The sequence below is a fragment of the Mesocricetus auratus genome, unplaced genomic scaffold, assembly GCF_017639785.1.
Source record: "Mesocricetus auratus isolate SY011 unplaced genomic scaffold, BCM_Maur_2.0 Super-Scaffold_15014, whole genome shotgun sequence".
In the NCBI taxonomy this organism is placed as follows: domain Eukaryota; kingdom Metazoa; phylum Chordata; class Mammalia; order Rodentia; family Cricetidae; genus Mesocricetus; species Mesocricetus auratus.
Genome location: NW_024429186.1, coordinates 43,797,166 through 43,869,254, shown reverse-complemented (window position 1 = coordinate 43,869,254; position 72,089 = coordinate 43,797,166). Strand labels below are relative to the sequence as shown.

General features: G+C 42.3%; 1 protein-coding gene across 2 annotated transcripts; it reads left to right on the top strand.

Moving 5' to 3' along the window:
* The first annotated feature begins 14,039 nt into the window (after positions 1-14,039).
* Ppm1a (protein phosphatase, Mg2+/Mn2+ dependent 1A) lies at positions 14,040-55,637 on the top strand. Of its 2 annotated transcripts, none has more exons than XM_040742943.1 (6): positions 14,040-14,255; positions 39,134-39,987; positions 41,886-42,003; positions 46,307-46,415; positions 48,046-48,103; positions 49,002-55,637. In XM_040742943.1, exons 1-6 carry the CDS (start codon positions 14,060-14,062, stop codon positions 49,029-49,031), a joined length of 1,365 nt encoding a protein of 454 aa, XP_040598877.1. In that variant the 5' UTR covers positions 14,040-14,059; the 3' UTR covers positions 49,032-55,637. The 2 variants fall into 2 exon arrangements, with proteins under 2 accessions (XP_040598877.1, XP_040598878.1); XM_040742944.1 differs by lacking the exon at positions 14,040-14,255 and adding an exon at positions 17,086-17,417.
* The last annotated feature ends 16,452 nt before the right edge of the window (positions 55,638-72,089 follow it).

The window sequence follows — 72,089 nt, the reverse complement described above, 5'->3', positions numbered from 1 at the left end:
TCCTGAGCCAAATGGCCCAGGAAATGCATCCTGGTTGCCCAGAATAGTACACTCCATTGCAGAAGCAGTTACCTGAACTTTCACAGTCATAGAACAAAAGAAAGTCATTAATCAAGGAGACTGGAGAAATGGCTTGTTCAGCAAAGTTCTTGCTGTACGTGTTAAGTTTTTGCCACCTGGACGACCCGCCTCTACCCCGAAAACAATTACGTCATCGCCTGTCACCAGGTGCCTTTCCAGGGTCAGCTGTGTGGTAAGCGTACCCTTTAAAAGTGCCCGCCAGGAACAGCCCTCCCTCTGCCTCTTCACCTCTCTTGCCTTTACTCTTTGATCCTTTCCTTCCTTACTTCTCTTCTTCCTCTTACCTGCCTGTCTGTCTCAAGTCCCCACTCCCACAAGGCCTTTCACTCTTCCGCTATCCCATCCCCCTCCCCCAATAAACCTCTAGCACTAACTCTATTGCATGTGCCGGTGTTTGCTTAGTGGCATACTTTGGCGGGGCCCACCAGAAGCGTGGGTATCCTGCCCATTGTCAGGGGGCCGGATCAGCATAATGCCTGAATCTTTACAGTACCCACTGCCCCTCCTCTTTCTTTTTCTTTTCTTTTCTCATACACATAAAATAAGATATAATTTATTATATATATTAAAGAAAGGTGGGTAATAGGAAAATAGAGAAATTCTGCTATTAGGTTTCAGAAATTTGCTGGTAATATTTGCGTTAGTGGAAGCGACTATGCTGCAAAGGTAATAGAGTCCAAATGTTCTACTTCATAGTTGAAATTGCGTGAGGTCAGATACAGAGTAGGCAACGAATGGCTATTAAGGGCAAACACAGCCCCGGAGAATTTGGCTCTAGATATATTGCATTCCAATTCTCTACATCCAGAAGCTCTCGCCATTAATCAGCCAGGTAGAATCTTCAACATAGGTATGGCTATAGGAACCCGACTTTACAACATCAAGTCTGAAGTCCTGGGGACTTTCAAAACCTTTGACAACCGAATCTCGGTGCTTGTCCTTTCTGATGCAAAACTGACTCATCACCCTTTGCTTGCAAACAAGTAAAGGGGTGATTCCTAGTACGGATTCCAGACATAGCTCCTATACTACAAATTCTCTTCTTCATACAGATTACCCATCCTCCAAGAGTGCACCTGCTGTCTCCTACGACAACACAATTGGGCTGGCAAAACCAGGGCTTTCTTGCCTCAAGTATCTGAATACACAGCCTCCTCTCCTCTCACTGCCAGCAATGCTGGGACACTAGGATGCTTTCTTTGGGAATCCCTGAAAAATTGTGGTGGCTTACTCTGTCTGGTCCACTTGGGTTAGGAGCCTAGCCCTACATCAGATTTTGGACACACAGCAAGGAATTTACTGAGAAAAGAAAGGTAGATTCTCCTGAAGGCTGTGTGCAATACTATGACCAGCACACTAAGGAAATAGATGTTCATGAATGTGGGGGTGTTTTTCCTTGTTAGAGCTGAATGGTCAAACCTCATCAAACATTTTTTTTCAAGACAGGGTTTCTCTGTATTGTTTTGGAGGCTGTCCTGGAACTCACTCTGTAGACCAGGCTGGCCTCGAACTCACAGACATCTGCCTGCCTCTGCCTCCTGAGCGCTGGGATTAAAGGTGTGAGCCACCAATACCCAGTCTGACCAAACATTTTTAATTCACATTTGTGGAAACTTTAAATTCAAAAGGATGAAATGAATTTTTACCTCATACACAGTGGCCAAAAATCTAAGATGGAAGACCAAGACCACAATCTAAGGTCAAAAATAAAACTCTGTTGTACTCATTAATGGTCTAACACAGTGGTTCTCAACCTGTGGGGCATGACCCCTTTCAGCAAACCTTTGCCTGATGGGGAAGTCCTGTGTATCTGTCAATAAAGCACTATTGGCCAATAGGGAAGCAAGATAGATGGGACTAGAAGTTGAGGAGGATTCTGGGAGTCATCATGTAGCCACCATAGGAATAAGAGGTCCAGATCCTTTTCTCCAGTAAGAGAAATACTTAGATTAACAATTATGGGTTAAATACTTAAGTCAGAGCTAGCCAGTAAGAAACAAGCAAATGGCCAACAGCTTCATAATTAATATAGCCTCCTGTGTGTTCATTTGGGACTGATGCGGCTCTGGAACCAGGCTGGCAGGAAGGCTGCACTCTACATATGATGTCAGTATGTGGGATTGAATTTCCACGTAGAATGACAAGAACTTAAAAGGATTTTAGAAACAAATGAACGGAGAGAAGCACAGCTTCTTGGTAGCAGCATTTTTCTCAGGTGGGCTCTGTTTTGCTAGAGACAAGCAGAGACTCACGTGGCTCGATTAAGGGAGTCTTCCTGACTCAGCATAAACATAAGCAAAAAAGAAAAAACAATAAAACAAAACAGCAAGGTTCTTTTAAGAGGATCTGCTAACAATTGAAAGGTGTGTACGCACAGCTGGAAGTGGCAGTGGCCACATCTCCAAGCCGGCAGCTTTTGCTGGATGTCAGCATAGACTGAGACAGTGAGCTAGAGTCTGGATACTGTATACTATTGTGTTTTTCAGTTTTTTGATTGCTAAAGGAACAACTGCTAAAGTACACTTCATTATAAATGCTGCTAAATTAATTCAACTTACATCTTTTAAAAATGCCTTGACTTCAAATTTTAAGTATAAGGATATGTTACTTTGGAAAATATATTTTATTTGTGTTTCCACAGAAAATGGAAAGCTGTGGATTCCTTCCAGGCTTCTGTGGTTTGATGAACCAAGACCTCCGGAAGCAGTGGGCCAGGTGTTTCAACAATTAAGACAGCTAAGATGATGCAGCCTTACAGACCCCCAAAATAAGGACTTATACAGGTTTCTGTGATTTGTCATGATCCCCATGGTATGAACAGTGCCCCCTTCCAGCAGGAAGCAGTTTGGAATGAACGACGTCCAAATTCCCATATTGTTTATAAATCTTTGTTTTCATTTGAATGGGGTTGCTTATAATTGGTTAATGATCATAACCAATCTCTTTTTAATGGTGAAATGGGAATTATGGTATGGAAATGAATACTTGGTATTGGTATGGTTTTCATTTATTGATACAAATTCATGGTCAGTTTTGTGATGTGTATATTTCTCCTATTGTATTAACAATTATGAGTTAAATACTTAAGACAGAGCTAGCCAGTAAGAAACAAGGAAACGGCCAACAGCTTCATAATTAATATAGCTTCCTGTGTGTTCATTTGGGACTGATGCGGCTCTGGAACCAGGCTGGTGGGAAGGCTACACTCTACATTTGCCTCCAAAAATATTTACACTATAATTCATAATAGTAGAAAATTACAGGTATAGCCGGGCGTTGGTGGCACACACCTTTAATCCCAGCACTCGGGAGGCAGAGGCAGGCGGATCTCTGTGAGTTCGAGACCAGCCTGGACTACCAAGCGAGTGCCAGGACAGCCTCCAAAGCCACAGAGAAACCCTGTCTCGAAAAACCAAAAAAAAAAAAAAAGAAAGAAAGAAAGAAAAAGAAAATTACAGTTATGAAGTAGCAACGAAAATAATTTTACCACAACAAAAGGACCTGTATTAAAGGTCACAGGGTTAGGAAGGTTCAGAATCATTGGTCTGGCATCTTTTTTTTTTTTTTCCGAGACAGGGTTTCTCTGTGTACCTCTGGCTGTCCTGGAACTCACTCTGTAGACCAGGCTGCTCTTGAACTCACAGAGATCCACCTGCCTCTGCCTCCCTGAGTGATGGGGTTAAAGGTAAGCACCACCATCACCTGGCTTGTTATCTTTTTTAAAAGTCAAGGTTAACTTTTTTTTTTTCCGAGACAGGGTTTCTCTGCATTGTTTTGGAGGCTGTCCTGGAACTAGCTCTGTAGACCAGGCTGGCCTTGAATTCACAGAGATCCGCCTGCCTTGGCCTCCCAAGTTCTGGGATTAAAGGCGTGCGCCACCAATGCCCGGCCCAAAGTTAACTTTAAATCTCTCTCTATTCACTTAAATGTTTACTCACTTGCTTTACAGAGTGAACAAGTGGCTTCTGTTTCTCATCTATAAAGCACAGGTAACAGCGCCTGCTTGGAATGGATGTAGACACAATTAAGTAAATGGTGCATAAATAAAGATTCTAAGTTCTAGAAAACAGGAAGTGGTCACTATATGGTAGGTATTGTTTACATCTCTTGCCATTTTACTGGGGCTTGACACTATATTTTCATTGTGTACATGGTGTTTAACCTAATTCTTTCCAGATGTGAGGGGCCGTGGCTTACATCCTCTAGAACATTCCATTGAGGGCCCATTTCATAGTCTTCAAAACCACATTAAATACACAAAAGGATCTAACATTGCAAGGAACATATCATGGATTTTATTTTTATTTGCTACTTTTATGTCTGAGCAATGGGGGGAGAACATTTTTGGAGATCAAAGGAAAACTATGGGTGTTGGTAGGTGTTGGTTTCTTCTTCCATCATGTGGATTCCTGGCATCAAACTCAGCTCTCCAGATTCGTCAGCAAGCTCCTTTGCCCTTTGCCCATCAAGCCATCGCTCCAGCCTCTTATGGCTTTTAAGCATCTTTTAAATAACATTGTCTTTGATACTCTTAAGTGTAAGGTAGCAGACATATTACAGGTTGCCTGCTTGTCAGTGTGTTGCTTGGATTTCAGTTTTTGCTGTTCAGTTCAGGAGGCCCTGACATGTAATGATGATTTTAGTGACAACACTCTCAACAGTCTGGCCGCCCTCATCCAGTCTTCGTGGGTACATAATCCAGATATGACACGCATGACTCATCAGACTGTATAAATCACTGGTGTTCTATATCAAGCCAAGCCTTTTCTTTCGGCATGGCGTGTTTCAAGTGCTCACATTGTTCCCTCCAGCCTTTCCAAGCTTTGTTGTGATTGACAACACAAAAGAGTTTTGTGTGTCTTGCCTACTTGGACAAAGGTCAGTTCGTTTGCTGCCCTCCCAGGCAATATACAAGCAGTTTCTTTAAAGTTCAGATGCATATATTTTATTAAATATTCAGGAATTTGGAATTGTCATAAGATAGATTTGAACGGAAAAAGTATCAGCAATAGCACTGAAGAGACATGAGTCTGAATAGCAGGAACACTGCAATGTATTGTTTACATCTCCTTTCCTAGTTAATGGTGTTTGGCACATAGTAGGTGTTTTATTGGGGCTTTTTCTAGTGGCAAGTTCTTGTTAGTGACTCTGACGTGATGGCTGACCTTAAATTAGGATTCTATGTAACAGTGATACTGCACTGGTTCTGTTTGCTAAACACTTCTTGGCTGATTTTTGTGAATAACGATATAAACATAAAACTAACCATAGGCCTTTTCCAAAGACCTAGTCTAGGCTTACTTTTTTAAATGGAGGTCGGGGAGGGTCTTTTGTTTTGCTATTGGCCAGTCAGCTCTTTTACTAAACCAATCAGAAGGTGCCTTGGCAAAGACACATCTTCACAGTGTACAAAAAGATTATCCCACAACAGCTTTAGGCTGGCTCGGAAGATTTGCAACATTGATCATTAAATCAGACACAGAAACCCTAACAACTGGAAGAAAACAGGGCACATGAGGCAAAGCTGTTTCTTGCATCGGCTCCTGAGAAGGAGCTGTCCCAAATGGTAGAAGAAATGCCACCTGTCACTGGTGTCACTGAGGTCTTCACTTCAGGTTTTGGCTTTATCCCATTTCACCAACACACACCAAGGCAACTTGCTTCCCATGGGCTAAGGCTTTTATATGTCCTAATATAATCACCTGCCCTGTGTGAGGACATTTTAATTATTGTCCTCACTGGAGAGCACAAGATAGAAATTAACCAGCAAACTATTTTTCTTCAACCTTCAGATTTATATTGCGAGACAATGGGATTGTTGGGGACTATGAAATGAACCCCTCGAGTGTGCCTCTGCCTTCCCTAGATTAAACCTAGCCTTTCCTAGGAGGTACTCATCCTTGCTAAATTTCCTAAGAAAGGTTACTTGATGAGTCATTGGCAGAAGTATCCAAATATAGTTTCCAGAAAATAGAATCATGAGCTCCAGTAAAACAGAGCTTTCAAAAGGCTTACAGGCTTTCTACCAAAGTGGGATAACTTCCATTGGAAACTAATTTCACTTTCTCTTTAATGACAAATAGAAGTGACATGAAAGGATTCTTTCTCTGTTTTCTTAAAAATCTATTTCCTATGGTACAGGAAAGCAAAACAGAAATCAGATCATGCCATCCCTCAAAACAAAAACAAAAAACCCAAAACCCAAAAACCAACCAAACAAACAAAAAACCCCTTCAAGTGGTTTCCTATGGGAAAGTTGAATTCCTGCCTCTATGCCCTATCTATACACCACATGCTCCCCCATCAGTGTGCCCCAGACATCCCAGAGGGGCATCTATTCCTGGACATGCCAAATTCATTCTCACTCTCGGGCCTTTGACCTTGTTGGATCGTCCACCCAGACATCACTTGACAGCTTTCTTCTATCATTCAGGCCAGCTCAGCTGCCAGCCTCCTCTTCTGACTGTGTCATTCTGACGACCCATGCCAAGTCACCTGTCCTTTGCTCCCTTGCTGGCCCCACCCACTCCGGCCGACTCTGCCTGTATCGTTTATGATATCATCGCCTTTTGCATTGGTCTTGGCCCAAGTAAACGTGAAAACCACCTCCCTTACTGAATGGCCTGCAACATCTAGAACTATGTGTGCTATAACCAAGGACGTCCTAGTAGTGGAGTAGATTGCATGGTGACTCAAGTTCTTTGACATGAAATTAAGAATATGGCCACATTGAAAGCAGAAATGGGGACCTGGACCTTCTTGTGGATCATTCTACAAAATACAGTCTGGAGTTGAGATTCAAAACTCAGTGGTGACCTTTGATGCAGATGTCACAAAGGAAAAGTGCACACAAAAGGGGACAGTAACAGATGGGGATGTAGAAGTCTACAGAGCTCTCCATGGGCCTTCGTGAAACTATAAAGTATCGGATATTTAAGAAGTCTTGGAAAGAATGATTTTAGTCCTATACCTGGCAACTCCAGTATAACTACAAATAGAAGGTCTTCATGTCTTTACAATGCTATTGCTGATATTAAAAACATCACATTGCTGGGCAGTGGTGGTGCATGCCTTTAACCCCAGCATTTGGAAGGTAGTGACAGGGAGATCACTGTGAGTTGGATGCCAGCTTGGTCTACAAATTGAGTTCCAGGACAGCCAGGACTGTTACACCAAGAAATCCTGTCTCAAAAAAAAATCACATTGACATACAAGCTTAAAACAAATCTATTTCAAAAAAAATCTATTTCCTTGCTCTTATGTCAGGCAGATATGGTAGGTACATTGCATGCAGAATCTGATCTGTGTCCAGGGGTTAATCTTTTTTTTTTTTTTTTTTTTTTTTTTTTTTTGGTTTTTCGAGACAGGGTTTCTCTGTGGCTTTGGAGGCTGTCCTGGAACTCACTTGGTAGTAGTCCAGGCTGGCCTCAAACTCACAGAGATCCGCCTGCCTCTGCCTCCCAAGTGCTGTGATTAAAGGCGTGCTCCACCAACGCCCGGCTAATCTTTGTTCCAGATGAGAACATCAAGCTTGAGAAAGATTAAGCAACTTGTCCACACCCTAGACAGAGCAGAGGTGGCCTCTGAACTTGAATCCATTGGGATAGACCAGAGATTGCCTTTTTGGCTCCAATATGTTTAAAAAGTCTTGGAATGAGAGTTTTAAAAAATCACCCATCATTCCCTGTCTTCATACACCCAGTCTGATGTAACTAACATTTTTGTTTCCAGGCTAGCCCCTATCTGGGTGCTTGGGTTTTCCATTTGGTTTGATTGGTTTACACTGCCAGAAACTGAACCTTACGCACGCTAATCAAGTCTCATCCCAAGCCCCAGAGTCTTCACTCTCTGATCCTAACCTGAATGCCCCACTGCCTCATGCTCTCTGCAGAGGCACCTGCTGTGGTTGCTCCAGAGATAAGAGGCCTGAAGACTCAGAATGAACATGGAGGAAACATGAATGTTACACTGGTTTTTGTCTTATTATGTAAGATTTATAGTAAGTGTGTAGAAAAGAAAGGGGGCGGGGCTTATTAGTGCAAACAGGGGAGAAGTCTTTCTGGGCGGATAGAGAAGAATGGAGAAGAGACAGCAGAAGGTAAAATTCCAGGAAAAGTGACAATTTTACAGGGAACATGAGAGATTTTTGTGTATTCCTCTTTCTCTTCCCCAAAGAACAATGGTGAGGATACCATTGTCAGGATCCCATTTTTGTGATTGTATTTGAGGGGTTGTTTTTTTTGGGGGGGGGCAGCCTCCTTGGTTTTGTTGTGGTTTGCAAAATAATGATCTGAAAAGGGTCAAAGCATCCCAAGAAAGCCCAACCAACTTTGCAACAGCAAATACTGGAACTAGAAAATCATGTTGCTACATGTTTGCAAAGGAGCTCTTCCTCTTAACTTCCTCTTCTGTAGTATACATCAATATATATATATATACATATACATATATATACATATGCACCATGTATTGCATGTATATAATACATACACAGATAATTTTTTCTTGGTAAAGTTAGGAGAATTGAAATCGGTCACTCCCATAAAGGGCCTAGTAAGAAGTATGTTGTATTCTAGGCCAAGTTCTTTCCCTTTCTTATAAAGAAATCTCTTTATAATCCTAATGAGTTAGTTCTGGATCTACTCTGCAAAATGCAGTGATTCTGAGACCTTATACATTGAAAAGCAGCCTTTGTACAGGTCTTTCAAGAGAAAGTGCATGCTAATATCTCTGCCATTTAGTTGTCCTAAATTGTAAATGCCTCTGCAATTACCATTTCACCAACCAATTAAAAAACAAAACCCAACCACTTTTAGGAGAGAAACGAGATAAAGATTAAAAACGAACTTAAAGTGAACAAAAATTCTTCAGGTATTTAGGAGACAACATCAGTGGCTACCTGACTATGTCAATTTTTTTCAAAGGCAAAGGACCGGTGTGCAGACTATCACAATGAGCTCTTGCCACATGTCACAGGTGCTCCTGTTATGTTCTCGGGTGCTCATATTTATTTACAAATAACAAAATACAAAAAAAAATAAAAGTGGTTTGTATTAAGTGTATTAAGGTACACTTAATTGTGGGGACACCAGACCTTGAGCAGAGACCCACTTCCCCATCAGCCTGGGAGTAGGCAGCTGTAAGACAATGTTTACTGCCGGGCGTTGGTGGCGCACGTCTTTAATCCCAGCACTCGGGAGGCAGAGGCAGGCGGATCTCTGTGAGTTCGAGGCCAGCTTGGTCTACAAGAGCTAGTTCCAGGACAGCCTCCAAAGCCACAGAGAAACCCTGTCTCGAAAAACCAAAAAAAAAAAAAAAAAAAAAAAAAGACAATGTTTACTAAAAACATGGTTACTAAACACAATACAATGCCCGGGGCAATATGTTTCTGGAAAGGGCTTGCCCACGGGAACTGCCCTGACCTCGACCTTGTCCAAAGACTAACCGCCTCTTCTGACACACCCAAATCAGTTTGTGGTGTCAGAGCAGAACCAGCCAGGGGTAGAGAGAGAGCAGAAGCTTTTCTGGAGGGAGGCCTTTCTTGGGAAGTTTTCTTGAGCCTTTTTGGGGCCTGCTTAAAGTTTTCTTTACACCGTTGAACGAGTCTCTGTGTTGTCAATCCCCGACACCCTCCGCACGTTCTCGGACACAGGCTGCACAGCAGACGCGGCACATGCCTACACCCCAAGTTAACCTCCCAACCCTTTCATGACATGATACAACTAGATGGTGTTTAGGCAGCTGGCAATGAACTTGGGAACTTCTCAGGACTTCAACATTTTAGTCTCACTTTAAAGTTCCGTGAGCTTAAGGGATCAGTATCTGGTCACACATTTGGTCCATTTGAGACAAATTAGTGCATTGCTAGTATATAGACCGCTACATAGATTTGTTGCATAATAATACTTCAGTGACAGACCACAGGTCTGGTGTAGTCTGTAAATCCCATGAGATTGTAAGGGGGCTAAAATTTCATACCATCTAGCAACAATATAACTATGACAACATCCTTGCATTGCACGTGACTCCTGTTTTAGGTGATGCCAGCATGAAGCACTGTTCTGTCAGCAATATAAAAAAGCATAGCAATACAACCATGCCCAGTATGTAGTACTTGAAAATGATGATAAGCAATTATGCTACTGGTTCATATACTTTTTTATTTATTTATTGGTTTTCTCTTTTTTGAGACAGAGCTTCTCTGTAGGTTTGGAGACTGTCCTGGAACGCTCTTAGAAGTCTAGGCTGGACCCCAACTCACAGAGATCCACCTGCCTCTGCCTCCCGAGTGCTGGGATTAAAAGTGGGCACCACCACCGCCCGGCCTCTTATTTTTATTTATTAACTTTTGAGGGTAAATTTTCGAGAAAGGCTTTCTCTATGTAGCCCAAGATGTCCTAGAACTTGCCCTGTAGGTCAGGTTGGCCTCAAACTCAGAGATCCACCTGCCTCTGCTTCCCAAGTGCTTATTAATTTTGTTTTTAGTGTTCACCTACATAAATGTTTCCTATGAAACACTGGTGGGATATTCTGGTGGTAACCTCAAATGTGTCCTGTTTCCCATGTCTCTGGATTGCATCAAGGTGTGGAGTAACTGAACTTCAGTAGTCAGGTTTGCAAAAGTACTCACACAGTGATGACTTCCCGACAATTCTCAAAGCATCTCCCATCATTGGTGGTGCATGCCTTTAATCCCAGAACTCAGGAGGCAGAAGCAGGTGGATCTCTGAGAGTTCAAACCCAGCCTACTCAACGGAGCAAGTGCCAGAAGAGTCTCCAAAGGTACACAGAGAAACCCTGTCTCAAAAAATCAAAAAAAGAAAAAAAAGGTGCATAACTGTACTCTGGTTTAAGATAAAAGGGAGGAGAAAGCACAATCCACATACAAACTCTGGTGAGAGAAGGAACTGCCAACAGGGAGGACTTTGTTTGTAGTGGGTGCAGCCAACATCAATCATAGTTTTCAGAGGACCTGATCTCCTTTAACCCTTTTAGACTGAGAGGAAGAATTTTGTGGAGGACGACACTGACATTAAATTTAAATGACTTACTTAAGTTTGAAGAACCAGGTTGGAGGGATGGCTCAGAGGTTAAGAGCGCTGGCTGCTGTTCCAGAGGACCTGAGTTCAATTCCCAGCACCCACATCATGGCTCACAACCATCTGTAATAGAACTTGATTCCCTCTTCTGGCATATATGTAGACAGAGCACACATTGGGACCCAAGTGATACAGTGGCTGCAGATTCAGTGACATGCTGGCCCATGCTTAACAACTGGCTCTCTAAACATGGTTCTGACATGCCTGTTGGCTAATTTGTAGCTGGTATGAGGGACTTTGTGGTTGAACTGGATGTTCTGTAAAAAACATCATGTAAAAGTTATAGGTATGACAAGCCTAGTTTAATCTGTAGGAAACATTTTCTTGGTCCCTAAATTCAGACTAGAAGGCACTGCCAAGCCTTTTCTCCCCCGCCCCCACCCCCCAGACAGCGTTTCTCTGTGTGAAAGTCTTGGCTGTTATGGAAGACATTTTGTACACTAGGCTGCCCTCTGCCTCCCAAGTGCTGAGATTAAAGGCATGTGCCACCACCACCTGGCTGTCGCCAAACCTTTATCTATTGTTTTTGCTACTTTCCTAGGTGTTAGTTCTCTCTTTTGGTTCAATTGTGCATCACCAAAATTAAGTCTCTGAATTTTCACCACTCAGGCACAATATGCAGAAATTACCTCAGAAACATAGGTCACACTAAAAATAAAGCAAAGAGGAGTTGACTCATTTTAATCATGTGTAATTTTTCTTTAAATGGACTTAGCTGTATATTAATAGTTAATTTTTATTTTATTTATTTATAAATGGTTTCCTTAAAAAATAATTTACTTAACTTTTTTATGTACATTGGTGTGAACGTGTCAGATGCCCTGGAACTGGAGTTACAGCCAGTTGTGAGCTGCCATGTGGATGCTGGAATTGAACTCAGGACCTCTGAAAGAGCAGCCAGGGCTCTTAATCATTGAACCATTTCTTCAGCCCATTTATTTATTTATTTAGGTTTCTCAAAACAGGGTTTCTCTCCAGGCGTTGGTGGCGCACGCCTTTAATCCCAGCACTCGGGAGGAAGAGGCAGGCGGATCTCTGTAAGTTCGAGACCAGCCTGGACTACCAAGCGAGTTCCAGGACAGCCTCCAAAGCCACAGAGAAACCCTGTCTCGAAAAACCAAAACAACAACAACAACAACAACAAAAAAAAAAAAACAGGGTTTCTGAGAAACAGTCCTGGCTGTCCTGGAACTCAATTTGTAGACCAGGCTGGCCTCAAACTCACAGAGATATACCTGCCTCTGCCTCTGCCTCTGCTGGGATTAAAAAGCATGTGCTAACGTGCCTGGCATTAGTTAATTTTTAATAGTGGCTCTATTTAGCAACAGCTCGAAAAACTTCTCTAAGTTAACTGAGGATCCAGGTTAGCTGTCCACACACAGCACAGCCTGATGGTAAGACCAGTGTGCTCTCATTCTCCCTCTGCGATGCCTGTATTACTGTCATACAAAGGCTAGTGATGGCTGGTACCCAGAAAAAGTCCAGGGTACCAGCCATCACTTTCTGTGACCCTGAGTAATTGCTGCCTCTCTGGTTTTCTCTTCTGTAAAGGAGTCTCCCACAGTCCTTGGCCTGCCCTCCCACAGGGCTTGTTGGCAGGATTAAGTCACAGGTATCTATGATAGTACTGATAAAGGCTTTTTGATGATGGCCATTTATCTCATTATTAGTTTCCAGCCAAGCTGGCATTGTTAAATTGCAAAACTGTTGCCACTTTAAAGGATGTGGTTTAGTTCAAGATCTCCTACAATGCTAGGAATAGATAAGAAACACCAAGGTGAACTGCTTTCCAGGCATCCCCTTAAAATTTGCTAGTATTTACTAATTAAAAAAAAATCATTCCCCTGGGGCTGGGGAAATGGCTCGGTCTGTAAAATGCTTACTATGAAAAGTGTGAGGAGCTGATTTCAGATCCCAGACATGCAAGTGAAAAGTCAGGTGTGGCCAGGCGGTGGTGGCGCACACCTTTAATCCCAAAACTTGGGAGGCAGAGGTAGGCAGATCTCTGTGAGTTGAAGGCCATCGTGGACAGCCAGAGTAGTAACACAGAGAAACCCATCTTGAAAGACATAAACAAACACACACACAAAAACAACAAAAAGGCAGGGTGTGGTGGTGTGCATCTATAATCCTAGTATAGGAGAGAGGGAGACAGGAGCCTTGATGGCTATTCAGTCTAACTGAAATGGCAAACTCCAGTTTCCATGAGAGACCTTGTCTCAAAATAAACAAGTAAATAAAGTGGAGAGAGGAAGACACTGGATGCCCACCTACGTAAACGTAGATACACATACACCATACGCATTAAGTTACTTCTGCCTAAAAAGCGTCCCCCCCCCATTCTTTATTGAGCTAACTTTAGTCCAAACATCTGGATTCAAGTCACCTCCTTCACTGTCCCATTTATCCCCTTCATAGCACCTAATTTCACTTATTCACTTCACTATGAACGCCCCTCTTTATAAGGCCAGCTCTGTGGGGGTGGTGTCCAGTGCCTGGCACACAATGACTATCTGTTAAATGGAGGCACTTATCTGCTAAGAGCCAGTGTTAGGCCTAGCCGCATGCTGGGGCTTGAGGAAAGAAGCTCCTGGCTAGGACTTAGCTAATAAAGTTTACAGATGTCCACATTTTTCTCAGGGACCAGGAGGAGATGCCAAGACAACGAAAGATGCTGGCTCCCTTCCTTCTGCTACCCTGCCCCCCCTGCCCCACCTCAGTGGTGATGTCACACAGGGAAGGATTCTCTAACCCTTCTCATTCTTTTACAGTCCTGTAAACAGCTGTTTTTCATTAACATGATATGGTGAGGGAGGAGAGGGAGGGAGGGGATGGGGTGGGGTACCCCACCCCTGAATGAAATTAACTTAAGGCTAGCTATGTTCAAGTTCAGGAGAAAATGGATAACAGACACTACCTTTTGGATTAAGCTATTCAAATCAAGGGAGAGAGAAATGAGGGCAAGGGAGGAAAAAGAGTTAAAAGGAGTACTGAAGAAAGGGAGAAGAGAGACAAGAAGAGAACTCACAAGAGGACACGCGAGGTGGCTATGGGAGAGAGAAAAGCACAAACCAGGTAGTGAAACAGGCAGAGGAAGGGAGAGCTGGCCTCTGGCACAGGGGTATTGCTTGTTGTTGGCTGTCTGGGGCAGCGGGCTCCTCAGGCATCCCGTGGAGGGTCACTGAGAAGCACTTTGAGAGGCCCGGGTGAGGCCATCTCGGGGCCGAGTGTCTGGGTGCATCCACAATAGATATGGAATGAGGAATGTAAACCACCCCCACCCCTGTACTTTTTCTTTTACAATTAGGGCTGCAGAGGAAAAGGGAAGAGCACTTAGTGCCAGCCTCTTCGACCCAGTGAGTTCCAAGACAGTCAAGGCTATATAGAGAGACCCTGTTTCAAACAACAAAGAAATGTAAACAATATTAATATGTTTTATTCCAAGTTTTTAAATGTTACCTTTATATTCCACAAGTTCCTCATTCATTTGAAAATTCCCTACAAACTGTGTCTGAAAGTGAGACTTGGTAGGCACAGCTGACTGACTGTGACACACTGGGAAGACTCCTGAAAAATCTCCTAATGATTTTTATTTTTCTTTTTTTCTACTTCTTCTCTTACCCAGGCTTTCATACAAAGATAGAACACAGAGGCTTCAGGAATGTGAACCTAAAATAAGGCTGACAAAAGCCTCCCCATTCTTTATAGCGCATACAGATGACTCAGCTTCTCTTTCAACAAGAAAATGTATTGCTTAAGAGCACTCTAGACAGGTGTGGTTGATGCACCCACGAGTAGGGAGGATGGATTTAAAGTCATCCTGTTTCATAGAGTTCAAGGTCAGTCTGAGATATCTAAGACTGTCCTGAAACACACACACACACACACACACACACACACACACAGATTAAATGGTGGCTGTCACATGACTTTTGTGTCTCAGAATGTTAAGGAATCCGCTAGCATGCTCACCATGCTGTAACTTGAAGTACTAAAAGTACTAAGAATTTAGTCAAGGTGTGGTGGAACATGTTTGTAATATCAGCAATCCACAGAAGAATCAGAGGCTTGCTTTATCTACATAGAGAATTCTCTCTCTCTCTCTCTCTCTCTCTCTCTCTCTCTCTCTCTCTCTCTCTCTCTCTCACACACACACACACACATACACACACACACACACACACAACCACCACCAAAAGCCCTAACCAGAGCTGAGGACAGAGTTAAGTGGTTGAGTACATGACTAATGAGCAAAGGACCCTGGTTCCAACCCCCAGCATCACCACTTAACAAGAAAACCTAAATGAATACATTGATTAATATGTATTATGACAATATATAATCAACCCGACAAGGCAACATCTCATTAAAAGATTCTTCATCTAATTTCGTTTACTTTCAGCACTTACGTAGAAAGTCCAGAAATGCATAGCAGATTTCATTTTTACTTTAAGTATCTGGAAATGTTACATTTTCATCTTACTCCTAAGATATTGAGATTTGGAGGTTCAGTGAAGATGTGGTCTGCCACAACTGGCAGTCATTGCTGTTAGGGGTCAGGTGCAAAAGTGAAGGAAACAGAATCTTCTCCCAAAAGTCATGCTGAAAATATCGGAAATGGTTGTTCACAACTTCCAAAGTAGAGAAATAGTTTGCTGAATGACAGCAAAAAGCAGTTTATATTCGATGTAACAGTTGAGACAATGGAGTAATTTCAGGAGACACAAAGTAACAAGGTTCAAATTGCTGCAGTAAGCACCCGGGAGAAAAAGGGCAGGCCTTACTTAACACAATTCATCTTCCTACTGGCCAGAACTCAATCTGGCTAATAGTTTCAGTATTCTTTTTAAAGTACTAGTTTATTTCAGCGAAATATTTGGTTTTTCTTTGTATTATACCAGAATCGCTCTTCAAGTTGTGTTCCTGTGAATTTGGTGTGTAAGGGTTAAACCAGTGACTGAGAAGCTGGGAAGGCATCCCAGCCAATGGGAACTCATACTGGTGATGTACTGCTTCCCAGCTCTGATTCATTGGCTGCCCGGGGTTTGTCATTCTATCCCCCGGCGTCTGTAAGCAGCGTGGGTAGGGTTTTCTGTGGTCTAGCTAGCCAAACTGGATTTTGGCCGTCTGCACGTGCAGTTTCAACTACCTTTAGCTCATCTCTAGCTCCTCATGGAAGCAGCCGCCACGTTGTGATCGTCCTCTAGATTTTGAAAAACCCCTCAGTTCCATTAACCTCATTGGAGGTCTTTGGAAGTGCCCGTTGAGGCCGAATCACGTGACCGTGGAACGTGCACATAAATACAATTCGGAATGCCTGCAGCGACCCAGGGACAGCCTGCCAGAAGCTCTAGGCACGTGTCCCAAGGCGTGAACTGGTTACACACACACACACACACACACACACACGTATGTAGTATGACCGTGGCACCCGTGTGGGGCTCCTGGGGTGGCAGGGGAAGGCTGACTCGCCCACGCCCGGCCCTAACCACGACTGCCCAGGACATATGCATCTGCAGGCAGGTGTAAGAGGCGGCGTGGACGACGACGGTCGGGTTTAGAGGGGGCCTCAGCGCCCTAACGCGAAGGCCGGGCGCCTGGCTCCCACCCAAGACTCCAAGGCTCCCTAGACATCAGCCTCAGGCGCCGGCCGCCCTACAGCAGCCCGCTGAGCAGCAGCGCGGGGCAGTGATGTCACCACGGCCCCTCCCCCCGCCCTCGCCGCAGTTCCGGCCCTCCCACATCCGGGTCTTTGCCTGCGCTGGGCCGCGCCGCAGCTGCAGGGCGGGGGGAGCGGGCGGCGCGGGGCGGGGCCGGGCCGGGGGAGGGGTGGCGCCGTCGAGAGCGCGCGTGCGCGGGGCCGCGCTAGAGGCGGCGGTGGCGCGAGGGGCGGGAGCGCGCGCAGGAGCCAGAACGCCGTGGTCTCCGCGCCGGCCGGGTCCGCAGCTCGGGATCGGGTGGCTGGGGCGGGGGGAGGGGGGCCCAGGCAGGTGGGGCGGCAAGCGATGAGTCCTCGGCGCCTCCTCCGCCTCCCGCGGGCCCCGCTCTCTGCCTCCCGCTCCAACGCCCGGATGATCTGAGCCGCGAGGGCTCCGAGAGCCGGGGGCCCGGACCCAGCCCGGCTCCTCCCCCCTCCTTCGCCCGGGCCCGGCCGCCGCTGTGGGACCCCGTGCCCGGCCGCCGTCGCCGCCGCCTCCCCGGCCGACCAAGGGACCCGCCCGCCCGCGGCTGCTCCGGGTAAGCGCGTCGCTCGGGCGAGGGCGGGCGGGCGGGCGGGCCTGCGCGGCGGCGGCGGCCAGGCCTGGGGCCTGTAAACAAGCCGGGCGTTTGCCCGGGCGCTCCCGGGAGGAGACGCGACAACTCCACCCCCTGGGCGGCCTCCTCCCGGAGCCCGCGGCGGGCGGCGAGGGGTTAACGCGCGGCGGGGGCGGGGGGGCGGGCTGTGCGCGGCGGCGGGGAGGGGGCGCGACCCTCGGCCGGGCGGGGCGGCCCCCTGGGGCCCCAGAACTTTCGGGGAGCCCGAAGCGGGGCCGCCCCTTGGAGCAGACCAGTCCGCGAGTCCCCACGATTTGGAGACTCTGCCGCTGGGCCGAAAGTGAGGCCCCTAACTCGGTCGTGATGGCTCCAGTTCATTCATTATTCCGGCTTCGAGCAAACCCATTGAAGACAACTACAGGTTTTGCATCATTTTGGCTGTGTATACTGGAGTAAAGTTCTTTATGTTAGAGTTTAGTTGAGGCGCGGCTCCCTTCTGCTTGTAGGTTGTAAATACACTCGGGATCCTTTTCTTGAAAGACAACTGACTGTGGAGAGCCTTCTGCCAACTGGAGTTTTAGATGTTTTGCAAATTTCACCATCCGAAGTTATTTTTCTCTTTTCTCAAGCTCCACATGGTACTTAGAAATCCACAAAGGTCAGAGTCTAAGTAACCTACAGTGCCACCCCCACCCCAAGTTTCCTGATAGTTGGAATAATGCGCCTGACGTATTTTTAAACGTGGTTAGAGTATAGGAGAATGGCATTGTTTGAGAAGAATACATGATTTTGACGTTATGGAAATTAGTAACTTTCAACATTTATGAGAAGAGAAACAATATTTTCAGACACGGGCTTTCAGATTTCAAACACGACCACTTTCTCGGTGGAGAAGAAGCCCTCTGAAGAGTCATAGACTTTAAACGGTTCTCTTCTGGGCCTTAGGGTTCCTGAGCAGTCGTCAATAGTCAAGTAGTGCTTGGTCCCCACTTCCCTTTAACCAGACAGAATACTTCATTCTCACACTTTTTTCTTTTCTATATTCTGGGCCTTTTCCAAAGATTATCTCTGTAGTTAAGAGATAATGAAGAAACTTGAGAACGAGATGGTGAGCAGGTTCACCACCTATTTTTAAATCTTAGATGCTGCCTTATTGGTTTAATGTCTGCTTTACCATTTAATAGTTTGAAGCACAAAAATCACATCATTTTCCCGTGTTACAGTTCTTTTCTGGGGTTTTCTGCTTGTTTTGTTTTGCATTGTTGGGCATAGATCTAGCCCAAGGCCTCTCAAATGGTGCAAGAGTTACACCCTTCTCATTTGTCCACCTTGTATATATATATATCTCATTAACCTTCAACTGTGTTGGGATGACTGCCTTTGACCCGGAAACTTACAGCAGGAATGCATTGCAATTATAACAAACTACATGTTCAAGTTGCTTCACACATTTTTATTTAATACTAAACACATCTGGGAAATAATTATGATGGTAGTATAAAATATTAATATGGGTAACGTTCCACATTAGTTACCTTAGAATATGTTTGAGAAATAGTATAATTGGCTACTGGAAGCATCAAGTTGCTTCTTGAAGGGCTTGTAGCTCTATATTTTCACATGGATTGGATAACTGTATTTCAGTACGAAGGACTGAAGTGATGAACCATAATTATAGCATAACCTGTTGAAAGGAACGCTGCCCTGCCAGAATCATGTAGGAATGGCTGTGCTCCAAAGTATCTGTGTCCATGGACAGGTCCTCTAACCTTTGGAGTCTCAGGCTCTGAATCAATGAAGCTAAGGGGGTAAATTATATCATCACATGTCCATTTATTGAATTTTTTCTTGACATTCTGTATCTGTTACACATACATTTAATAAATACATGCCTGATGTGTGCCAGCCACTTAGATATTTCAGCATTCTGAAGTTTATTTTTCTTTCTGGACTCTGTTCTACTAAACAGAACATGAAGTTTGCAGTTTGTGCTTTCGGGAAGCTTCCTGTGGTGACCCTCACTGGTCTTTGTCTCTCCATTGGGAAGCCTGGAAGAACTAACTCCTAGGAGAGCTAGGAGGATGGACATCCTTTGTCCTATGGAGACAGCATGTTTGAAGAAGCTGGGACCCTCAGTAGCTAGATATGATGGGGTTTATAAGGATATATTATATATGTGTGTATTTGGAGGGGTTGGTTAAAGCTGAGTGTTGTTGATTTTTGCCTTGTTAAATTTTTGTTTGGAAATTTACCTGATACCAACCCACCACACACACACACACACACACACACACACACACACACACACACACACACAAACACGTATAGCAATCTTGTTTGTCAACTGGTAAATATTGCTAAGTGGTTACTAAATGCCTGCATCTTTTTAATTTTTTCAGACCACACCTTAACTGTTTACTGTGTCACCAGTAGAATGTATTGTTGATTGTGGGTTAACCAAAGTTACTTATTTACTTTATATACAATTTTAAACTAAAGACTGAATTGTCCTAAACTTAGTCTATACTGATACAAAAACAATTCTGATATTATATATATACATATATATATATATATATTTTTTTTTTTTTTGGTTTTTCGAGACAGGGTTTCTCTGTGGCTTTGGAGGCTGTCCTGGATCTAGCTCTTGTAGACCAGGCTGGCCTCGAACTCACAGAGATCCACCTGCCTCTGCCTCCCGAGTGCTGGGATTAAAGGCGTGCGCCACCAACGCCCGGCCTGATATTATATTTGATACTCCTTTTAAATGATCTGTTTGAGTAATAACCTTGACTATTTTAAATCCTTAATCAAATCCGAAATCTTAAACAAAAGTCAGTTCAAGCAGAATTTTGTTAAGAGTTAACACAAAAAGATAAAGTAAGACTTGACCTTGTGACATACATATAGAGATGGACTTTGGGAAAGGGGAAACAGGCAATATGAGATAATTAGGAAAAAATTTCTTTGTATGTGTTGTCATACATTGTCCTGTGTTTAGAGAACAAAAATTATTTAAAAATTCAGTTGCTTCATGTATCATGTTGCCATTCTTAGCAGAATGTATTTATTTTCTGGCCTGTTATTTAGCCATTCTGCTATAAGAAGCTTGAATTAATGTATAGCAAAAGAAAAGGTGATTGTAGTCTTCCTTCAAGTTTCCTCATGTTTAATGTACTCCATATTATATAAGGTACATTTTTAAAAAATGTATTTTTTTTTTTTTGAGATGGAGGTCTTACTTCATAGCGTTGGCTGGCCTGGAACTCACTATGTAGACCAGTTTGGTCTGCCCAGGCGTGGCTCCATCTTCCCAGTGCTGGGAATAAAGGCATGTGACACCATACCTGGCTACAAGTAACTATATATTGTTTTTTTACTTTTTCGAGACAGAGTTCCTCTGTGGCTTTGGAGCCTGTCCTTGAACTAGCACTTGTAGACAAGGCTAGTCTTGAACTCACAGAGATCCGCCTGCCTCTGCCTCCTGAGTGCTGGGATTAAAGGTGTACACCACCACCACCTGAACAATATATATTTTTTAATAATTTTTATTTTATGTGCATTGGTGTCATAGTGTCAGATTGCCTGGAACTGAGTTTCAGACAGGTGTGAGCCTTCATGTGGGTGCTGGGAATTGATCAGGGGTCCTCTGGAAGAGCAGCCAGTACTCTTAACCACCGAGCCATCTCTCCAGTCCTACAAGTAACATAACAAGTTATGAGTTTGTAGAATATATACATTTTAATGACTATAACGTTTATATTACCTGTCTATATACTGCCTACACTCTGGGCTTTTCCCCCAAACCAGGTAGGAAGAGCTAGATAAAGTATTGAGTGCAGCTTGGTGGTGGCGGCGCACGCCTTTAATCCCAACACTAGGGAGGCAGAGGCAAGCGGATCTCTGTGAGTTTGAGACCAGCTTGGTCTACAAGAGCTAGTTTCAGGGCAGCCTCCAAAGCCACAGAGAAACCCTATCTCAATCCCCCCCCCCCAAACAACAACAACAAAAACCAAAGTATTGAGTGCAATGATCTACATACCTTTACTAAAATGTAATAGGACTTGACAGTTTTTATAAGAAACTGAGAAGTGCAGATTTATGTGCATTGATGAATTGAACTATGGGGCTAGAGAGATGCCTCTAGTTAAGAACATTTACTGTTCTTGCAGCAAAGAACTGAGATTTGGTTCCCAGTACCAATATGACAGCTCATAACCATCAGTTACTCCATTTCCAGGGAATCTGAAACTTGGCCTCCACCAACTGTGGTATGCAGATATACATGTAGGCAAAGCATTTATACATATAAAATAAAATGAATAGATTGGAGTGTAGAAACTGTCTATCCCCTGGTCCTGTCCCCATCCCATGCCCCCTCTACCTCCTCCAAAGGTTTCTCTGGGTAGTCTTGGCTGTCCTGGAACTCGTTCTATAGATCAGGCAGGCCTTGAACTCACAGAGACCAATACTGTGGGTTTTTTTTTTTTTTTTTTTTTTTTTTGGTTTTTCGAGACAGGGTTTCTCTGTGGCTTTGGAGGCTGTCCTGGAACTAGCTCTTGTAGACCAGGCTGGCCTCGAACTCACAGAGATCCGCCTGCCTCTGCCTCCCGAGTGCTGGGATTAAAGGCGTGCGCCACCAACGCCCGGATTCAATACTGTGTTTTTAATAGAGATGTTTTGAGCATTCTTTAAGTGAGTGATGAAGAGGGAACTTGAGTTTTCATAATTTTTGGCTTTTTGTTTTTGTTTTTCAAGATATGGTTTCTTTGTGTAACAGCCCTGACTGTTCTGGAACTCATTTTGTAGACTAGGCTGGTCTTGAATTCATGAAGATCCACTTCTGCCTCCCAAGTGCTGAGATTAAAGTCTACCATACCTAACTGAGTTCATAATTCTTAATGTTTTTATTTGGAACCCATTGATTCAAATGTATGTAGTATTAATAGTTAGGATCTGAATTTTGTGGCAGATAATGATTAGGAAACCATGAAACTAAAGTTCTTTTGGATTAATAGAGGAAAGTAAATAGTAAAAACTATACCTTTCCTGGCAGTGGGCAGTGGTGTTACACAACTTTAATCTCAGCACTAGGGAGGCAACAACAAAAATCCCTATACTGTATTTATTTATGTCATGCTAACTTTTCACAACAGCCCTCTAAAATGCATGTTATCACCTATTGATTCAAGTAACCTTGGATAAGTATTTTTAAATTTTGTGTTTCTAAACATTTGTAAGCGTTCTTGTAACTATTCTCTAAACAATGTTTAATTTACATAGCATTTCCAGTGTGACCTAACGGTGACCTTATGTATATAGGAGGGTGGGTATAGTTTACATGCAGATACTATTTAACTGAGGGACTTGTGGAACCCTGCAAACAATCCCTTGTTAAGTGCCAGTGGATAGCTATATATGGGCTTGGTGAGCCTGACATTGCAGAATCATATCTATAGATTTAAAAATAGTCTGAAAATGTTCTGAGTGGATTCTCTATTTTAAAAGGGAATTCCTGGAACTGGAATTGTAAAAGCTGAATGTTAGCATTTCTGAATTGTGGCCTTTTGCTGTTAAAATGAGTACTTATAAGTGTACATAGTTAATCTTTCTCTGCAAGAATCCCTTCAAAAAGGATGTGTGATGTTGCTTATTTTTTTCATTTCCAGGGCTTTAGAAGTTAAAACCAAAAGTGTTGTCCTTGCCCACCACCGTTGAGATTGAGGAGTAGAATTAGTGTTCTTGAATGATCTAGAGCCTGAGTGTAGAACCCTAGGGACTATTTCTGAGTTGATGGACCAGCCGAGCCTTACCAGCTTCCACAGAGTAGAAGTAGGGCAAAGGCAGCCTTCAGCCCCTTCTTTTCCCCCACACAGTGGCTGTTCTTGGCCAATTTGCTTGATTTTAAGTCTCAGTTTTCTTTATCTGTCAAGTGGAACTGTCTTTTAGAAGGTTGTCTTAAAGATTTGGTAGAATAATTAAATAAGGACTTATATTGGGCATGGTGACTCAACGCCAGCACTTGGTGTGATCTGAATTTCATGCCAGCCTAATCTATATAGGAAGCTCAAAGTCTGCTAAGGCTTGCTCAAAAAAGGGCATGGTGGGGCACTTGATATTTTCTGTCATAAAGTACCAAATAAACGATAGCTATTATTACTAGGTTTATGGAATCTTTGTTTTTTCAAAACAGGGTTTCTCTGTATTGCTTTGGAGCCTGTCCTGGAACTCACTCTGTAGACCAGGCTGCTCTTGAACTCACAGAAATCCACCTGCCTCTGCCTCCTGAGTGCTGGGATTAAAGTTGTGGACCAGCACACCACCAGGCAATGTTTATGGAATCTGAAGATACTTAGAGGATATTGGTTGAGTGTGAGTAGAAAGAAGAGAACATGTTGTAAAGACTTTCTATATAGAGTCTTCATATTTACAGAATGAAAGTCAAAGGAAAGCATGAAAAGTTTCCTTGGCTTTCTGGAGTTGGAAAGGGTCATGCCTAGGTTTGGAGTTGGTAATTAGGCAATAGTAGATGGTGAAATAGGTGATAAGAATAGCAATAATCAATAAATAGGGAGGAGTTGAGTTGGTATTTTGAAGAGGAATTAAGCAGAAAAGTTAAACTGCATTGTTATTCGGTTTGACTCAATTCTGCCTGTTTTAAAAACTCATCTGGGTTGATTAAGGCTGAACGATTCCAGTCTTGACTACCTCAGCCCAGACCAGGACCAGTACTCCATTAATCCTGTACCACCACCAATCCATTCTACAAACACAAAATCCTTCCCCCAATACTGTTCATACTGCTTCTCTCACCACGTTCTTCAGTAATTCCCTCTTGAGCCTTCTGTGATTAGATCCCAGACATAATGTTTCCATCAAGCTGGACCCTTGTCGCTGGAGTGCATCCATTACTTTTCTCTCTAGGGTCTTCCTTTTACTAATTTTCACCAGCCACCCTCCCTTTTTTAAAAATCAAAGCTCATTTTTAATAGCATGCCTATATTTCTATGGCTTTTAAATCATGTATTTTAATTCTAGGTATGTGTTTCTTAGTTATGCTTGATTCTGAAAGGGGATACACAATAATTTATTTCCAGGGCCTACTGCAATGCTCTATGACTAGCAGATATTCAGATATTTGGTAAGGAATAATCAAGGTCTGCCTGACATGTGTGTCTCTGGAAGATGAGGAGGTGGAATGGTTATGAGCTTCCTGGTGGCAGACATCTTGACTCTTTGTGAACATAGATGTTTAAGTGTAAAAGTTACATACATCTGAAGTGGGACAAGATTGTTATGTTGATGTGTAGGTTAGGTTCCCTGATTGGACTTGCCATCTTCACTCTTCTTATCTTTGGGCTTTGGGGGTTAATAGGACATTTATGTCCCACATTCCTTTTCAGAGTAGCTGGCTTTGCAACTATTATGTCAGAGTTATCCTTGTAATCACAGGGGAATTATGTAGTCACAGGAATTTGACAGTGCATTAATTAAAGAAGAGTTATCAACAGATTTAATTTGAACCAGATTGCTAACATGTAGTCTGTTCATATAGACCTCTAAGCTAAACTTTACAGTTGATCAAAATGTTAAACTATTTCTGGTATTTAGGAAATATGTGTTACTATTCTGTTACTAGATTTTTTTTTTTTTAAGTTTTTGAGACAGGGTTTCTGTGTAGCTTTGAAGCTTGTCCTGGAACTAGCTCTTGTAGACCAGGCTGGTCTTGAACTCATAGAGATCCACCTGACTCTCCTTCATGAATGCTGGGATTAAAGGCATGCACCACCACCACCCAGGTCCATTATTAGATTTTAAGTGGGTAATTTCTTGTAATTAGTAACTTCAATTCATTTATTGACTGATGCTAATGAGATCAGAGCTATGAATTTAATCTTTATGTGCCTCTTATTTTTCTGACCTTGACATTGACTAGTAAGAACAAGCAGTTATTTATTTAATATTTTATTTTCATTTTTTTGGTTTTTCGAGACAGGGTTTCTCTGTGGCTTTGGAGGCTGTCCTGGAACTAGCTCTTGTAGACCAAGCTGGCCTTCAACTCACAAAGATCCGCCTGCCTCTGCCTCCCGAGTACTGGGATTAAAGGCATGCGCCACCAATGGCCAACACAACAAGCATTTATATAACAGGTACTGTTAGAAAATATTTCCAATTATCTCTTTGAAGCTTCGCTATTCCTACCAGATAGATAATATTATTAGTTATAGACTAACAAATGAGAAAATTGAGACAAAGCTTTAAAGTCAAAAGCATGTTCTGAACTTTGGAAAGTAACTCTTAAATGTGGGTCATTGCACTTCTGTTGCTGCTGCTGAAGGTCTGTTGGTCACAGCGATGTGTCAAAGTGTTTGTATAGGAAGGATATGACTTCAGTTCTATTGTCCCCTAAGAGTGTGACTCTTGGGATGAGTTGGAATTTAAGATGGCTGTGTATAACACTCTTGAAAAACATGTCATTATGTCACCAAGCAGACACACACACACACACACACACACACACACACACACACACACACATGCTAAGATAGGGATACAGTACAAAAGAAAGTCCTTGGAAACTGGGGCCTATCTTCACTCATTGAAAATGGATCCTCAGTGTGTGCCTGGTTAATTCTTTCAGCTTCTTCTGGTTTCTGATTACATGCCAAGAAATGGAATGTGAGCCAGAAATATGTCAGACTATGAGAAAGCATGGGTCATGTGTAATTCAGTTTAAATTTAGGATGGTGCTTTGCATTCATCTATGGTACGACTGTCTGAAGAAGAGATGGAGAAAATAATTTTTATTCATGCTATATGTATCTTTATTTTAGTGAATATGTTATTCAAGAACTATCTGTTCTCTTTCAAAGAATAATATAATTGATTACCAGCTTTGAATGCCTAAATTGTTAGTGCTACTTCCTTTAGTATGATCGGTAGAAAATTTGACCAAATTTGGTTTTACATCTGTAGATTATGGTTTACCTTCCTTTGTTAACAGAATTCTATAGTGAGAGATAAGTAAAGTATAGCTATGTATTTTGTCTTAGTTTTCTATGCAAAACCTCAAAATTTGTCAGGTTTTAGAAAGACATCTTTGCCGTGTGTGGCCTTGTGGTGGGGCCAGGCTATGGTGGCGCACGCCTTTATCCCAGCACTTGGGAGGCAGAAGCAGGTAGATCTCTGTGAGGTTGAAACCAGCCAGGTCTACAGAGCAAATCCTAGGACAGGCTCCAAGGCTACACAGAGAAACCTGTCTATCTGTCCGTAGTCCTCCAAAACCTCTGGTTAATTTTGGTCAGCTGGTAGCTAACTCCGCCCTCTGATTCAGAAACCCACATAAAGTTTTAGTCAGTAAAGTGCTATAGTAAACAAATTGGAAATTTGAGGGCAGGAGGATATGAGCTATGAGAAGTTGTTATATATGTTTGACAGACTGGATATTATAGAGTAAACATTATATTCAAACATTATAGTCAGTTCTTTAGATCAGAAACACTGCCAAGATTATTTTATGTGTACTCACTGAGCCTGCATGTATGTTTGTGTACCGTGTGTGCCTGGCACCCTTAGTGGTCAGGAGGCAGCACTGGATCCTCTGAAACTAGAGTTAACATGATTGTGAGCCATGCTGTAGGTGCTGGGAAGGTTCACTATAATAATGACAGGGTTCTTAATGCTGAGGCTTCTCTCCAGCCCCATGTATGTGTAGTTTTTGAGGAGATGATGAAAGTGCACTTTTACCCCTCCCACATGAGCATATAAAATAACGTTTGTTTCATTTTTGTTCTACAAAACAGTGGTACGTATGTGTATGACTGTATTTGCTCTCATAGTCGGGACTCCTCGGGACTCCTCGCTGCCTTGTCCCACTTCCCCTCCGCTTTCTCTCATCCCTTCCTTCCCTGAATAGTAGTTCCGTGTGTGTGTGTGTGTGTGTGTGTGTGTGTGTGTGTGTGTGTGTGTGTGTGTGTGTGTGTGTAAAGCATGCAGTGTTGTTCTCTTAACCTTTAGTTCACTGGGACTGGAGAGATGGCTCAGAGGTTAAGAGCAGGTTAAGAGCACTGGCTGTTCTTCCAGAGGTCCTGAGTTCAATTCCCAGCAACTGCATGGTGGCTCACAACCATCCTTCATGAGATCTGGTGCCCTCTTCTGGTGTGCAAGCATACATGCAGGCAGAATACTGTATACATAATAAACAAATCTTTAAAATTTACTTCACTTAACATGCCTTCCATTTGCCTGCAGATATTTAGTTCTTTTTATTAGATATTGCCTAGACTTTTTTGTTTTGTTTTTTGATCTATTATTCAGTTAGTCAAGGCAGGGGATTTCTCTGTGGCCTTGGCTTTCCTGGAACTCACTTTGTAGACCAGGCTGGCCTTAAACTCAGAGATCAGCCTGCCTCTGCCTCCTGAGTGCTCTCACCATCGTCACTTGCTACCACTGCCTGGTGTGCCTAAAGTATTTTGTATATGATTCTTTTAAGGACGAAGTAATAGAAATGTTTTGTGTTTTCTTAGAGAAAGTAGTGTTCTTTTTTCTTTTCCTCCTCGGTTTTTGAAGACAGGGTTTCATTGTGTTGCCCTGGCTGGCCTTGAGTTTGATAATCTCCCTCAGATTCCTGATGCTGGGGTAATGGGCATATACTGCCAATCCCAGCTTGAAAATTTCTTTGTTTATTGCCGTGTCTCTTGATTTTCACAATGGCAGTTATTAATAGTTTTCTGGGTTTTTTTCTCTATCCCTATGGCCTCATAGGTTTTTTCATGTACACATTAGGTTTTGAATAGTTACTAGCAACAAACAGTTTAATCTATTATCATTTTACATTTCTTTTTTTTTCTCTGCCCCATCCCTTCCCTCCCTCCCCTCATTTTGCATTTCTTTATCTTTGCCTACTGTATTGACTAGTCTTGGTTAACATTGCTAAGTAACAGGAATAATACCTTGTTCTTGTTTTTTTGTTTGTTTGTTTGTTTGTTTGTTTTTTGAGACAGGGTTTCTCTGTGGCTTTGGAGACTGTCCTGGAACTCGCTTGGTAGTCCAGGCTGGTCTCAAACTCACAGAGATCTGCCTGCCTCTGCCTCCCAAGTGCTGGGATTAAAGACGTGTGCCACCAATGCCCGGCTGTTCTTGTTTTTTTTTTCCTAGGAATTATTCTAATCACTACTGTGTTTCATCTTTGATTTTACATATGAATTATCAAAGAATGGATTTTATCAAATGTCTGAGGGTATGATACAGTTGTGCTTTTTTTCTTTGAACTTGTTTTTATGAGGTATCTTAACTATTTTAGCCTATGCTGGCCTGGAATTTACTGTATAGACCAGGCTAGCCTCAAACTAGAGATCAGCCTACCCATTGCTTCTTGAGTGCTGGGATTAAAGGTGTGAGCCACATGTGGCTCCTTTGAACATTTATTTATTTATAAAGATTTATTTATTATGTATACAGTGTTCTGCCTGCATTTATGCCTGCAGGCAGGAGGAAGGCACCAGATCTCATTATAGATGGTTGTGAGCCATCATGTGGTTGTTGGGAATTGAACTCAGGACCTTTGGAGCCATCTCTCCAGCCCCACTGGAGAGATGTTGTTGTCTTTTGGGTTTTGGGGGGTTTTGTTTGTTTTTTGAGTCAGGGTTTCTCTGTGGCTTTGGAGGCTGTCCTGGAACTAGCTCTTGTAGGCCAGGCTGGCCTTGAACTCACAGAGATCCGCCTGCCCCTGCCTCCCACCATATCTGTTAATGATATGTTTGCACAGTAATATAAAGGTTGGAATATGCTTCTTTAGCCACAGAATGTACAGACATCATTTCATTGTTGCCTTCTCTTGAGAAGGGGACATGTTAAATTTGTCTGAACCATTGTATTTTTGAAACATGCTTTGATATTGGCCAGTTTCTACTGAATTTAAGTTTATCATGTGATTAACGGAAACATTTCAGGCATACGCCCCCAGATAGCGAGTACAGCCCAGCATAAGACGATAACCCTAAAGCATCCTGAGACCCCCCCACACACACACTGGACTCTGCTGCTCTTAAGTGTGAACTTTGTCCATGACAGACATGCCTCACTCAGAAGCACTCTTGTTTTCTTTCTGTTTAGATCTGTGCATCTGGGGAGTTTAGTTTCTCTCTTGCTGTTTGGCCTTCTTACTGTGTAACAGTTAGGGCTGGACCTGTGTAGTCTGTGCCCTTTCTCCGCCACCTCATTTGTCTTTGTTCACTGGCTGGACGCTCATTCTGTCTTTCCCATGGCTGATTGTCTGCTGTGGCCTCTGCTTCTCCTAAGTCTTCTCATGCCGTCTAAAATGTTGTCGTATTTTGTTTTGATTTCCTAAATGTGTATTCTTTTTAATGATTTTATTCTTATTTTTCATGTTTCACAAACCGGATTGTTTTTTTATGTGTAAGCAATTTCGCTTTTTTTTTTAAGATTTTTTTATTATTATGTATACAACATTCTGCCTCCACATATGCCTGCAGGCCAGAAGAGGGCACCATATCTCATTATAGATGGTTGTGAGCCACCATTTGGTGGCTGGGAATTGATCTCAGGGCCTCTAGAAGAACAGCCAGTGCTCTTAACCTCTGAGCCATCTCTCCAGCCCCCATGATTTAGTTTTCAAAACATATTCTTAAGCACCTTTTTAGAATTTATATATCTAGGTCCCATAGGTTTTTGAATATTTTATTCTTTTGGCAGTTTCATACTTGCATACAATGTAACTTGATCATATCAAAATCTCCCACCTCCCCCCCACACCTCTCCCACCTTAGTGCCCTGTGATCTTTCTAATGTTTTAACGACCCACTGAATGTAGTTGGTGCTATCTGCATGCATGTTTATGTGAGACCACCCACCAGTCATGGGCAGCCATCGCTTGCCAGTGGCTCCTCAGCTGGGAACTGGAAGTTGATGAGCCGTTCCATCTCTGCTAGAAAGTTGACTGCCATTGAGTTCCGCAGCATTGTAAGCACTCCTTCCCATCTTCTCTTACATCCCCCTTCCTCAGTGTTCCTGGGCCTTGGCCATGGCTGGGGGAAGGGAGCAGGACAAGATATAAATAATCCAGTTAGGGCCAAGCACTCAGCTGTCTGTCAAAAGGGCTATTCTCAGCACTTTGACTGATTCTGTCTGCCTTGACTGCTGCCCACTACAAACAGAAGCTGCTCTGACCCACACCAAGAGCAGTGCTAGCCTGTGGGTATAAATACTAATGTTCAAAGGCAACTGGACAACTTATCAAAACTTCAGTGCTCAGTTTCCTGGTAGGCAGTGGCTCTCAGCCTTCCTACTGCTGTGACCCTTCAATGCTGTTCTTCATGTTGTGCTGACCCCAACCATGCAGTTTGTGGTTTTAGAGACAGGGTTTCTCTGTGTAGCCCTGGCACTCACTCTATAACCAGGCTGGCTTTGAATTCACGGAGATCTGTCTGCCTCTGCACCACCGCTACCCAGTCACACAATTATTTCCACTGCTACTTCACAGCTGTAATTTTGTTACTCTTATGAGCCGTTATATAAATATTTGTGTTTTCCAGTGGTCTTAGGTGACCCTGTGAAGGGTTTGACCTAGTGAGTTGCAACCTGCAGGTTCTTGCTGCCATAGGGCCTTTGACTGACGTCAGACTTGGCCTCCTGACCAGGTCTATAGTACCAGGCTTCACTTCCCTCCAGTGGGGCAAGCCTCAGAACCACTCAGAAAGTAGCTGGTTGTCCCTGCCCAGTCCTGCATTATTGCACCAGTGGGGACATGTGTCTCAGAGGTTCGTTTTAACATGCAGGGTCCACCACAGAGTAAGTCATGGGTGATTTTTCTCTCTCTTTTAATGGCATACATAGCACCTTCCAACACTATGAAACGTAGCCAGTGAGTAGATAAGACATTTCCCTAGTGTTCTAGCTTGATGGCTCCACAAATTGTTTCTGTTTTCTATTTAAAGGTTACTAATTTGCTTTGTTTACTCCAAATAGTATGACTAGATAACTTACTTATCAGAATATCTGGACACCATTCATATCTTCCCCTTGGAATTCAAGCTGGCAGACTGAATTATATATATTATTAAGATCGATCTTTGGAGGGTATGATAGTCCTCTTCTAGCTAGCCCTTAGTTTGGGACAGCTTAGAAACTTGGTCCCCACTGGTTTTCTCCTGTTGGAATTACTGCATCTTTTCTAGTAGAAGGACTTGACTGTTGGGTATTATGTCAGTTCTCACGACTGACTTAAAGTATTACAAACTTGGTGGTTTAAAGTTAGTTTAGACTTAGTTGTATCCTCTTAGAGTTCTAGGGTAAAGTGGGTTACACTAAGTTATAGTCAAGGTGTCACAGGAATGTGCTCACTCCAGTGGCTTTGGGAGAATCTTTTCCTTGTCTTTCTCACCTCCTGTGGCTGTTAGCATTCCATCCCTTGCTTTGTAACCCATCACTCAAGCATCAAGGTGACCTTCTCCAGATTTCTCTGTTCTGTCAGGTGACTTTTTTGTGCCCAATGTGTTCTGATTCTTGTAGACCTGGATCATACAGGATTACTTTCCCATCTCAAATTTCGAATTTAATCATACCTGCAAACACATTTTTTTCCTGACCTCTAAAATTAGGTAGCATAGGATTATGGCCTGGTAATTTTGTTTTTCTGGTTTGAAACATGATGGCCATGTGGACTCAAAATTAGACTACAGTGTCAGATTTTAATGATGCCAGTTAGAATCTAGTGCTATTGTTCTCCTTATAGAATGATGATGATCAGACACTGGAGGGATGTGTGGTGAAATGAGCTCTGCCTAACTCTGGGAGCTGTAGAGATGGGGGGGGGAAGGGCTAGTAAATCCTGATGGTCAGAGTCTGTTAGTGTTGGCAATCTGCACTTTTAGCTTTTTTTTCTTTTCAAATTAATCTTTCTGTAGCAAAATAATATAGTTTTAAAAATAATAGGTTTTTTGTTTGCTGTTGACAGGGTTTCTCTGTGGAGCTGTGACTCATTCTGTACACTTGGTAGACCAGGCTGACCTCAAACTCAGATTCTCCTGCCTCTGCCTTCTGAGTGCTGGGATAAAAGCCATGCACCAGTACTGACCAGCATGCACCACCAAACTTGGATAATCAATCTTCCTTCCTTCCTTCCTACCTTCCTTCCTTCCTTCCTTCCTTCCTTCCTTCCTTCCTTCCTTGTTTTTGTTTGTTTGTTTTTCGAGGCAGGGTTTCTCTGTGGCTTTGGAGGCTGTCCTGGAACTATTTCTTGTAGACCACACTGGTCTCGAACTTACTGAGATCTGCTTGCGTGTGTCTCCTAAGTGCTGGGATTAAAGGCGTGCTCCATCACCGACCTGCTAAGCCTGGATAATCTTATGGTGCATGCTGTTGATATACCAAGTCCTAAAGATATGAACAATTTCCCTGTTATTTTCAAATAATTGAGCAGTTTTCTTAGTTGCTTTTTTATTTTTTTCTGGATATATTAACAGTTCTTCCAGTGTTCTTCCAAAGGACCCATGTTTGATTCCAATTCTCACATGGTGCAGAGACAAACATACAGGGGAAACACTCAACACAGAATAACAATAAATGTAATAAATACCTTAATTTTTTTTTTTTTGGTTTTTCGAGACAGGGTTTCTCTGTGGCTTTGGAGGCTGTCCCTGAACTCACTCTGTAGACCAGGCTGGCCTCGAACTCACAGAGATCCGCCTGCCTCTGCCTCCCGAGTGCTGGGATTAAAGGTGTGCGCCACCAACGCCCGGCTAAATACCTTAATTTTTAAAAAGTGCAGTTTGGAGTAGTGCCAGCATGCATGCAAAATAAAAAGTTGATATTATGCACTGATAATAATGGTAGCTTAGAGATTAAGGTTTGATTGAAAAAAAACTAGGTGTTTTCAAATGTATAAGAAGCATAATCCATGAGACTTGGTGGAAGCATTCAAGGGGACAGCATGCAGAAGAAGCCTGAAGAAAGAATGCCAAAGGAGACGAGGATGGGAAACCCAGAGTAGTGTAGAAACTAGGGGTGCATGGCAAATGTAAGTCAAGGGAAGAATGTGTCGGGGATCGTAGTGTTGAAAGGTATCGTGAGCACTGTCATAGTGTAGAAAGGTGGGGGCCTTGAGATTGTAAGAGCACTAGAGGACCTGGGTTCAGTTGTCAGCACACAACTCTCTGTAACTCCACTTCCAGGGCATCTGGTGCCCTCTTCTAGCCTCGGTGGGTACCAGGCAGGCTTATGGTGCACAGACACACATCAGGCAGATCACCCATACACAACATAAAACATGAATACCCCCTCAAAAAAAAAAAAACACAACTCAAAATTGATTGAAGTGTCTTGAAGGAACCCGGCCACATAGCACTTCAGAGTATCAGAAATGTTAACTCATTGAAAATGAAGGTGACACCAAGATTTTGGTGGGTGACATGGATAGTACCTGAGTGTCTTAAATGTCACACTCAAGGTCTGGTAGAGTGGCATGGGCTTTTACCACCAGTCCCCCTAAGACAGTGTGAGTTCAGGGATCTCTGAGTTTGCAACTGGTCTTATTTATGTACCAACTTCCAGGCCCACCAGGGCTACTTTGTGGAAACCCTGTCTCAAAAAAGGAAAGAAGTCAGTCACACCAGTTGTCACACACCTCCTGTGTTTGAAGATTTCCGTTACTTCATTTCCATGTATGTGGCATGTGTGGAGTTGGAGTATAAATCTAGAAACACTAGCTCTCTTCAGCCTTACTTCTGTTTCCCTGTATCTTGTTTATAAAATAGGTTTTGACAGATAGCTTTTGTATTCATATCAAATATTAAAGCTGTAAGTATGTGTTAGTTTTTGTCTTTTGCCTTCTTATTAGCTCTTCCTCCCAGTGTGTTGTAGTTCTTAGGCACTTCTTTCTCCTTTCTGTAGATAGCCTTGAGATAGCTGCCTTAATTCGTGGTGGCTTGGGCACCCAAAGTGCTTTGTGTGGCCTTTCAGTGCTGCTTCCCTCAACTGCAGCTGTGCAGACGGTGCTCACTTCAGAGCCAGCTGACTGAGGACAAAGCTCATCCATACATAGGCACTGATGAGACGTGAAGATTTGATGGCTGCGGTGCATTTCTCTTGGCATCCTCTTGCATGTGACTCAGATGTTACCGTGTGCTGCCTGTGCTCTCTGCCAGTGCTGCTCCTGCCACTACCCCTTCCTCCGGAAGCTTCTTGTCTCTTATTGTTTGCGCTCGTTTGTGGATTTCATTTCCATCTTTACGTTCCTATCTCTCAGGCAGATCTATTTCAGGTATTCCCATTTTAATGACTAAATCTATTTTAATGCTCATCAAAGGTCCTCTAGTCCCCAACATCCTTCCTGTTGGAATGCAGCTTAGCAGTGCTCTTTGTTATTTGAGTATAGCCTGGAATCACACCAACCCCTACCATAAATGTCCACATGACATACTGCTTCTCAGCATATAGGGCTTGGCCTGAGAATAATGCATATCAGTTGCTAAGAGGGTATCATTTTCCCCACATTTGTTTACATGGATCTGTTTGACATAGAAACTTGGGGGATTGTTTATTAGACTGTATCCACAGGCAAACAAATATTTGTAGTTTGATTCAATTTTTTAAAGACTGCCCAAAATGGATAATACTTTGTTATTGAGGCCTAATATGGGGTTGTGTAGGGATGTGTAGTATAGTGTAGTGTAATATATACACTGTCCCCCTTCTTTATCTATTCTGCCTTTTAAAGAATAGTCATTTATGCTTTCTATTACAGTTCAGAGAAGGTCAACAGTAAATATATAAAGCTTGTCAAAATTACTATTCAGTGTGATTCTTAGTGGATTAAACCTCATGACTAGTAGATTATGGCATTAGCTTTGCATAGTGAAAGACACATCTGCTGAGGGATTAGGGATGTAGTTTGCTGTAGACTGTATCATACACCAGGTCCTGGGCTTGGTTCCTAGCATTACAGGAAAAAGCAGGTAGTGGTTGACCTTTTAACAAATGGATTTTTCAATTAGAAGTGTGTGGGTGTGTGTTTTATGTTTTATTCTTTTTTATTTAAGTTAGAAACAAGCTTGTTTCATGTGTCAATCCCAGCTCCCTCTTCCTCCCCTAAGAAGTTGGTTTCTTTTTAAAGGACTCAAAAATGTTCACCATAGCACTTTGTTTTGAAATTGAGATCAACCACTAATACTTGTGATGAGGTCCAGTATACATTCTCAGAAAACTGAGTGAAACTTTCATGGCCAAACACACACACACCTTTATTAATAATTGACTAATAATAAACAAGAGGTGAATGTAAACGGTATTTGTATTAGTAAAGACTTTCTAACATTATAGTTGCATAATCAGCATCATTTTTTTAATGTAGCTTATAGTTGGCTACTTCACTTGCTTTCTATAAATTATTCAGACACTAAATAGGTAAAATTTCTGAATTGCCTACTTCAGTTTTGAGAAATTAACTTATTTTGTAATTTCATATGCATATCTGATAAATAACTCCTGGACTTCTTTCTAAAGGGGGAGAGCAAGGTCTCTTTTTCTTTTTTTTTTTTTTTTTTGGTTTTTACGAGACAGGGTTTCTCTGTATTGTTTTGGAGGCTGTCGGTCCAGCCCAGCCTTGAACTCACAGATCCTCCTGCCTCTGCCTCCCAAGTGCTGGGATTAAAGGCGTGCTCCACCACCTCCCAGCGCAAGGTCTCTTATGCAAAGTGAAAATCTAGACATGTTGTTTGTAGGAATATAATAGTGATTAAATAGTGTCCTTTTGCTTGATGCCTCCATTCTTACCAGGCTGTCTGTGGCTGATCTGTAGTATTATTCAGACAGTCGGTATTAATATGTCCATTGCTCAGTGGGGAAATTGAGGGAAGCTAGAGAGGCATCAAGTGTCTTAATCATAACTCACATATACCAAGCTGGCGATTCACACCCAGATGAGCCAGCTTGCTGTTGACCTTTAGTAGGTAACTTAATGGCTTGGTTTCTTCATTGGTAAGGTGGGGATATAATCATGCCAATATTGGCATGATTAAAGACATTAATATATTCACGAACTTTCTGAATAGTGCTTAGCTGGTACCTCCTCCCACACATGCACTCAGTCAATGGGAGATGTTACTTTTTTTTTTTTTTTTGGTTTTTTGAGACAGGGTTTCTCTGGCTTTGGAGGCTGTCCTGGAACTCGCTTGGTAGTCCAGGCTGGTCTCGAACTCACAGAGATCCGCCCGCCTCTGCCTCCCGAGTGCTGGGATTAAAGGCGTGCGCCACCAACGCCCGGCGGGAGATGTTACTTTTAAGTCAGTAATCATCACTAATATCTTCTCCAGTTGTTGAGAGGTGATGATATGGGCTGTAGGTTAGTTTTTAAGAGCATATCACGTGCTTTTAAAACTTGTCTTGGTTTGGCTTCCTTTGGACTTTGGTAGAGGTAACTGTTGTGAGAGTTGAGTACACTATAAGGAAGCATTGTTCCTCAAGTCCCCCTGGTCCTTTCAGTACAGCCAGACCCCCATGTTGAGCCTCTTCCTTAAGCCATACTGTCTTTTCCTTCACAAAGAGAAACCAATAATATGATATGGTATTGAGTTTCTGCCGTTAGGCTCTGAGTGCTGAGAGCACACCAGTGAATAAAGTCCCTGTGCTCCTGGAGTTTTCAGCCAGTGCCCGTAAGCTGGCTGCTGCCTTCATTTTATATGCTGTAACTGTGGATGTATATAGAATTGCTTTGCGGCATTACTCAAGATACTGCCTTTTGTTGGAAAATGTCTGATAGAACTAAATGTCTGTTGTCAAATGCTATCTTTTGTACCTTCTAATAAGCAGGTTATTTCTAGTGTTTGCCATTTATAGCTCTTAGTAATGGCCACTGTACACATTTTTTTTTTCAGCAGATGGGACAGTTTCTTTAAGATGACATTTTAAGTTGTCTAACTGGCTACAGTTAGAATCATGGTGTGCTTGCTTGTTAACAAAGTGGACATCTGGAACAGAAACTTGGAGGAATAGAAAACTATACTTGCCTTTGTTGCCTTACTCCAACTTTTAAGATGCAGGTCAAACACAAGCACAAGGGTGACTCCATTGCCTGGGCATTGCCTGCCATTAATAACACTGCTCTGGAATAGTCATTAAGACCACTGTGTTACCAGCTTTTGCTCTGAGTAGAATCACTGGAGTTTCTGTTTTCCTCACACTCTTCCCAACTTTGATATTGTCAGGCGAGTGAGAAGTGATATTTTTTTAATTTTGTTTTGTTTTTGAAGGGTATGATGGAGAGTGAGAGAGAGTCCTTTACGTAGTCAGGGTTGTCCTGGAACTCTTCTCACAGAGATTCATCTGCTCTGTTAGGATTATAGGCCTGAGCCGCCATACCTGGCTGTGCCTCACCTTGTGTATTTTGTGATTGTTTTTTTCCTTTGATTTGCAACTTTGGTGTGCCTTATAGTCACATGGAAGATTTTAGCCTTCTGAGTTTTTCCAGTGTGTATCTGTGCACACGTGCCACTGTACACAGTGGAAGTCTGTGTGGAAGAGGGATTTTGTTGACTTCTCTCTCCCCGTGCATCAGTTGATCAGCAGAAGGAAAAAGAAAGCCGTGTGTGGGGATTGATGGAAACACTATTTGTCATTTCCTTCCTTAGGAGTTTTCCATATCACTTCTCTCTGAAATACCACTTGTGTTATCTTTAGTCACCTAGTTTGAGAACTTCACCTGGACACTGTCCTTTACCCTGTTTCTCTTCAGTACTCTGTTCTACGTTAAGATTAGTTTGTGAGCAAGGATGAACCTAGGTCTTGACCCACTGGGTCTGTCTGCCTTTGTGGGTCCAGATCAGGGAGCTGCCAGCTAAGTATTGGCAAAGGGTTAGATGTGCCAAACTAGACCTTTTGAATCTCCTTTATGATTTGTACCTAGTGGCCATAGAGCATACAATAATGATACATATTATTACCATTAGCTTAATTATCATATTCAGTTATAGTTTTGTATAATAAAATTTGTCATTAAAATGCATTCCAACTTGAAAATTGAAGCTGACCCTTGTAGTTAGTAACTGGTTTTGAAGGAGGTACAATTTGAACTGTACTTTAAAGGACAGATACAGGTTGTTTTTTGTTTTTCCATTAGTGAAGAGGTGAGGCAGGGGAGTCCAGCTAAGGAGAATGACCTGCCCAAGGCACTGAAAATTTGGATCAGTGTGAGTGATTACTTTTTATTTTTACAAAGGTTTCTAGTTGTAGAAACAAAACTAAAGAGCTTGGAATCAAACTCTCAACATTCCTGAGGACTCAGCTAAGGTTCCTGAAGTAGCAGATACTTGTATGTCCTGTGAATTAATTTTTTAATTGACACACAACATAATTGAAAGGTTACATATGATGAGTATACCCTGAACTCTTGCCTAGTTGAAGTTAATAGTCATTGCTGGGCCTCCTTGGTATCAGAGAGGCAAACAAGCTCTCCTTTACCTGGTGACTTAATTCCCTCTGCTGCTTGTCTAGTTGAGCTGTACATAATCAGTCTTTCCCTTTCTTGTTAATCTCTACGTTTTCTAAGTCAGTAGGACAATGCTTATGGCTATAGCCTATGAGTTCTTACAGCTTCCTTATATCTTGTAGGTGTTTCACATAGACTGTTGGATGTGTGCTTTGTTTCAAAGACAGTTACTGACTTTCTTATTTCTCTTCCTTTGCAGACCTAGAGGATCAAGTCATAATGGGAGCATTTTTAGACAAGCCAAAGATGGAAAAGCATAATGCCCAGGGGCAGGGGAATGGGTTGCGATACGGCCTAAGCAGCATGCAAGGTTGGCGAGTTGAAATGGAGGATGCGCATACAGCTGTGATCGGTTTGCCAAGTGGACTTGAGACATGGTCATTCTTTGCTGTATATGATGGGCATGCTGGTTCTCAGGTTGCCAAATACTGCTGTGAGCATTTGTTAGATCACATCACCAATAACCAGGATTTTAAAGGCTCTGCAGGAGCACCTTCTGTGGAAAATGTAAAGAACGGGATCAGAACAGGTTTTCTGGAGATTGATGAACACATGAGAGTTATGTCAGAGAAGAAACATGGTGCAGATAGAAGTGGGTCAACAGCTGTGGGGGTCTTAATTTCCCCCCAACATACCTACTTCATTAACTGTGGAGACTCGAGAGGTTTGCTTTGTAGAAACAGGAAAGTTCATTTCTTCACACAAGACCACAAACCAAGTAACCCGCTGGAAAAAGAACGAATTCAGAATGCAGGGGGCTCTGTGATGATTCAGCGTGTAAATGGCTCTCTGGCTGTGTCAAGGGCCCTTGGGGATTTCGATTACAAATGTGTCCATGGAAAAGGTCCCACAGAGCAGCTCGTCTCACCAGAGCCGGAAGTCCATGATATTGAAAGGTCTGAAGAGGACGATCAGTTCATTATTCTTGCGTGTGATGGTATCTGGGATGTCATGGGAAACGAAGAGCTCTGTGACTTTGTGAGATCCAGACTTGAAGTCACTGATGACCTTGAGAAAGTTTGCAATGAAGTAGTCGACACCTGTTTGTATAAGGTAGCTAGACATTTTCTTTATGCCATTAATTGCTGTTCCCCTTTAATCATTGTGGAGCCTGCAGGTATCAAAAGTAGGGTTTTGGCACAATTACAAGATACTCTTTACCAGCTGTGAAAACAGAGGGACACTTAAGATGTTAACATGAGTTCTGTCTAAATGCCTGGTCTTTGGCCATGAGTATAAGCTTTTTAGTACTATAGAAGAGTATCAGAGATAAAAAGATTCTGAGCACATGAGAGAGAGGATGGGAAGGTTTCGAGTTCTGTTATCTGTAAGTTGTGGAAATGCTTGGGAATATTAGTTCAGTGAGTCTGTAGCATCAATACAACAGAGTTCGGTGAGTGTTGGGTGTGGTGTAATACAAAAGCCTTGGATGTGGAGTCAGAAGGCTTGGTGTGAGACCCTGTGGCTTGAGGTAGGCTTTCATTTCATTGTTACGTACCCTGTCTTTTGGGAGCATCAGATGGGATTCTGTATATAGATAAGCTAGCTGAGCCCCTTTATTTTACAGATAAGGAAGCTGAAGCCAGAGAAGGTTCTGCGGACTTAAGAGTCAAACAGAACTGGGATCAACCTCTCAGCTATAAAATATAGATAATATCTAATTTATGGGACTATTAAGGGTTTACATGAGTCAGTGTGGGGGTGTGTGCGCTTGCTCTAGTCTGATAATACATAGTTGGTACATGCTACTAGCTTTCCTGGAGAACTCACTTCTACAATATTATACAACCTTAGTCGCAGCATCCAGACTAGAAAATCTGGGTCTTTGGCTTAGCATCAGTGTTGTTTGTCTCTGCCATAGTGTTCCATTGTGTCAGCAATGCTTGTTGACTTACTACTATTTGAAGACAAACGTTTATATATCCACATACTCAGCTCAGTGTAAAATCTTAATTCTGCTAGAAGTAAAATCTGTGTAACATCCAGCTTGTGTGTTTTAAAGAGCAACAGAGTGATAGTGTGCTGTCATTTCTGACGGTGGGCGAGCTGAGCAACAGTGAGTGCGTGTGTTCTTTGTCCACTAGTGCACATGAGGTCAGCAGCGCTGCTAGGTTCACTACATAGTATTGGAGAATTGGGTGCTGTTGGCTCAATAAAAACTTGGTGGATTGTGAGATCCGGATTTTAATAAACTATTTAACTTTAATTTTAATAAATTATACTTTATTTTCCTGTGTTCTGTTTTAAGATGATTCAGTACTACCTTAGCATTTGCCACATTTTATAATTTTCCTCATAAGAGTCTTTGATATTAAGCTGTTTGAATTATTTATTGTTTAATTTAAGATAAAATTTTCCATATAGCTGAATTAAATACTAAAAGTAAAAAAGTGTAGGAAGGCTATCAGTTCAAGTGTTCCATTTACAGCAGTTTGAATAATTTGAATGTACTTCCTAAGTTAAGTCAATATGTTTATTATATAGGTTATATAATATATATTGTGAAAGTATAAACTTCATCTAGTTTTCCTTCTGATTGCATATTTCTGCTTCAGAAACAAATGTGTTGTAACTGAAGTGTACATTTGAAATGGACAGTAAAGATTATTAGCACTGATACATTTTGTCATGTTACGGCATGTGCAGCTGTGTAGTACATGTCAGGCAATTTACAGCAAAGTGGCCACCAGAGAATATTTTCCCAGTAATTCTCAGAGAGAATTACATAGTCTGTAATGATTTTTTTTCTCTTGGAATGCTGCTTATAATATTTACTGTATTATGTGGAGGCAACTGTCCCCCCCACACATACATGTCTATTTTTTTCTCCTTAAAAATAACATTTTTTCACAAGAAACAATGTAGTTATAATTGATATAGTTATAAAGATTCTCAAGGTTTAAAAAGTAGAAGGAAAACCAAAAAATTTTTTTGACCTTTTTTCTCCGCAGGGAAGTCGAGACAACATGAGTGTGATTTTGATCTGTTTTCCCAATGCACCTAAAGTCTCAGCGGAAGCCGTGAAGAAGGAGGCAGAGCTGGACAAGTACCTGGAATGCAGAGTAGAAGGTGGATCATTTAACAAAAAATAAGTAGCTTTATTTAAAAACAAAACCTCCAGCAGAGAGTCTAACATTTTAGGGTTTAGTTCTTTACATGCCTTTAATAGAGTATTTACTGTGTAGAAGTTAAAAGAACATTTTGTGGTAAGCATTTAGATGTGTGCCCCAGGCACCATTTCAGGTTAGAAATAACCAGTATGGCCTTACGCCTATAGTTAGGAAACTTCTGTTCTGAATGACTGAAGTGTGGCTCTACAATTCTTGCTGAACTCACTGGCATGAGTAACTTTAGGCCAGGAAAACCCAGTTTGTTCTGTGTTTTGAGTATGTTATCTTCTGTGAAAAACTATGTGCATTAACTTAAAAACTCTGGAACATTTTGTTTATTTACCTGTGTTTGGTTGTTTTAGGGGGTGGTTTTATTTGTTTTGTTTTGTTTGCTTGTTTTTGGTAACTGGAGGGTCAAATGGTTAATAACAACTGTCACATCCCACAGCTTTTTTGTTTTTGTTTTTTTGAGACAGGGTTTCTCTGTATAATTCTGGCTGTCCTGGAACTAGCTCTTGTAGACCAGGCTGGCCTGGAACTGAAGAAATGCTACTGCCTTTGCTTCCCGAGTGCTGGGATTAAAGGCGTGCACCACCCCTGCCCAGAGCATCCCACAACTTTTAAAACTTTGACAGCTCCCTCCTAAGCCATAAGCTCTTTCACTTTACAGCGCAGATCTGGCAGGAATTAACTCTCAATGGGATGAAGAAAGTGGTCTGGAACTGTAGGAGGTGGTGATGAAATTTCTGCAGGGTATTTTAGAACAAAAGAAAAGTGTTTGTACCTTTAAAAAAAAGTGATGCTTTTGAGTATTGGACGAAATGAATCTTGTTGGTGGGGTTGGTTGTGGAACTGGGGACCAAATCTAAGGTCTCTTGCACAGTAGGCAAGTGTTTCCCTTGAGCCACCCCCAGCCCTTACATGGTCTTTGAAGCTGCTCACTAAGTGTAAGCATAAGCATTGTCTCCAGAGACACTAGGTTCACTGGGTCACTCTTGTGCAAGCCCTATAAACAGATATACTTGAGTGTAAAAAGTGCATTTTGGTCTTCTGATATCATAGTTGGCATGCAAGCATTGACCTACCACACTATTGCATCCCATTATGTCTTCATTATTAAAATTAGTGTGCATCTTAATTTTATTTTCTCCCTTTTATTGCTTGATATCATTTGTAATCTGTCTATTAGAATCATGCTTGGTTTTGGTTGTTGGTGTATCTAGACACTTGAGGTTTTGTTATTACCCTCCCTCCCCTGATGGTCTGTTTGTATTGTTTGGTATTTCATTCATCGAGTGTACTAGTCAATGCATTCTCCTCACCATTTTCAAGGGTCTTGTAATTTATCACATCTTAAGTTACTTGAATATGTTATTTGTAGATAAAACAGTAAAGTTAAAAGTACTTATAATGTTACAGAATGGTTGATCTAAATTACTGACAAGTAGAAAAATATGAAACCAAAAAAAAAAAAAACTATGTATGGGGTAAGTTAATATTGGTATTTTGGCACTTTAACCTGGGTATGTGTTTTATTGATATAAAGAAATAGTAAGTACCTAAGTAGTTTTACTATGGAATGGGATCCAGTTTTGAAATGAGTTGTTCTTTTTCACTTCAGTGTCTTTTATTTTAAAGTAAGTTTTTGGTGGAATTATCAAATATTCACTACATATAATTTTATTACTATATATATTTCATATGATCAAGTGACAGTTGCCACCTGTGCAGAGTTTACATTAGTAGTCAATATTTTTGCTATGTTCAAGTGTTATACCATGCAACTAGAGGTAACATGTCATAAATTAAATGTGGTATTTTTAGATCTGATGGGATGCAACTAGAGAGAAAATCATGTTAGTTAAAGCTGCTGCTATTTAAAGGCATAGAAGGAATGTATCTGTGCATTGTAAATATGTATGTCTTAAGTGAAGAAGTACCTGGCTTCTACAACAGGCACCAAATAGCTTTTTCTTTCTTTAAATACATGCTTTGACTAAATTGCTGTGACCTAATAAGCCTCATTTTATTTGCTTTCAACATTTTTGGCTTCTGTGTCTACAACAGTGAAGGAAGGGACAGAGCTCCTCAGCCTTCCTTTCTCCTGCTGTGTTCCCCTTTCCTGAGGGGAGGGGAGGGAAAGATGGCTGCCAGTTGTGCTTGTGGTCCTTAGGCATTTAAGATGATACTCAACGTATGAGTGACTTTCCCATGCTGCTAATGGCCTGACTCCCTGAGAAGTTGCTGATATGGAAAGAACTGAGAATTCCTTAAGGAAGGTGGGGAGGATCAAAGTGTGTATGTATCTGTGTTTATGAAACAGAATTCTTGACATTTCTATTCTTTGTGAAGGCACCCACAAGTCTTTGCAGTCTAATTAAAGTGTATAGTCCAAGAACAATTACTTTTCTTCATTTTTAAATTTTTTTTTGGTTTTTCCCAGACTGGCTCTCTCGGTAGCTTTGGAGTCTGTCCTAGAACTTGCACTGTAAACCAGGCTGATCTCGAACTCCCAGAGATCCATCTGCCTCTGCCTCCTGAGTGCTGGGATTAAAGGCATGCACCACCACTGCCCTGCTAAAAGAATTTTTCTTAACATTCAGGACTTTTCTAGAAGCTGAAGGAAGCAGGGATAGATAGTGTAATTGTTCATTTTAAATGATTGTCCCACATCCAATAAAAGATTCTAATTGTCTCTAAAGCTTTTATTATTCTAAAAAGAATTTACTTTCATGTATTCACAATTAAACTATCACAACTTATATTTTAACGAAGCTGTAAGCTACATCAAATACAGTGGGTGGTTTTTGGTTTTTGTTTTTTTAGAACCTAAACCATCTTTGGTTGAATTTATCATCAGTGTTCATTTCTCCTGTATTCAGAGCGCTAACCAAATGATTGTATTGGCTTAGTAGACGCTGTGTTGTTTCGCTTTTTGATTGTGAACTTGTGTAGTATAGGTAAGCATCAAATCCCTTTATTTTTGTATAGTAGATTTTCAGCACTAGAACCATGTAGAAAATCAATATGCCAAAATGTTAAAGATTATACAATAAAGGAACTTGGCAAACCAAATCTGAGATCCTTGCTTTTTGTTAAGACTGCTTTATTTTGTTAATTTTTTTAAAAAAGGCATAATATAATAGACATAAAGCTTGGCCTTTATTTTAGAAGGATAATTTTGAAACATTTAAAGAGGTTTTATGGGAATCAATATCTGTCTTAATGTGTACCTTTAATGGTGAAGTGACATTTTGAGGCTAATAGAGAATTACATTTTTATATGTATTGTTATTTTCAGAAGAATTTGCAGAAGGAGAACTAGAATGATAATTTCTTGCTCTGGTGGCAAAGAAAACCATTTCTTATAAATATTGAGAAACAAAAATGTTGCAAGTGCTTTGGGCTGGAATTTGCACTGAGTAAATACACTGTGTCTCCAAATGACATCTTGTACTTAGTTTAGAATTGGGATAAGGGTCTTTGTTCACAGCCTTGATGGTCTCTGATAAGAATAATTCCTGCAGATCCCTTCTCTGCCTTGGGGGAACCTGAGTTGTGAAACTAACTAATCATTTTAAATGCAGCTGTACAGCTATTAAGTCTTTTTGCTCTTAATTTCCTTGTCATGAAATTTAGATCTTTTCATTTAAAGTCTTGCTTAAGTAACAAATGAAGGAGGTGGTGTGTATCTATATATCATTTAAAGATAACTTAGAGTATCTTTAAATTGATATGCAGAGTGATGTTCAAGTATATAATTAATTTGTTTGTGCTACTTAAGTCATGTTGCCACTATAAAATATAGGTTAAAATGATGAGAACTAGTATATCCTCAACAAATTGCCATTAAAGATTCTTTTTCAAGTCTTGAGCTATTTATTTATATGTGTGTAATGTATCTTACAGGGTAAAGTATAGAAAACCTGTATCCAGTGTAAGGACAGGAGTTGATCTCCTCAACAGTAGCTAGTCAGCATCTTAAAGGAAATCATTTCTGTACACCTTGATTGTGTAACACATAAAGTTAACGTGAATTTCTTTTCACATTTTTATCTTGTTTTCATTCATCGAAGTTGATATTTTTGTCTTTTCCTGCATTCCTTTGTCTTAAAATTTTGAAGATCAGTGATTATTTTTTTAGAAAATCTCAGGTGTAATAAAAGTAAATACTGTCTGTGATAACCTAAGATACCTATGTTTCAGTGTTTTAAAAATTAAGTTTTGATAACACTTACAAAACAAGTACTTCTGATTCCCAGAAATCATAAAGAAGCAGGGGGAAGGCGTCCCAGACTTAGTCCACGTGATGCGCACATTAGCGAGCGAGAACATCCCCAGCCTCCCACCCGGGGGTGAATTGGCAAGCAAGTGAGTATGCTCTGCGTGCTCTTGGCCATCTACAGACAACTGCATTTACTGCTAATGTCCTTGGCGTGTCTTCACTGTTAGGAAATGTGGCACTTGTTTGGGATCAGTATTGAACTGTCACTATTTATAATTGTACTAAGGGTTGCCCTTAGTAGAAGCTTGGGTAACTTTGATTTCCTCAAAGAATAAATGAGATAATATAGTAAGAGGTTATTTTAAATGAAATAATGTGACACTACAGAAGTGTGAGTAGCTGTAGTAATAGTGGTGGGTTTTGTTTTTGTCAGTCCTTGTATAGCATAGCTTCAAAAATTGTCTTCAGTCTGGGCAATTTTCTGCATGTCTGTATTTTCCAGTGTTTGGTTGTTTATTGTTGATTGGTGTTTGGTGACAGAAAGGATAGACTTTTTTTTTTTTTTTTTTTTTTTGCCTTTTTCCCCTTTCCTTTTGCTTCATAGAATCATACTAATTTGTGTTAGATACTAAACTTATATCTGTAGTTAATAGTATACAATTCACATGGTCTGTTGTTGTTTGGGTTTTGTTTATTTCTTTTGTTTTTTGTTTGTTTTTTGAGACAGGATTTCCCTGTGTAAACCTGGCTATCCTGGAACTCACTCTGTAGACCATGCTGGCCTCGAACTCACAGAGGATCTGTCTGCCTTTGCCTCCCTAGTTCTAGGACTAAAGGTGTGCATCACCACTGCCAGGCGTCAAGTGTTTTGTTTTTTTAAATTCAGTGGTTAGCATACAAAGGAATATTGTGACCATTCTTTAATTTTCCATAGTTTGCACATGTCAGTATCTTTACTCTTTGTGATCATTTTACCAGGGATTCTAAAAGCTCATCTTGGAACTTGTATTTTTTGAAAACTTTTCATATGACCATCTTTGATATGACTGCTCATAAAACTGCTTCCAGTCAGTTTTATAACAGACACACACACACACACACACACACACACACACACACACACACACACACACACGTTTGTGATACTGAATAACAAACTCAAAGTCTCAAGCTTGTTAGATAAGTGCTCTCTGCCATTAAGGATTAAAAAGATGGTTTTTTATTTGTTTGTTTTTGAAAACATGATCTCCTTGCATAGCCTAGGCTCTCCTGACTCAGGTAACCTTGCATGCCTCAGCTGTTCAGTGCTGGGAATAGGCCTGTACCACCACACATGGCCAGAAGGCCTCTGCCCCCAAGTCTAGTGACCTGCCTTGGATTCCCCAGAACCCAGAAGTAGAAGTAGAGAACAGAATCCTTCTAACTGTCTGTCCTCTGTCCTCCATACATATGTGCACACAGTAAATAAGTTAAAAAAAAAAAAACAAGGCGACCACTGGTTGGTTTGTTAAATAAATAAAATCAACTGTGACTTTTGCTCTGTTATCTAGGTCAGTGGAGTGTTACATTGATTTCATTTTAGAGAAACTGTACGTCTGCTGTAGCATTAGGACACAGATATCTTAAAGACAGGCTTGGTGTTGACAGTAGGAACTAGAACTAAATGTATCTGAAGTGTAAGATGATTTTTGGAGTTTTAATGAACACCGGACTGGGGTGATTAGCCTGGGTTTACTTTCCTAAAGGATTAACTTTCTGCGTTTTTTTAACATTTAGGCGGAATGTAATTGAAGCCGTTTACAATAGACTGAATCCTTACAAAAATGATGACACTGTGAGTAGTGTTTTCCTCCCTCGCTTTCCCTTTTCCTCTTCTCAATGCACACCTTTCCCTGTGGATCTGTTCTTATACACAGCCTCAGTGAGTGCTTTGAATTCTATTTGCTCTGGTCTCAGCAAATACCAGAGTCCCAGTGACTGGGGACATAATCATGGTGAGTGGCTGCCTCTCTCGCAAAAGAAAGTCTCTCTTTAAGCTTCTACAATCACCTTGAGAAGACCTGCCTTCACCATTTTTAATTAGGTTAGGGATCTCTTTCCTCAGAGTCTTAGATTATTCTGAGTTTTATTAGGAAGAGCAACAGCAGAATTCAGAATGCTCAATGCGAAGTATTTTTTTGTTTGTTTGTTTGTTTGTGGATGTCTTTGCCACCGTCCTGAGGCCAAGCCCACACTTAACACACTAGAGAGGTCCCTTTCTTTCTGCAGTGACACTCTTGTGGATGTCTGTGAACTCGGAGTCACTGCGTGCAGCTCTCAAGTACCTGTGTGCTGTATTATAAAGCTCTCTTAAACTGCTTTACTCCCACAATGCAATAAACTAAACGTAGTTAAAACAAATTAGGTAAAGCTTTTTAGTAATTTTGTTGGATTAATGATAAATTTATTCATCCTTGTAGTAAAAATCATTCAAATATTTTCCCAAAGGATTTGTTAGTTTGTCGAAATTTTTGGTGGGTGGGGCCATGCCAAAGGATTTCTTATTTTTAACTTTGAAACAGATTAAATATTAATATTTCATATATAGATTTAACATACTTTTAAAACCAACGAAGTTCTAGAAGTCAGTATATTATAAAACCTTGTCTTCCTGCATTATCCAGAAAGCGGTACATTTCAGCATCTAGCGTCTTTAGTTTAATGCCTTGTTTTGTTTGTTTTCCTCTGCGAAGGATTCTGCATCAACTGATGACATGTGGTAAAACGGATCATCTAGCCATGGATTCACCTTCGCCTCCAGGAGAGTGCAGCTCAACCTTGCCGAACCTGTTCACGTCCATCATCGACTTTAAGGAAGGGGTACGACATGGGTGAGGGACTACACCAGAGAGCTTCAGCGGTGGAACAGCTAGCCCAGAACGGATTTCTTTTTTTAATTGTAAATTTGAAACTTATGTAAACGTGATTTCAAACCGTAATTCATGTTGTAAATCAGACTCCAGCAATTTTTGTTGTATGATTTTGGTTTTTTGTAAAGTGTAATTGTCCTTGTACAAAGTGCTCATATTTAATTATGAACTGCTTTAAAATCACTATCAATGATAAAGGAAATGTTTGGCTTGTTGTGTGACACAACAGATGTAGTCATGCTGTGTTTGGACTTGGGGTTGGGATAGGGGAAGCAGCAGCCACATAGCTAGATGCTCATGTGCACATGATTATGAAGAATTCCAAAATCTACAAAGCTGAACATCCAGGGAGTTATGGAAAACTGTCTTTGTGTTCTGGCGAGGGCCTGGCTTGTTAACGCAGCCATTCCTTCTTACCTGTCTCTAGGATGTCCTCTCCTTGCAGCCCAGAGTATTGCAGGTGATACCATATATTCATGAGAGTATCAATTTTGGGCTAAAATGCCTTGATTCTTTGCACCTCTTTATGAGCCCTTACATTCAGTTACTAACTGGTAAGCAGCAGCTTCCTACACAGTAGGAGACTGCCATTTTTTTTCCTATCATGATTGGCTGGGCCTGCTGCTGTTCCTAGTAAGATATTCTGAATTCCATTTTATCAATAAAGCTTGGTTTAACAAACAAGAAATTTAATCATGTACGTGTAGTTCCTCTTACCCCGGCTTTCAAAACCCCGTGCTATTGTAAATGGACCATTCCTCCTAGGGAAAGGTGTTAGTCTCCTTAAATTGGATGATGGTGTTACACCAGGTGCAGATGGATCGAAAGATCGGAGTCTGTGTTGTCCTCACTTGTTTTTAAAATGAGTTTCTTTCAGGCTGCTTACTTCTCAGTAAGATGTGCATCGGCTTGAATTTACCTACTGTTAAAAGAATTGTCAAAGTTTGGCAGTCCTAACACTATGATAGATGTGTGTGTGTTGAATGTGTGTTTGCCTGTACCTTTTAATTGACCCACGTCTTTAGAATCTAAGAGGTTAAGATGTATTTGTGATTTGAAATATAGCATGTTGATAATATTTAGCTGTTGGCCTTTAAAAATAAATTTCAAAGCTTAAGGAATTGTAGATATAAAACACCTAATTTAATTTAGGCTTAAACCCCTGATGAAGCATGTAAGAGTAAGTTTAATAGTCTGTCACATTATAAAGACCGCTGTTGTGTACCCGTCTGTGTTTTTGTCTCTTTAGGTTGAGTGCTGTATTTATCAACATGCCCTTGACTGGGCTAGCAGTCAGGTTCCCCACTAGGAAACAATTCCAATACGTTAAATACAAAGTGACAGCTTTGTGTACAACAGTTAGTATATAATACATTCTGTTCTATTTGTTTTTTCCAAACGTGGAATTAGACATGTTTGTGTATACAGCCTTAAAGCCACTGTAACGCTAAGGGCATAGTAGGAAAGCACTGTGAGTGTCTGAAGACTTCAGTACCTACAATACCAGCGGACTTTTGATTATCCCTCTTGTGAGGTGACTAAATGTAACCTAATTGTATTTAATCTATATCTTAGTCCAGCATGAATGAAGAAAAGCTGAAATACTAATTATATTTACAAATTCATAACAGCTGCAATTACAGAACCAGTTCCAAACTTAACAATAAATGCTTAATGTCTAAATCTGTGGGAGAGTTGGAAGTATGGTGATGTTCTGAGTGGTGGCTTACAGAGATGTGCATGCGCATGTCATGAAAACCAGTACTGTTAGCACAAACTGGGTGGCTGACAGCTGAGGCTGAGATCCTGACAGGCGACCTAGGTCCTTTATTTTTAGATGTAACCTGGAAGCCTTTACTTTGGGAAAATTCAAAATCCCCGAGCTGGTTTGTGTATGGTCGCTGTTGAAATTAAAACTTACATGGTGGAAAGCTGTATGTCAAATGACAGCCGCTTAGTTAGGTAACCCTTGCTTGAGATTGTCTCAACAGAAAGGAAATTGAGATGCTCGTCTGTTGAGGTTGTTAGTTCTGAAGGATGGAGTAAGAAGTGCTGGGGTCTAAGAAGACTGAATCTGTCCACATGCTGCAGCACTATACTTAGGTATCATTTTGCATTGTAACCACAGGAAGGAGGTTATGCCTACTTCCTGGGCAAATGGCAGTGGTGGAAGCCAGCAGCTCTGTTTTGGAGGGGGGTGTTCATACCTGCATGATACACTTCATTCTTGATCTCTGTCCACTTTCCTGCTAATTAACATCTCAGGACATTTGCCTCAAAAAAAAATCTGGATGTGTTGTTTTGCTTTTACGTGGAGGGAAAGTTCTTGTGTGATAGTAACATAACATGCAGAGTATACTTTCATGTCAGTTGGAAAATTCAGTTCTGCATAGCAAGCTTTTCATAACTTACAAAGTTTTGAGTAAGCCAGCACAGGCCTTTAATCCCAACACTTGGGAGACAAAGGTGTGATCTACAGAAGGAGTTCCAGGACAGAGAGACTACACAGAGAAACCCTGTCTCAATGTATGCACCCCCCCAACATGTTTTTTGTCTCTCTTACTGTTTTAACACAGTAAGCCAGGCATGGTGGTGCACACCTCTAATGCCAGCCCTCTGGAGGCTGTGGCAGCTGGATCTCTGAATGTGGTCTCCATAGTTCCAGGACAGCTAGGGCTACACAGTGAGACCCTGTCCCATCTGATTTTCACTTTCTTGTGGAATATCCTTGGACTGATTTTAAAAAGCATTTCATGATCAAAATAAACTGTAAAAACCAAAGTGGTTACTGTCTTGACTTCAGAACTTCTCAAATAGCTTCAGTCACTGTGCATTTATTTGACTCTAGGTAGTTAACAGCTGTTCCAGCTGCTTAACTTTATACAACATAGTATTAGGAACTCGGGGTGGAAAAGCCAGGTGTGGGGGCTCCCACCTGTGGTCTTAGCACTTGGGAGGCTGAAGCAGGAGAATCATGGCTTTAAGACTAAACTGGGCTACAAATTGACACCCTATCTGGAAAAAAAATTCTTTTAAAGAAATTCTTTATAAAGAATTTTGAGTTATGTGATACAAATAATTTAAATTACAATACTGCCTACAGTGACCGTGTATTTGGGAACATTAAACCAACTAAGCTCAGCTTTTCCACAAAGTATTAAGTGTTACCAAAATACTGTTCTAGGTTAAGCCCCTGGGGACTGTAAAGAAATGAAGTAGGTTCTCAGAGAGGGAGTTCACATTTGGGCAGAATTTAGAAGCGGTGTATGTATTATAAGTGGATCATTCATATAAATGAAGAAAAATGTATTGCCCACCCCCTTTTTACCTAGTACTTTCTTCAACAAAGTAGGTTGCCACCTGGAAAAATTAGTTGATATTTCTTTATTCCCTCAAATTGTTTCCCCCCCCAAAAGTTGAAATCATTCAGTAGGAGATCATGTTCAGCATAAGAATAAATTGGACTGCTGAAGGGTATCTAACATCTATACAGAGTACGTGGTTATCTATAAGAAATGGCCTTGACTTTCCCTACTGATGACAGCAAGTGACAAGCAAGTAATGCATGTCCTAGAGTTCTCCAACCCCCCAGCTACAGGTGGTATCTAAGGTTAGGGCCTCCTGTAGATTCTCCCTTACCTAAAACTTTGGTCTTCATGTTACAGCACCGGTGTTCATGTGAAATTGTTGAACTGTCTAATGTGTGTTAGTGATTCAGAGTAGCCGCACTTACACCTGTCCTTACTGTACAAATTAAACGGGGAATTTAATGTGGATTCCCAAAAGACTGATGAATTGGTTTTGTTTCCATTTTTAATTTCTTGTTATATACTTCTAGTTCAAACTTTGCTAATTTTACAGTATAGAATTTGGTATCCGAAAAGATGTAAATATTTTAGCATGTAAATATTTCTCATGTGAGGTTTTTGTTTGGAGGGACCTTCAAGGATGTTATATACTCACATATTCTGGTGATGAGATGACCATTTTAAATTTACTAATCTTCTAATTAGATTTTCGTTCAGGCATTTGAAAATATTTAATTTTAGAAGCTTGACTTTACTTTATATCCTACAATAATGTACTGTGTGTTTTGGTTTGCAGTTGTTTTAAATTATCTATTATTTCAGTATATGCTTGAAATATTTAAGAACATGTTTTTCTAAATGTGTAATACTGTGTCACATTGGTCAGTAACTCAGAGAAACGTCATTGCTGGTAGAGTGCAGTGTGACCAATGTTGGCTTTGCTGTATTGTCAAATGAGCATCTTCCATTTAGGGTCAACTCAACACAAATCCTTGCCTTCTTTATCTAGTATTCAGCTACTGGCTTCTGCTTTCTTCCTATCCATTTAAACAGCATGGTGAAGTGTCAGAAAAACTCAGATGGCCAGGCATGTTAATGCACAGCTTTAATCCCAACACTCGGGAGGCAGAGGCAGGCGGATCCCTTGAGTTCAAGGCCAGCCTGGTCTACAGAACAAGTTCCAGCGCAGTCAGGGCTACATAGAGAAACCCTGTCCCAACTTCCGCACCTCCACTGCCACCCCCAAAAGAGAAAAGCTCAAATGGTATTCAAATTGCAGTTGTTTTTACAAGACAGGAAAGTTAAATTGGAATAACCATAAAAACTTTTTCTTCCTTATTCTAAACGAAATATCCCCCCACCTGCTTCCATTTCCCCTCCTCAATTGGTGCCAACACACACACACACACACACACACACACACCTTAAACAGAAAGGCCAACTCTGTCCTCGTGAACAAGAAAAGCCATGTATTACCTCATCAAGGCCAATTAATACTTTATTATACTGGGTTGAAAGCGAGAAAACTCAGGATGTGGAATAGTGGGGGAGGGCACTATGATTGCTTTGGAACTGGCTGTCATTGTTCCGGAGCTGAGTGTCACAGAAGTCAGCCAGAGATAACTGAGTTTGCTTTTCTGATCTACTGATCCAACACAAGCAACTGAGACAAGCTCAGTGTTCATTCACCCAAGCCCACTCCTTTGCTCTTCGTTGCTCCAGTCCCAGGTTCTACTGGCTGCCTTCTCACCAAACAGTGTTTAGGATAATTGTTCATTTTATGTGGTCCTGACTAATGAAAGACTGCTGAGTAATATTTGTGTCTGTGTGGTCCTGTCTGAAGTGAGCTAGTTTGTGTAGAGCTTGGGTAGCTGTAGAACAAAATTAGATCTTGATTGCATACATTGAATAGCACAGGTTTGTTCTTGAAGGGTTTCTTAAACTTTTGGGAATCACAACCCTTTGACTCTGAGGGACTGACTGCACCTGGGAAAATACATAATATATATATATATATCCCCAAGACTGTCTCGTTGGCCTGGTCTAAACCCTCTGTTATAACGTAAGACACCATCTTCTCCAGTAGAACCCCAAATACTCAAACAGCATAAAAAAATCTATCAGAAGGAATTGTTTATTTTACTTTGCAAAGAGTAAGGTGGCAGTGGGCACCCGGCTGGAATCTGTTATGAGGGTTTTTTGCTTTTGTTTTTGGCTTGTTTGTTTGTTTTCTGAGGTCCTTGGTTGTGGGAACCTATTTGTAAAGGCGGAAGAATGGTGATTAGGCCAGTTTGGGAGGTTGATTAAGATTTGCAACTCCTGAAACGCAGCAACAAAAAGTGAAGTGGAAATGGACTGTTTCTGGCATGTTCTGCCCCTCCAAAGTGGAGGTTAACAGTATGTTAGCAACACATTAGCTGTCAGGTTTCACTCAGGTTTGAAGATTTTCATTAAATACTAACTTAATTTCAGATTCTAAGGAATTAAGTACTTCATAAAGAATGTTTAAAATAAGGTCTGACGTAGCTGTGTAGAAGATTAATGGTATTGCTACAAAAGATAACATAATTACATTTAAAAATGGTGTTCAATTTGCTGCCAAAATTTCATGTTCAGTTCTAGCTTGACTCATTATTGTAGAAGTAGAAACAGAATTATTTTACCTAGCTAGCCCTGAACTAACACCGTAGCATATCTGCAGAAAAAATACTGTGTAGCATTGATGCCCAGCACCAAATTAGTTTTACAAATGTAATTATTGCACTTCATTTATAAGTGTTTCAAGTGGGGAGACATGTACATGTTAAAAGCATGTTGCATTATACATAAATTCAATTTTTTAAACCTATCGATGTAAGAACTGCAGGAATATTTTTCTTAAACATAATATGTAACAGAATTCTCCACTTTGCAGTTTATGTGACCCACAGTTTTAAAGAAATTCCATAAATGTATATTTTGTATTATGTACCATTTCCTGGTCCAAAGAAAATATGTGAATTTAGTTCTAATTTTAAGAATGTACTTTTGTTTTCTAGTTCTTTGAAAAACTGCATTCAGCCTGTGAATGGTTACAGATTGTATGTGAGATGGAAAGTAGAAATTTCTAGTTTGCAAAAATCGGTGCCACTGAATAAAACAGGCAATTGCATAATGTGTGTGTTTATGCTTGTTTGCTGCAAGGCGTATGTGTTGTGTTGAGGGATCTAGAACTCTGGGAGTTAATTATTGAGTGGTCCTAAGAGAATTTTTCCCTAGTGGAATTTGGTAAATAAGCTGATCAGATGATGAAATCTTAATTTGAACTAGAATTGTCCCTAATTTTAGGGAGATGATTGATAGTTAATGTTCTGAAGACTCCAGAAGTAAAGAACCCAGATGTAGTTCCTCTTGGACAAGAAGAGTGGCCTTGGAAGTGGGCTGGAGAAGGACCCTAGTAGTAGTCCTGCTGTGTGTGTGTGAGGAGGCTGTGGAAGGGCGGCGCTTACTGAGCTCCTAATGATTGGCTATAGCGGGTGTCTCATGTTCAGCCATGTCTCAAATTTAAGACTGGCCTTCACTTCCACAATTAGAAGTTTGAAAACTGAGTATGTGATTACATGGGAGTTGTATAAGTTGCAAGCTACTTGTATTCAATGCTTGCTAAAATGTAGTATTTTGAAATGTTCCTTTTCTTGTTAGCCCTGAATAGCTCAGATTGAACTTGCTGTCAAAACATTAGAGAATGGAAGGTTTGCCCCAAAACCCACCACATGGCCAGATAGAAGCTTTTGCTTCACTGGTTCCCTGGAGTCAGCATGAGGTTCACATTGTGTGTTTATGTTCTAAACGCTTCTTATAAAATCGTTTTATGATAGTAGTTGTATTGCTGCCCAAACAGGATTAGCTACTCCAGCAGTGTCAATGTTGTAGTTTGTAGGCACAGGCTTTTATCTTCCAGAACAAAGGGCTCCATCTACTGCTGTCCTTACAACTGCATACAAACTGTTTTCCAGAAGTTAATTTGAGCCAGCAGGATTTCCCAAATTTGACCATTATGATCTACAAAAGAAGTTGTTTTAAACTCTTCAATATGGTACCCTTTGAAATTAGTTGTTTTCAACCAACCAGAGTGTCAGTAGCTGGTATTTCTCACTGTATTTTATTTGTGTATCCTTGGAATGGGTGAGAGGTTTTAAAGAGAAAAATACACGTATGTATCCATATAGAGGTACATACACAAGAAAATTTGTAAATACGAAGTTTGACAAAAAGTCAATGTACCGCTTATATGTCAATCTGAGACACGTTTTCCCAGCAGTGGTGAGGGAAGGAAATGGTGTCATGTTGAGAGCATTGTTCTGTCACGGACAGTGAACTGAAGATGGGAAGATAATCTTAATTTTCAATCCGCAAGATTGCTCATCAGGTAAACAGGGACTTGTATGGCCTGGCAACCTGAGTTCAATCCTTGGGATCCGTGGAAGGAGAACTAACACCACCAAGTTGTCCTCTGACCTCCATACGCATGCTGCAACATGTGCCCCCCACACACATCATGCACACAAACACAACAGTATATATTTTTAAAGGATTTGTTTTGAAATACATAATTGAGATGAGTAGAAAGTTCTGTTTAATATTTTATTAGAGTATTAGAGTTGGGGCCCAACCCAGTTTTTGAAAATTTCTATGAAGATAACTTTTGTTTAAATTCAGCATTCCTTCTGGGTGTGAAACTAATTTAGATATGCCATTTGATTGTCTTGCTAAAAATCTTTTTTAACTTATAATTTACCATTATGTTTGTCTTAGTAATGATTGGCAAGATTGTATAGAATTTAAAAATCCAAGGGCTTGCCAGTTAGTGGCTGTGTATGTGCCTGATATTACATAGCCCTTTCACGGGGATTTTCTCATTCTCAGTATATCAGTCTTTGACTGTACATTTCACTCCATGCAACAAAAGATTTTCTTTTTAAATAGCCACTGTTTATTATGCTAAGAACATAGTTATTCTCAGTTACTTAACTTTTAACTACATAGAACTGTGGAGACCTTTTTACAGTAACATTTCAAGAACATTTCTAAAATGATTACACATTTTGGTGATCAGGATGGATACAGTATAGTCCAAGCTTATAGGAAGTAATTAAAAAAAAACAAAAACGTATCATTAAGCAAAGCAAGTAGATGTCCACGTAACTGACCATCTTGAGGCACCCTAAGAGTGAAAGCGCCCTGGATACTTACTGAGTGTAGTCACACTGCTTTTGCATGTGTTACAGAAAGGAACTGGACTTGGCATACTTTTTAAGGGGTCTAAAGTCAAAATCCTAGCAGCTCCCCGTACCCCACCCCCACACACCATCCTTGTTTTATATTTTAAATATGCGCATTCCCAGACTGCACTCTGCTTTAGGACTTGCAGGAATACTTCTGAGAAGTCTGAAGTCAGTCTGCATCCCTACGTCCCTGGGGGCTCTTTGCTCTTTATTCTTCTGACTCTCGGGCGCCTCTTCTGGCACCACAAACGCTGCTGCTCTAGGAAGTGCTCATGTTCTTATTCAAAGTCAATTCCAGTCACCCTGACCTTCAGAGAGATGGGCAGGCTTGGAGACCAGATCTAGCTGGCAAGTTTCAGTCCAGGAGGAAGGAGCAGGGCTTCAAGAAGGGAACCTCTGGAGGGCAAGTCTCCATAGGTTCTAAGAATGGACTGTTAGGTCCTGAAGATTGATTCCATGCTTGGCTCTGTTGGAACTGCTCTTATTCTGATTTCCTGGGCTGATGTCAAATATTTTCATTTGCAAATCATTTGTTCAGGTATAAAAATTGGGGGTTTTCGTGGGGAAATGATTCTACTCTGCAACTTGAAGGTATTTAATGAAGTTAAATAGTGAACTTGACATTTTCCTGTTGGGTGATGAAGAAACAAAGGAAATGTGGAGAAAAGGATACAATGTTTAAGGCTGGAAGACAGTTGTTGTAAAGTTAAAAACAAGGCTACCGTTTTAAGTTGAAAATGCTACTTTTCTCATATTAAAGTGAAATTAGGCACCATAAATTATCCACATGCTTTATAGTTTAGTGATCACTATTTCTCATCACTTGGGTCATTAGTCTCATCAGCCTCCTCTGTAGTTTTACTAGCTCCTGAGGGTGGGAGGGGGGCTGGATTAGGGGAAGAAAGGGATGAGCAACCTCAGTTGTCATCTGTCACTTGTGGGTTCCATTGTGGAAGCAATTTGAAGTTTAAGAAGATTATAGATATCTCTATCGCTGCACCTCTAAAGCACTAGTCTGCTCCTAACCAATAAGAAGGAATGACCTGGAAGCTGAAAGAAAGAAATGGCTCACAGTCAACCCTCCGTTCAAACCCCTACACTGGAGCAAGGCATACATCTCTGTAGAGTGCTTGCCCAACACAACGGAAGCCTGGGCTGAGGGCACACTCATAAACCGGGAGGCAAGAGGATCAAAAGGTTAAGGTCCTCTGATACAAACCAAATCTGAAGCCACCTTGGTCACCACTGACCCTGTCCCCAAGACACCCCTGTGTTGCTCTACAAAGCCTCTAATGTCTGGTTCCTCTGGTTGTCTAGAGTCACCTCCCTTTCTCTTCTGCCTTGGTTATACCCAGAATGCACTGTCTGACTCAAACAGACATTTGCTCTTGATCTTACCCCTTCCTGGACTGTTTGTTTCATTGGCCAAAGCAGGTCACATGAGAGTTGGAGGCAGCCTGAAAGCACAAACCCTGGTCTTTACTGAGGATCTATTTTGCATTTGATTGAAGTGTTTCATTTGTGTCTGTGCAGAACAAGAGTTTGGTGTTGTGTGTGCCAACGGTACGGTCTTGTCTCCTGTTGAGCCATTTAATTTGTGGGGTTTTTGTTGTTTTTAGACAGGATTTTTTCATTATGTAAGCCTTGACTGGCCCAGAACTATGTAAATCAGGCTGACTTTGAACACACTGAGGTCCACCTGTTAGGATAAAGTGAGTGAGGGACCTTGACAGATTCCATGGTGGGCAAGGGGCATACATGCCGGGCAGACAAAGCTTCAGTGCGAAGTTTTATTAGAAAGGGAAGGGAGAGCCGGGCGTTGGTGGCACACGCCTTTAATCCCAGCACTTGGGAGGCAGAGGCAGACAGATCTCTGCGAGTTCGAGGCCAGCATGGTCTACAAGAGCTAGTTCCAGGACAGCCTCCAAAGCCACAGAGAAACCCTGTCTCAAAAAAAAAAAAAAAAAAAAAAAAGGAAGGGAGGGGAAGGAAAGAGAATAGAGGTAAAGAGACAGAGAGAGGACAGAAGAGAGAGGGGGACAGGAAAAGTCCTGTCTGCTGCAGGGGAACAGCAGGAAAGAGTGATGTGTGCTGGGGAGGTTTTTTTGTTTTGTTTGTTTTTTGTTTTGTTTGATTTTTTTTTATTTTTATTTTTTGGTTTTTCAAGACAGGTTTCTCTGTATTGTTTTGGAGCCTGTCCTGGAACTCGCTCGGTAGACCAGGCTGGCTTCAAACTCAGAGATCCACCTGCCTCTGCCTCCCGAATGCTGGGATTAAAGGCGTGTGCCACAAATGCCCAGCAGGAGGGGAGGTCTTTTAAAGAGTCCTTTGTATCTTCGTGAAGACTATGTAGCCGTGGAACCCTGGGCTGACCAGGGTACTGCCTTGAGTGCATTCTGCCAGATGATAGGGGTAGGCCAGCATAATGCCCGAATCCTTACACCACCTACATCCATCTCCCGAGTGCTGGAATTAAAGTTGTATACACCACCATAGCAGTGCTGATACAACCATGTGAAATGTTCATTGTGGTGGTTTGAATACTTATAGTCCCCATAGACTCATGTTTTTTAATGTCTGGCCCATAGGGAGTAGCAGTATTAGGGGTGTGGCCTTGTTGGAGGAAGTATATCACTGTAAGGACAGATTTTGAGGTCTCATATATGCTCAAGCTATGCCCAGTACACAGCTTTTCCTTCTGCTGCCTGTGGATCAAGATGCAGGACGCTTAGCTGCTTCTCCAGCACCATGTCTACCTGCACACTGCCATGTTCCACCATGATGATAATGGACCAAATCTCTGAAACCGCAAGCCAGCACCAATTAAATGTTTTCCTTCGTAAGAGCTGCCATAGTCATGGTGTCTTCACAGTAATCAGATCCTAAGTAAGGTACTCAGAGTGAGGGGCCAGTGTTCTGCATCTGGGGGGAAGAAATTAAGTGCAGTGAGATTGCATAAGCACAGCTCACCGGGGTTCTATGCGGAAGCAACAGCTGAGCAAAGGAAAGTACGGCAGCAGGACACACGGCAGATGCTTGTCTCAACAGGAACTTTCCACCCTCAAACCCTCAGGGAAGAGAGGGCTACTGAAGCACACGCCCTGCGAAAAGGCCTTTTATGTCCTTTGCTTCGTGAAAAGAATTCGGACTACTGTTTATCAAGAGCTTGTTTTCCTCTCCGACTCGGTGGTTTACACAAACGTGGTAATAACACACAAGCATCATCATCCTGATCTCACACCGTCCTCCCTAGACCGAGCTGTGATAAATGATGTCAGCTATATAACCCATGTGGAATGTTCTGGAACTCAAAAGTAGAGATTACAGGCATGGCCATGGTTCTGGCAGAACTGGGCATGGTGGGAAAGTGTTTTTCATGGCCAGCACCACCTTGCTGGCCTGGATAGCTGTGGGCCAGCAGGTGTCAATCGTCAGGATCTAACTTGAACTGTGCATACTGGGTCAAGCCTGTGCGTGCAGAGGGCCCAGACCACTAAAGCTGTTGGAGTTTCCTGTTTACATTTGGGCAATGCTGCAGGCAGCTTCCACCCCAGCTTCCAAATGAAACAGCAGAAGATGGAGTCAAAGTTTAAACCATTCTCAATTTGATGGTCTTCTGTTTCCATATTTCTTACAATGAATAGTAGATACTTTATAATCACCTCTATTTAGTTAACTATTTTTAGTTGGGCAGTGGCGGCACACGCCTTTAATCCCAGCACTTGTGAGTCAGAAGCAGGCGGATCTCTGTGAATTTACAAGACCAGCCTGGTCTACAGAGTGAGTTCCAGGACAGCCAGGGCTACACAGAAAAACCCTGTCTCAAAAACACCTAAAAGAAAAACAAATACTTTTAGTATGACATATATATTAGGTGGATAGTTTTAAACTGCCTCTATAACTATTGCACAAGTCCACTCACTTGGGTCTTGGAACCAGTTTGAGTCTATGTGCTTGATGTAATCATCCAACATCATCCTTTTGCCCATGCATGGATGCTCCACTTTCCCAGAATTGTCTTTAGAAGATTGCCAGCCTTATCTTTTTTCATTGTTTCTGCTTTTTGACTTGCATGTGTTGGGGTGCATGTATGTGGTGGTGGGGTGCACGGACCCGAGCACATGCATCCAGAGGCCCAAGTCCTTCGGTTGTCCTCCTCAGTCACTCTCTGCCTCATTCCTTTGAGACAGAGACTCTTGAGCTTGCCATTTTGGCTATAGTGATCTGACTGTCCTCTCAATTCTGGGTTACAAGTACAACATTACCAATCCAGCTTTTACATAGTTTCTAGGGATTTGAACTCACATTCTCTTCCATGCGCAGCAAGTGCTCTTATCTACTTAGCATCTCACCAACACTGAAGATTACCAGCTCCTTTTAGCTTCCTGTCTTACCACTCCTGGTCAAAGACGGAGACAGCAAAGCCAAAAGGTTATTTCCTGTTCCTGTTAGTAGGTGAGGATCAATGACGGATTCCTATGATGATAACGGTTCCTGATTCCCAATTCAAATTTTAAATTACCCAAGGAAATGGGGTCTGTGGGTCTTGTTTACCAGCAATTTGCTGTTCTATGCTTGTCTTCTCCAAGAATGTGATAAAAAATAAATACATGACACTTAGCACAGTGCCTGCCACGTGGAGTGGGGAAAAAAAACCAGCGTGGGCCTTCTTATTGACTAGTTACTTTAAGTCAACAGTGAAATGTATAGATAGTCTATTAGAGGGCTGGGCACATAGCTCAGTAGATAAACACCTACTTATCCACAAGACTCAGAATCAGGGCTCTGATCCCCAGAATCCATGTAAATGCTGGACAGACATGGTGGCCACCTGTAACTCCAAAACAAAGGCAAGCTGGCTAGCTAAAGCAACCAGAATCAGTGGGTTCTGCATTCAGCAAGAGACCCTTCCTCAATATAAACAAAGTGGAGAGTATGAGCCCACATGCATATGAATACATGTACTTTGTGAGCGACATGCATACATATATTTTTAGAGTCTATGGGGAATTCGTGTGTGTGTGTGTGTGTGTGTGTGTGTGTGTGTGTGCAGACAGGCTACAAAACAGGTTGGAAATGGGTAACTAGAGGAAGGATTTGTCCTTAGCATCTATGGTGGTTATGGTGGGTTTGAATGAGAAATACTGCCCCCCCAGGTTCAGGATTTGAACACTTAGTCCCCAGTTGTGTGACAGAGCAAGACAATGTGGAGATTCTCCCATCTTGTATTCTTGTTGAGGCCATATCAGGTTAAACTACAATTTTATCTCCTTGATGGAGAAACCTATGGAAAATTACCCCCACTCTATTCCAGGATCTGAAGCCAAGATATCCCAGCTAACTTAGCTTCTGTTAAGCAGCTTGCTTGTGCAAACCTCCTCCTGCAGCTACTGAGCAAGATATGAGAATGTGGTTTTTGCCTTTAAAAGATGCTTGGTCTAAATGTTTGGGGTGCTACACTTGGGTCCCCAAATACCTAAGTGTAGTTCCAGCTGGCTGGAATAAAGACTTTCAACTGGCTATAAGCTGTATCTTGTCAGCTGTAGTGGGCTCCCTGTAACATTCAGGAGGCCCCAGAGAGATCCCCAGATACTGGACTCTGATACTTAGGTGCCTTGGGACCCCCAGGAGCGGGGAAGAACATACCTGCTAGAGAGGACTCTTTTTTTTTTTTTTTTTTTTTTTTTGGTTTTTCGAGACAGGGTTTCTCTATGGCTTTGGAGGCTGTCCTGGAACTAGCTCTTGTAGACCAGGCTGGCCTCGAACTCACAGAGATCCGCCTGCCTCTGCCTCCCAAGTGCTGGGATTAAAGGCGTGTGCCACCAACGCCCGGCTCTAGAGAGGACTCTTAGGGGGTGTGCACACTGATATGTTCCAAGGCTCCATCTCTGAACCATCACTGCCAAACACTCCAGAGTTACCCAACTCTGCCACCTGAAGGGGAAACAAATGTATACCGAAAGTCATCTTGTCTGAATACCTCCAGGGGTAAATTTGATCTGTAAGAGACAACATCTGGCCGGGCATGGTGTCGCATGCCTTCAATCCCAGCACTCAGGAGGCAGAGGCACGTGGATCTCTGTGAGTTCGAGACCTGTGAGTTTGAGACCAGCCTGGTCTGCAAGAGTTAGTTCCAGGATAGCCTCCAAAGCCACAGAGAAACCCTGTCTCGAAAGAGAGAGAGAGAGAGAGAGAGAGAGAGAGAGAGAGAGAGAGAGAGAGAGAGAGAGAGAGAGAGAGAGAGAGATCTGGTTAGGACTCAAGAGGGGAGGTTGGATGTGACCACAGATCCTGTGTCTGGGATCTGTGTGAGACACCACTAAACTTCCATGGTCTGTTCAGGTACATGAATGTGTGGTGGCCACCCCATTTGTCTTTACTGTGTGTCTCTGTATGACTGTTTTGCTGTATCTTATTTAGGGTTACTGTTGCTGTGATGAAACACATGACAAGAGCAACTTGGGGAGGAAAGGGGTTTTTCCGCTCACAATTCCACATCACAGTGCATCATGAAAGGGAGTGAGGACAGGAACTCAAGCAGGGCAGGAACCTGGAGGCAGGAGCTGATGCAGAGGCCATGGAGGGGTGCTGCTTACTGGCTTACTCAACAGAACTTTCTCAACCTGCTTTCTTATAGAACTTAAAACCACCAGCCACAGATGGCACCACCCACAATGGGCTGGGAGGGCTGGGCCCTCCCCATCAATCATTAGTTAAGAAATCACCCCTCAGGTTTGCCTAGCCTCATCTTAATGGAAGTATTTTTCTTAATTGAGGCTCCTTCCTCTCCAATGACTCTAGCTTGTGTCAAGCTGACATAAAACTAGACAACATACCCTGTGTGCTTCTAAGCAACTGGTTGGGCCTGAAAGGAAGAAGTAATTCCCCAAGTCATGCCAGGGAAAAAGTGAAAGCTCTTTGCCTTCCAAGTTCGTGGCTTATATCCTCTTTTCTAACTGTAACTTGTATACTGGGCGACCTCAAAGCTCTCTATTTTTAGACAGGCTGCAGACCCTTATCAGCCTGTTGGAAACTGTTTTAAGGTAAGAGGGCATTGGGCTTTCTTTTCTGCCAAACATTATTGGGGGGATTAAAAGAGTCAGTTGGAAACATGCCAGCTGATCCTAGGCAAATCAGGCTACTCAAGGGCCTGATGAATTGCCTGCTGGATTTCTGGAAAGGCTCTGTGAGGTACATTGGGTATTTATACCCATAGACCCAGAACCATCCCCCCCCCCCAAAAAAACAGCAAGTCCCTAGCATTGCTTTTGTCATGAAGTTGGCCCCCGACATAAGGAGAAAGCTCCAGATATTAGAGGGATTTCAAGGGATGCATAGGTCTCCACTTTTGGAGATTGCTCAGAAAGTCTACAACAACCAAGATTCAGTCACAGACAGACAGGAAAGGAAGTCTGCCATGCTGTGACCACTGCCCTTAGTGCAACAGACAAGCAAGGAAATGGGAGCAATAGACCAGGAGAGGGGGTTCAGGGACTCGTCAGCATCGTTTGATGGGGCCCTGAGTATTGATCTGTTGGAATTTAGAGAAAGATATCCATGAAACCCCCTACTCCAGTGTGTAGTAGTTCCGACCATCAATGAGGAATGTGGACAGGCAAAAGAAGACATTTTTAGAGGTCCTCCACGCCCCAGGGTACAGAGTCCACCGAGAAGGCTCAGTTTTGTGTCCCTCAGGGCAGGTACCCAAGCTACAACCTAGATAGATAAAGGAAAGCCAGTCCTCCTCCAAAACTATGTTTCAGCCATCTTCAGATGGACTGCAACTTGGACCTCAGACCCCTTAAAGATAACCTGATCAGAGTTTACTAATCCCAGGTACACACTCCCTGTCAGTCTCAAACCTGGACATAGGAATTCAGCAAAACCAGGGATGGCAAATCCTATCTTTCAGGTGGCCCTCTACTCTCTTATGTCTCTTCCAGGGATGGAACAATATGGGTCTAGGGGAGCAACAAGAGCCAGTAAATCAGATGATGAAGACTGGCTAGAAAAAGGCCTTCAGGGATTATATTATATTACCTGCATCACGACCTAAATTACCTGGTTTGCTTGTACTAATGGTTTGACTAAATTTGCCTCTTCCAGCTTACTGGAAAGTCACACCCCTACTCTATGTATACAGGCCTACGCTCTCCCCTAGCAATGTGTCTATAATCAAGAAGCAGGTAGAGCAAATATTGGCCTTTGACTCAATGTTAATGAAAGTCAAATGGGCCCTAATTCTGATCTCTATCTCAGTAGGGGCAGAAATAGCCAGTTCAACTTCCATAGTCATCTTAGCCTTGATTGTTGGGACCTAGAACTTTAGGGAGCTCAGTTCTCAGATAGACCTAGACCTTAGACCTAGGTCATTTGGAGAGTTAGATTTCCAGGCTGGAGAGCCAAGTTGACCTCACAAAGGTAGTCTTACAGAACTGAAGGAGGTTCAACCTCCTTTTTATGAAGCAGAGGGGACTTTGCATGGCCTTAGGAGAAACTTGCTGTTTCCATGCCAACCAATAAGTGGTAGTTAGGGAAAACCTTGTCGTGGTCAGAGAAAACCTCAAAGAATAGAAAGAAAGAATACATAGATCATATAATTGGCATCAGTCAGTCTCTGTTTACCTGGTCCCCGACTTATGGTCAGCATTAGCCAGAATGTTGATTGGGCTAACAGTGGGACCTGGCATCCCACTGTCAACTGCATGGTTAACTACATCAGAGAATAAACTAAGTAAACCTATTGGTCCTTAGGACCAACTATGTGAAAATAGAGCAAGTCAATGTTTTGACCCATGCCCATAGAACCAGTGGGGAATGTGACAGGGCACAGGTTCCTCCATCTTATACTATCGATAAGGCCACTTCAGGGTTAGCTAGGATTTGATCTCCTTGATAGAGATTCCCATGAAAAATTACCCAGCTCTATTCTGGGACCCGAGGCCAAGATGTCCCAACTAACTTGACTTCTGTTAAGCTGCTTGCTTGAGCAAACCTCCCCCTGCAGCTGCTGAGCAAAATGCCAAGATGTGGTTCTTGCCTTTAAAAGCCCCTTGGTCTAAATGCTCAGGGCTACCCTTGTTCCCTCAAATACTTGAGTGTAGTCGCAGTTGGCTGGATTAAAGACTTTCAATTGGCTATTAACTGGGTCTGGTGGCCATCTCTGACAGTCCTCCTGTAATAGTTGGTGATACTGTTTGGTGATGTTTAGGTGGTGCAGTCTTCCTGGAAGAAGGCCGTCACTGGGGGCGAGACTTGAGACTCTATAAGCTTGCCCTACGTCCAGTTTTCTCTCTCTGCTTCCGTTTGCAGTGGAGGAAGTGAGCTCTCAGCTTCTTGCTATGCTTTCCTGCCACGATGGCCTCTTACCTCTCTGGAACCATACACCAAAAAACAAAACAACAACAATAACAAGAACAACAACAACAAAACAAACCTCTCCAGTAAGTTGCCTCAGTGTGTGTTTTTTATCACAGGAACAGAAAGCTAGCTAATACATATAGGCCAAGCAACAGTCTGTGTCAACTGCCTGCCGTCATAGACCACACTGCTTCCCCAGAACCCACATCCAGATGTTGCCCGTGTGTCCCAGAGCACCCTGCCTCACATGATGTATTTCTAAAACTGGATGAGTATCTCCCTAGCAGAGCCCACGTGCTATTGCCGGTTACGTTTTGAAGTCCAGGCCATCTCTATTATGGCTATTGATTATTTCTTATTGTTTGGTGATGGTGGTAGTGGTAACTTTGTAGGATATCTTCTTTGGCTTTTGAAATAGGTTTCACTATGTAGGCATAGCTTGACTCAAACTCACCATCCTTCTCCCAAGTGCTGGGATCACAGGGAAAGGCCACCCTGCCAAGTTTCTGTAATGTCTCCCATCTTGCAATTCAGTAATATAATGGCAAATTTAGTTCACAACTAACTGTAGATTATGGGTAAATAGAAGGAAAAGGTAACATTTGAAAATCCAAATGTGTACTGCTGTGGTTGAAAGACAATAGCCCCCAAAGGAAGTGGCACTATTAGGAGGTGTGGCTTTGCTGGAGTAGGTGTGGCCTTGTTGGAGAAAGTATGTTACTGTGGAGGTGGGCTTTGTGGTTTCATATATGTTCAAGCCATGCCCAGTGAGACAGAGCATTTTCTGTTGTCTACAATATGTAAAACTCTCAGTTAACTCTCCAGCACCATGTCTGCCTGCATACTGCCATGTCCCACCGTGATGATAATGAACTGAACCTCTGAACTGTAAACCAGAACCAAGTAAATGTTTTCCTTCATAAAAGCTGTCGTGGTCATGGTGTTTCTTACAACAATAGAAACCCTAAGACACGTGTACTTGCCTGACAGTTACCCTGGCTATTGTATTTTACTCAAGCTATACCATGGCCATCTCTAAAAGTCCAAGGGACACTCTCTTGGAAAGGTTATAAACAGATGGCCTGCTGCTATCAGGCTGGCCATGAGGCTTGCTCTGGCTGATTACATGTGAGTCTGAGTTTCCAAGACGATAACTTAACCAAGTGATTCTGCTGCCCTCTCCCTGACCACAGACTTTGCACAGCTCCATGGAGGAGACACTCCATTTTCTTAGGTCCCACAGTGAGCTTCACATGGACAGAGCCACAGATGGTGGTTTACAATTTACATATAGTGTATTTGAAAAATAAGTTTTCAATACCGTAAGCCAGTGAGAGGGGGAAGTCATTTGGCAAGACGAAATGTAAGTATTTGCCACCAACAAATGGAGAGCCTATGTTAGTCCCAATTCCCCAAGAGAAGAGATCTGATTGGCTGGCTACTGAATAGCCATTATCAAGAATCTTTGCTGGGCTGAGCTCCCTCATTGGGACATCCCATATGCAACAGGCCAGACTACGATACAGCTGCCTTTGACTTGGGTAGATGCCACCTTCTGATGCAGAGCAAAAGGGCATGGAAGATACAGCCAGATAGAAGCTGTGAGTGTGATATCTTATACCCAGTGTTTACATAGGAGATTTTATTCAACATTCAGCCATTCCTGCAGGCCCCCAGCTAATGGTAGGAAATGTAGTCTGAGAAAAGACTTGCTGCTGCTGTTGAGGAACGTATTGCTGCTGTGGTGGATGCTGTACAGAGAAGATGGGCCATTGAACGTGGAATGGGCAGAGGAATGGCAGCTGATTGGAATGTTAGTTCCACCCCACGGAAAGCATGGGTCAGTTCTTAACTTAGAATCTGTTATATAGGGAGATTTCCTTGAGTGATGGCTGTTGCTATGGAGACGGAAGACACAGCCGCATCCACGGCGTGTTCTCATGCTCCACTCTGTTATGCTGGGCCAAGAAGGGCTCAGGAAAGTCAGGCTACGATGTGCAAACATACACAAGATGATGTGGAATAATCCTTCTGTATGCTGTGACTATGTATTACTCTCATTGGTTAATAAAAAGCTGATAGGCCTGTAGCCAGGCAGGAAGTATAGGCAAGACAGCAAGGCACAGAGGACTCTGGGAGGAAGGAAGGCAGAATGAGAGGGTTGTCAGCCAGATGAGAACAAGTCAGACATACAAAATGGGACAGAGGTAAAAGCCATGAGCCTTGGGGCAGCACATAGATTTAATAGAAATGGGTTAAGTTGTAAGAGCTAGTTAGTAACAAGCCTGAGCTATTGGCCGAGCATTCACAATTAATACAAGTCGCTGTGTGGTTATTTGGGAGTAGATGTCAGGACGGGAAAACTCTGCCTCCAACAAGAGAACTGGGCAGGGGGAATGTCTACAAGCCTTGCCCAGTTATCCTAAAGAGTCTCTTATGCTATCCCTAAGGCTGCTTGAGCCAGAGTGACATTTCCTTTAGGCAAATGTGATATGCACACCAGCCATACCATGGGAGCAGGAAGATTTGTGTGGTCTTGGAGGTCTAGTACTTCATCCTTCCTGACCCCCTGAAGTCTATGGAAATCTAGGTGGGTTCTTTATCCCTAACCACTGCAGAGCTGGCATGGTGATCACCACAGCCCTGTGGAAGCTCACATGGGGATTCACACTATTGTGTAGACAGGGTGACCCTATTCTCAACAACACTGTGGGTCATGGAGAGTCAGAGTGAACAGCCAGGGATGCTTCAGGCAACAGCAGAAGCCGCCCGCCGGCCCCCCGGCTCATCTGATTCTTCAACCTGAATCCAACGTTCTAACTGTCAAGTCAAGTCAAAAGCAGCACACCATGGAAGCATGGCTGGAAAAGTTCCCCGTGAGCTAATGTTTGGGGAGGGGGAGTCTCCACCTTTGGAGGTACACAAGTCAGTGCTGTGATACCCAGGCCACCCTGAGGAGTGAGGGCCAGGGCCACTCTCTCTTCAGGTCACTTCCAACTTGCCAGCATGCAGATATGGATTGTGTCACTTAGACTGAATTTGGCCTAAACTCTAACCAGTCGATTTTGACTAGTCATTTTAAGCCATGAATGGACAGGGGCGCAGCTGTCAGAGACCAGGAGGAGGTCTTGTGGGCTCAATGTCACACTCTCCATCCCTGCTCTTCCTAATGAGACCAGGACATAGAAACTGGCCAGGAAGGGTAGGAACTCCAAAACAGAAGCTCAAGAATGCCCTTGCCAGAGGCCAGAGATGTCAGAAGAAATCCGTTGTTCCTGTGTCTTCCTTGTCTCCTAAAGAGCCCCTCTGCCGGGCCTGTTTGCAGCTACATGCTTGAACCTGAGAGGTGGCACCTGGACACCGGGCTGGGCCAACTGGACTCACAGCTCACCCCTCCTCATCATTACCCAGTTTTCTACCATAAGTCCTTTCAAAGTAGGCTCCAGGCTAGAGGCTCAACAGTTCCCTAATTCCTGGACCCCCCTTCGGCTACACAGGAAGTCCACATACACACATTTAAGCTCCCACCTATGCATCTACATATGAAAAAAAAAATCTCTCTGAAACTCAACCTCTGTGTCCATGAATTATGGTCTTGGAATTTGCAAGGTAAGAACCTGAAGCCCACTGGCTCTGGTGGCTGCAGTGGTCACTAAGTGCAGAGTCCTAACTCCTTGGGAAAGGCAGCCTTCTCAAAGATGCCCCAATAACCCTTATCACTGTCCCTCATGGGTCCTTTGCCTCCCAGGTGCCACACATCCCTCCTCCATCTTATTCCCAGTCCTTGACCTCTCAGAAGGAGGAAAGCAGCCGGGAACCAGCATCTCCTCAGAGGCAGCAAGGCCGCAGAAGGCAGTGAGAGAGGGCCCTAGGGAAACTTGACCTCTAGAAAAGGACGGTCAAACCTTACAGAAGTGGCTCCTTAGGAAACACATCGGTCTGCAGGGGACCCAAGGCCCTCCCTTGTCGTGACGCCTTGAGATCTGTTGCAGCCCCAGCGGGATCTGGCACTCATTAGCCCACTCCTGAGAAAACCCAGAGGAGACACACAGAGCACTTACCGCTTAGAGTCCCCAGGGTTTGAGTCATAATGTCATTTGCCCATCCTTATGTCACCTGGGATGAAAGTCATTACTAATTACTTCCTTGTCTATTTCAGTTCAGAGGGCACACACTTTCCATCCTGACCATTCACACAGTCCCCCAAGTCTCCAGACAGTAACAGAGAAGAAAAGTAACCACAGGCTAAAACCCCCAGAAGCCGGGGACACGGAAACAGCTCAAGGTAGTACATACACAGGCTGCTGGCTCCCTGGCCTCAGTCTGGTAACACATGGCAATGGCCACAAGGCTGCCACTTATAGTTCCCCTACCCTAGCATAGTCAGGTGCTTCCTGAGTCCTGACATTAAAATCTCCCAAATAACACCAGGACACAAAGGTGACAATTGCCGTGACTGGCCTGGGCATATGGCTAAGCATCAGAGTGCTTATCTAGCATGCATGAGGCCCAAGGTATGATCTCCAGCTTGGCTAAGAAAAAGGAGGAAGAGTCAGGCAGGTTGGGAGTGGGGAAGAGAGAGAGAAGGAGGAGGGAGAGAGAGAGAAGGAGGAGGGAGAGAGAGAAGGGGACAGGGAGGGGGGAGATCGTCACCATTATGTAAATGAAAACGGTTTGAGAAGGCTTGTGACCAGTAAGATTTGAACCTATGAAGTCTGCCTTAAGACCATCTGAATCGTTCCGGGGTACCCACTTGCACCCTGTTGGGTGGTTGCTTCACTCTAATTTGGCACTGGAACAAACCGCGCACTTAAGTACTTAGGGTGCAGCAGCACCCGGTGCCCACGCTTCTGCCCCTTCCTTTCCAGGTCTGGGCAGCGGCTGTCTGCTCAGAGGCAGCCGTCAATCCTCCCCTATCCAAGGCTAAAGAAAAGTGAGCCGCAGACTCCTTTGTTCCCGGAGTAAATTCTATTTCCTCT

Bases quoted from the DNA above. Each gene is read 5' to 3' on its own strand.
- Ppm1a (XM_040742943.1), top strand. From the start codon at position 14,060: ATGTTCAAGTTCAGGAGAAAATGGATAACAGACACTACCTTTTGGATT. The intron at 14,256-39,133 runs GTAGTGAAACAG...CTTCCTTTGCAG, and splicing joins GAGAGAAAAGCACAAACCAG to ACCTAGAGGATCAAGTCATA. The intron at 48,104-49,001 runs GTGAGTAGTGTT...TCCTCTGCGAAG, and splicing joins CTTACAAAAATGATGACACT to GATTCTGCATCAACTGATGA.